A 72,089-nucleotide genomic window follows, 5' to 3' on the forward strand; every position below is an offset into this window, starting at 1 on the left:
TTTCCTGCCAATATTAAAAACAAAAGAGCCGTGGTTAACATAGAAAATAATGATGAGAAATGCTTTTTGTGGTGTATTTTAGCTGCTTTGTTTCCAGTTTTAACGCATCCTGAGAGAATAAGTTATTATAAACAACATGAACATGATTTTGATGAAGCAACGGAGGGTTTAGAATATCCAATGTCTGTTCAGAATATTGATAAATTTGAAAAAAAGGCCAGGGATATCAACGGTAAACAATTACCTATTAATGTATTTATTTGTTCTACTGGCCGTGGAAATTGCTTGATAGCACCTCTCAGAATCAGTACATTTGATGATGATTCTGCTGTTCCGATTGATCTGCTCTTAATTGAAGGGGATGACACATATCATTACACTCTGATACATAATCTTGAAGCTTTAGTCAGAAAACAATTAGACAAATCTAAGACAATATTCAAGTTGTGCAGAAGATGTTTGACTGTATTTGATGGTAAAAAAATAATAAATGGGGTTTGTAAAGTGAATGCAGAAATTGCTAAAAACAAGTTAATTGAGCATCTGAAATACTGTGGCAACCATAAACCTGTTCATATGGTGATGCCAATGCCAAGTGAAAATGCCAAATTCAAAAAGTTTGAAGCCTTGTTGGAACACCCAGCATATATAGTCTGTGATTTTGAAACAAATCTCAAACCTCTTGCATTCTGTAGCCCAGACCCTGAGGAATATTCAATTACATCTTATCAATTACATGAACCTTCTAGTTTTTATTATGTGGTTGTACAGGATGGTGTTGTTAGTAAAAAAGATTTATACATGGGACCAGATGCCATCAAAAAATTTGCACATAGAATAGAAAATGAGTGCCATAACATAGCATCTAATATCTTATTAAAATCAAAACCCATGTTGCCTTTAACAGAGAAACAGATTGAAGATTTCAACAATGCAGAAAAATGCCCGGTATGTGATTCTGAATTTTCAGATATAAATATCAAGGTGAAACACCATTCTCATACAGATGGTAAATTCTTAATGGCCCTGTGTAATAGCTGTAATATTAAGATCAAGAGACCAAAATTTGTCCCCATATTTTGCCATGGAGCATCCAATTATGATTTCCATCATTTGATCAAGTATGAGGGGTTTGACAAGCAGAATTTAAATATTTTAGCTGAAAATGATGAGAAATATATTGCTATTAGCAAAATAATTAAAGTTAATGGTGTTGTTATTCACTTAAGATTTCTTGATTCATACAGAATTATATCGGCTAGCCTGGCTACACTGGCCACTCAATTATCTGATGATCAATTCAAAATCACATGTGCTTTGTTTCCAAATCAGGACCTGAAATTAATTAGGCGGAAGGGTGTATATCCATATGACTATGTTACAGATTTTTCTAAATTTGATGAGTGTGCTCTGCCACCACAACAAGAGTTTTACAGCAAAATCAGAGGATCTGGAATCACTGATGATGATTATCACCATGCCCAGTTGATGTGGAACAATTTAAAATGCCAGATATTTGTTGATTATCACAAGCCATATTTAAAACTTGATGTGACCCTCTTAGCTGATATACTGCAGGCATTTAGATAATCTTCCATGCAAAATTATAAACTGGATCCAATGTATTTTTACAGTGCTCCGGGCCTAGCATGGTCTGCAATGTTTTTAAACACTAAAATGCAATTGGATCTGATCCAAGATCAGGACATGTATCTGTTTATGGAGCAATGTATAAGAGGGGGCATGGTGCAATGCTCTCAGAGATATGCCAGAGCTAATAACAAATATATTCCTGATTATGATCCAGCACTGCCATCAAATTATATACTGTATGTAGATGCCAATAGCCTCTATGGTTATGCTATGATGGATAAACTGCCATATGCAGGGCTTGAGTGGGTTGAAGATTTCAATATTGAAGATCTTCAGGATTTTGATGACAGTAACTATGGCCTATTCTTAGAGGTTGATCTGACAATTCCAGATAATTTACACAATATCTTTTCTGATCTGCCCCCAATTCCTGAGGTTGAGTGCTCATCTGGCTCTAAACAGAAGAAATTGATAATGTCTCTGGAGCCAAAACAGGGTTATGTCATATATTACAAAAACCTCCAGTTCCTGATGAATCATGGTGTTCAAGTGAGCAAAGTTGGCAAAGTTTTGAGGTTCAGGCACTCAAGATGGTTGAATCCATATATAGATACAAACACAGAGCTTCGAACATCTGCAATGAGCCAATTTGATAAAACTTTGTTTAAATTGATGGTAAATTGAGTGTATGGCAAAACAATTGAAAATGTCAGAAAACATATTGATGTTAAAATAATTACTGACCCCAGCCGGAGCAAAAGATTGATAGCAAAGCCCAACTTCAATTACAGAAGAATTTATGATGAGCATATGGCACTTTTTAATATGAAAAAAAACAAAGATTAAGTTTGATAGGCCTATTTATGTAGGGGCTGTGATATTGGAATTGGCCAAATTACACATGTTAAAATTATATTATGATGTGTTGAAGCATTTTTATTATGATCGTGTAAAACTGATGTACATGGACACAGATAGTTTTGTTCTTGATATTCAAACAGAAGATGTTTATCAAGATATAGCACAGCCTGCATTGCTTGAATATTTTGATACCAGTGAACATACAAAGATTCAACCCCACAACAAAAAGGTGCCTGGCAAGTTAAAAGATGAGACACTTGGTGATGTTATTGTGTCATTTGCTGGGTTAAGGGCCAAGATGTACAGCTTTGAAACATGTAGTGGTGTTGTTGCCAAAAAAGCCAAGGGCATTGGCAGAGTAATTGTTGACAAAGAGCTTGAATTTGAAGATTATGAAGATTGTCTCAAATCATGTAGCACAATCAGAACATCAGAATCCAGAATTCAGAGTGTGGATCACTTGTTGACTAGCAATATTGTAAGAAAAGTGGCTTTGGACACACATGATGATAAGAGATGCATTTTATCATGTGGCATACATACTCTACCATGGGGTCATTGTTATTTGAAAAATGGCAATCAATGCCCAATTACAGAGCATGATTTGAAATAAATAAACATGCCTATGAACTTATTTGGGTTCAAAAAACAGGCTATTATGGACCTGCCAACACCAGCACCCTCTTCTGATATAATATCTAAACTGAGTGGTTTGTTAATTATTCATCTGAACAGCATACTTACAGATGTTGATGATGAAACAGGTAAAATATTGTACATATTTAACAATAATTTAAATCATTACCAATTACCTGTAGGTGGTCAATTGCAATTTATTACAACCCCTGAGGGTAATATCAAGATTTCAATAGGGAGAAATATTTATAGAATTAAGTACTCAAACATGATTTCTGGCACTGTATATACTGATTCTGCTGGTGACTGCTTATATATTGAGGTCCCTGGATCCTATGACAAGCTTATACCCTTTTTTATAGAATTAAGAATTAGATATTCAATAATAAATAACCACTAAAACAAAATGCCTAATGATATATTTGGCCATACAAGACATGAAGATCACAGTGATGAGATTCTGATGCTTGATGTCAGAGTCAAGAAATTAAGAAGTGATTTACAAGCTTTACAAACCACACTCAATGCCAGTCTTCAACTAGAAATTACAAATTTACAATCACAATGCACGGACCCTCTTCTTAAAATTGATTCTGAACTCAAATTGCTGCTTCAAAAATATACTGACTTGGCCACATTAGATAATTTTCAAAGTTTAGAAGAAGCTGTAGCAGCTCTTCAAGCCAAATTTAAGACCCAGGCCACCAACTCTGAGCAATTGAAACAACAATTGGAAGAGCAAATAAATAATGTCCAGACACAGCTCCAAACAATTGTCAAAAGCGTAAAATCACAAGAAGATTTTGATCTAGTGATTTCCACTCTAAAAGAACAGATTCAATTATTACAGATACCTAATCTGGACCCCTTGAACAATGCCATAGCCGAGGTTAAAGAAAAAATTGAGACACTTGAAAATTTTATGAACAACTTGCCATCTTCTGATACTTTGAGTGCAATAACTCGAAGTGTTGCCAATATTAAGCTGCAACTTGAAACATATGAAGATTTTGGAAAAATTCAAAGTACCATAACCCATCTTGAGGGTACAATAGCAGCAGTGCAAAGTGATTTGACAAATGTACAAGAATCTCTAGAATCTCGCCTGCCTGGTATTGTAGATACCCTTGCCAGTGTCCAGCAACAGATCACAAAGCTTGAAAACCTCAACACTGAATCTGAGCTATCTCATTTTCATCACTTGATTGATGATATCCAAACAAAGCTTGAAATTTTACAACAATCAACACCCACTCAGGCAGATATAGCTCTGCTCCAAGATGCTATGCGTGGTGTGGTTGATGCTTCTGAATTAATGATGTGAAATTGGCACTTGAATCTTTGCAAAATACTGTATCGAATCTGCCTACATCACAGGAACTTAAAAATATTAAGAGAGCAGTGAATCGCATATTGAAATCAGAAGATATCAAGAATATCCAGACAGAGATCAAACAACTTACTCAGACAGTGGCCACTCTACCAACTAATCAACATATTAATGAACTGCATGCCCTGTTTAAGGATATCAGAAGACAGGTCCATGATCTTACTGCTCAAAATTCAAAATTGGCAGTTGTTGAAAATTTACAGCAAATTGTAGCTAATATCAAGCAACAGCTAGGGACCATGGAATCCAATCAAGCAAATGCTTTGTCTGTTTTTGCCACCCAGCTACAAGAGATTGTGCAACAATACAAGAAACTTGTTGTGGACATAAAGATCAAGCCAGGCCATGATGATGTTGTTAGGACTATCAATGAGCACCTTGAATCTGTAACAAGTAGATTGCTTACAGCAGAAAAAGAAATAACCGGCATAATCGAGAATCCAAAACATACAGTAATTCTTCAATTGTACAGCATCCCCAACAAATAATATGATTCACCATTTACACCAGGAGGCAAAATATATATGCTGTCCCCTGCACAATTTTATTACCAGTTTTTTGTTGGGACACACTTAGACCAATCAAGATCAAATATTGGCTACAACCACAGGCACACCACTACCCTACCTTATCAATAACAAATGCTGATAATAAACAAAAAATCACCAGTGTTGAATTAGAGGATTTTACAGACCCCAATACATTAGAAACAGCCTATGCTGAAGATGATGGCTCTCTGGAATTTCATATACAAATAGGAGACAAGTTATATTTAGAAAATCCTGTAGTATCAGCTGCTGAACACCCCATAGTTGCAATATTCTTGTTTTCATATTATGTCTAGACAAATTATTGTTGATGAATTACACAGACAAGCCAGACATAATTTTAAGAGACTGCCAGTAGTCACAAAAGGCATAGATGATTTATGGCAGTGCGACTTGATTGAGATGGCAAGTGGACAGCTGAAAAACTTAGACAAAATCAACAAGGGCTACAAGTATCTACTCACTGTAATAGATACATTTTCAAAATTTGCCTGGGCTGTACCACTCAAATCCAAGACTGGAGCATGTGTTACAGAAGCCTTCAGGACAATCATCAATCAGAGTGGAAGATCACCGTGCTATTTGCAAACAGATAATGGCAAAGAATTTTATAATTCAGTGTTTCAACAATTTATTAAAAGCCAGTCAATACAACATTATTCGAGTTACAGTGATCTCAAGGCCTCAATTGTAGAGAGATTCAACAAAACCCTAAAAAATCTTATGTATAAACAATTTACACTTCAAGGTAATTATAAATGGTTCAGTATTCTTCCAGAACTTCTACATAAATATAACAACTCGGTCCATTCCACAATTAACATGAAACCCTCTGAAGTAACTTCATCTGATGAGCAAAAATTGATCAGTACTGTTTATTATCCTAAATATCAGCCAACAACAAGAAAAGCCAAATACAAGGTGGGCGATCAAGTAAGAATCAGCAAATATAAGCACTTATTCAAAAGAGGCTTTACAAGAATCTGGAGCACTGAATTATTTACAGTGGTTCAAGTTAAACCTGGGACCCTTAACACATATATAATAAAAGACCACCGACGAGAAATTCTCAAAGGCCGGTTCTATGAAGAAGAACTCAACAAAACTAAACAGCCTGACACATATCTCATAGAAAAAAACATCCGCAGAAAAGGCAACAAGTTATTTGTCAAATGGCTAGGACTTCCAGAACACAGCTGGATCGATGCAAACAAAGTGATAATATGAGCACCTGGGATGTTATAAAGAGGCTGCCAGAACCTGAACAGCAGATTAAGAGAAATGGCAAGTTGCTGCCTGAAAATATTAGATGTCTTATTGTTGGGCCATCGGCTTGTGGTAAAATTACACTAATGATTGATAATTTTTTATTGGCACCCAACTGGTTAGACTGGAAAAATAGGCACTTGTATGTATTCTCTAAGAGCTTGGAACAATTAAAATATCAGCAGCTGATGAAGCTATATGATGGACTGGATATAGCCACTTTTGAACCAGATGTTAAGCCACTCCATGAATGTCTCGATAATTCTGTTGTTGTATTTGATGACATTATACTGGATAATCAAAACAAGGTTAGAATTTTTTTTACACAGGGCCGACACAAAAACATTGATTGCTTCTACCTGGCACAGACTTTTTCTAAAATTCCGAAGCAGCTGATCCGAGACAACAGCAATTTTATATGTGTGTTTCATCAAGATCATACCAACCTCAAACACATACATGATGAATATGTAGGTGGGGACTTGAGCTACAATGATTTTTCCAAGTTTTGCAGTGGGTGCTGGAACCAGGACAGTTATGGGTTTGTCACAATTGATATGACAAGAAAACCCAATAGTGGCAAATACAGAAATAAAATCAACAATTTTCTAGACATTGAAACATATATAAATAACCATGAAAAGGCCAATTATTGATGATCTTAAATTAAAAGATTATCTTGTAAAAAGATTTAAGGGATGGAAATCAGAGAACCGAGGAATCTATGAACAACACAAGCAAACAGAACAGCCTATTATTGATGCTATTAGTGAATTAGGTAAAAATATCAAAACTGTTACAGAGCAAAATCAAAATTTGATCACAGAGCTTGTACCTGTAGCTGCTAGGAACATATTAGATTATCCAATCACCCCACTTTCTAGTATTCATACACCTAGTCCTGTTGCTCCTCGAAGAATTGAAGCTAGTCTGGATCCTATTGAATTGGGTCTTCTTGCTCAAAAATATTTAAGCACACCTAAAGACAACAAAGATGAGGTTTTTGGCTTATACGCTGACATAGAGCGTGATGGTAGCATCATACATAGAATTGGCAATTTCAGAGTAACAAAAATATTTAAGCACACCTAAAGACAACAAAGATGAGGTTTTTGGCTTATATGCTGACATAGAGCGTGATGGTAGCATCATACATAGAATTGGCAATTTCAGAGTAACATTTATTGTAAATGATCTTATTGTATATTCAGAATCTCATCTTGGAGAAAAAGGTGCTTTTGTTAAGTATCTTGGCACACCTGGATTGTGGGAACTGATGACTCGGAAGAGACCTGGCAGCTATACAGATCAAGATTATGAGCATTACAAAAAAAATATCAATTAATCAATTAATAAAATCAGATGCTCTATACCAGAACAATGATCCCACACAAAAAAGAGTCAAGTCTAGCAGTGGAGCAAAATACAACAATTTAATCAAGCCCATATGGTTACAGATCAAGACTGGCAGTGGAATCAAACATTACAACACCCTGCCCAAAGAATTTGTGTGGGTTGGTGATGTCAGGAAACTTGTATATAGGTTATTGGTGATAGCTGGGGAGGAAAATGCTGGCAACCATAATTTTTACAATGAAAAGTTTGGAATTATGGACATGATAAGCACAAAATTGTCTAATTTTATAGTGAATGACACTTAGGGGATTGGATATCTTATAAAAATTATTAATACTCTACCACCTAAATTTTGGAATATTTCTGAGGGTCGGGGGCTTGTTAATGACATTATAAACAAGCTGCCATTTGAACTACACATTCCAGGCTATCAGTATTGTGGTCCAGGCACAAAATTGGACCATAGATTAAACAGAGGTGATCCTGGTGTTAATCCCCTAGATGGTGCTTGTAGAGACCATGACATAGCATACAACACACATTCTGATCTTGACAAGAGACATGTTGCAGACAAAAAATTAGAAGAGGCTGCATTTGGTAGATTTGTAAGCAAAGATGCTTCTTTAAGTGAAAAAATAGCAGCATAGGGGACCACCATAGCTATGAACACCAAACAAAAACTGGGGTGGGGTTTGTGAATATGTATATATAATAAACCTACAATGAAGGCCAAGGGTGTTATGTATCAGGTACCTTATGCAGGTCTTAAATCTCTTAAAACTATTGATAGTCTTTTAACCAAAAAGCAGCGCAAGAAAAAAAGCTCTTGTCTTGCCAAGGGCCATGGTATGAAATTATTACTTAGTACCCCACAATTAAAAAATTACAGCAATCTAGAAAAAAATCACATGTGGGTGGATTTATATTTACTATCCCGGCCATCTTAGCAGCACTTGGGGCTGTGGGGAGCTTGGCTGGGGGATCAGCTGCCATAGCAAAAACAGTAATAGATGCCAAGAAGAATAAAGCAGAATTAGATGAACAAAAGCGCCATAATATGGCAAAAAGAATAGGGCAGAATTAGATGAATTGAAGCGCCATAACCTGGCCATGGAGAAACAAGGCAAAGGTGTTAAGAGAGCTATGAATAAGTTTAAAAAAAACAAGAGCCGCTTACAAACCAAGATATTGAAACTTTAATCAAGCCACTGGGCATCAAACATTTTAGAGGTGTGTACATGTCTGATTCTTTGCCTGAACAACCACTCAACAAAGACTGTGGCATTGTTAATTTGGATAAGTACAAAAATCAGGGCACTCACTGGATCTGTTATCTTAAATATTTAAAAGATGAGGCATTTGTGTTTGATTCATTTGGAGGTGTTCCACCTGAAACTTTAATAAAATATCTAAATTCAACTAATCTTTATTACAATAATGCCCGTGTTCAAAATTTCAAAGATGTTAATTGCGGACATCTGTGTTTATCTGTTCTTAGATATATGTCTCAAATAAATAAACCATCAATTGAAAATTTTCAAAAAGCCTTGTGGTATTTGAAACATCATGGGGGTATTCCATCTCACCAGCCAAAATTCAATATTGAAACTTAGATTACATGATGACATAGTGTATCCCAAAACAATAGCTCTCAGAGCATTTTATGGCATGTACTTGATCCCTAATATTACACACCACAACAACACAATTGCAGTTGGTGATCAAAAAATTGTCATCACTCCAGGGCAGTATAATCTGTCCACTCTAAATGCTCAATTACCCAGAGGTATAGTATTAACTCAAAATTCTGTCACTCACAGAGTAGAGATTGTATCTGCTACAGAGACAGTGGATCTAGGTACTATAGGAGAGCTGTTAGGATTTGAGAACAACACAAAACTTGAACCAGCCATCAAACACACTGCTATTAATATACCTAAATTCTTAGCCATAGAGAGACTGAATATTCACTGTAATGTGGCCGAGGGTATGATCACCAAATCAAATGGCATAGGCACTCACAAACAAACTGGCATCATTGCAACATTCAAACCTAACTCTGAATTTATGGAGCCAATCATCTACACTCCATCCCCAACATTATATTTTCCTGTGTGCCATAATAGAATAGATTACATTGAGTTGATGGTCACTAATGAAAAAGAAGAATTAGTTGATTTTGCTGGAGCCACAACAACTGCAATCATAGAGATTCATATTTAAATAAAAATACATACAAAAAAAATGGAAAATATTGAGAGTTATGAGCTACAATCATTCCCCCCAAACAGGAGGACATTTGCAAATTTAAATCAACCCAACACAGAGATTGAGGTTGATCTTGATGTAGGGGATGGCTTTATACACCCTCACAGAGCAGATCTATACATCAAATTTGATGTTGTAAAGCTCGATGGTACAGATTATCCGGCAAATTCAAATATAAGATTGGTGGACAATTTTGTGCCACATCTGTTCTCTGAAATTGAGATCAGAAAACATGGTGTTGTTATAAACAGAGTAGATTATCCCGGCATTACCTCCACAGCTTTGGCCACATTAAAATTATCCAAAACCGAGGCTTCTTACTACAAAATAGGTGGATTTGAGGCTGGTGATAAAATTATATCTAAGAGCCACACAGTGCTGTTCCCCATGCGCCTGTTGCCAGGATTCTTCTCAGATTACAAAGATATTATGTGGAAGGGTGGTTTAAGAATCACATTTAGAAGAGCTGCCAATGATAATAATGCTTTGATGAGGTACAGTACATTAAATTCTACAGGGGAAGCTTTGCCTAATACCCTACCTGATGAAGGCAAATGCATTATTCAGACTATGGAGCTAAGAATCCCGGTTGTTGAATATGAAGCCAGTTATGCTCTTAAATACAAAGCAGATATAATAAAAAATCCACAGATTCCCTTACAATTTTATACATATCAATGTGTACAGAAGCCTGCCAGTGGTACTTATTATGAGTTTGATGCTACAAATTCATTCTCCAGTATACAATATGACATGCCGGATTTTGTGGTGGTACTGTTTCAGATTGGAAGACACAATAATCAGGAAAAAAAATTCAAGTAAATTTGATAGCTGCAACATCAAGAACATATATCTTAAAAATGGCAGAAATGAGGTATTCCCTAGAGAAAATTATAATTTAGACATGTCCAAGAATGATTTCCTCAAATTATATGAAGCATTTACAGCATACAAAAGGGTCACTACTGGCAATACTGACATGTATTACACACCAGATGAATTCAAAGCACAGAGACCCATGTTCGTCATCAACACTTCAAAAAGAAAACAAGTTGTGGTTAATGACAGGACAAACATTAAAATTATCTGTGAATTCCACGATACACTCCCCGATGACACCATATGTAGTGTTATTGTTATAGGTGAAAAATCATATGTTTATGATGTAAGAAATGAGAGAGTCACAGAGCAATTCTAGAGGGCCTCTGCATATTACCGGACCGGAAGTAAATATGTGTGGGTGTAGATGTGGGTGGGTGTGGGTGAGGGTGGCTTAATTTTAAGTATAGCAAAAACAATATCAAGAAGGGCATATTTTTGACAAGCATATGGACAAAAATCTGGCAGATGCAGCTTTTGTAAGTGTAGGCAAATCAATCTGAGGGGGGTCATCATTTCACAGGAAATTCCCGAGGGCATTTTTACAAAAATCTTGAATTAGACAGAGTACCACACTTGAGCAATAAGCTCATATGCTCATCTTGAGCTAGTTTTAAGTGTAGCCAAATCTGCCTGAGGGGGCTCATCATTTCTCGGGTTTATATTATATACTTTTATAATACTTACAACGATACGTTAATGCCTTACTCATACTTCGAACCTGGAACTTTCTGGTTAGCGATACTAGACGATGACTGCTACGCTGAAGAGGTTAGCCAAGAAACTTGCTATTGATTGACTGTACGATTGATTTTTTTAAAACAAATGTTGTATTAGTATTTGGGCTACATGAACATGTCATCTTGTATAGGGTGAAGCCCCTAACCACAAGTAAAATCAAAACGTGTCTCTGAGGATTTCTGTAAAGGGCGGCTCAGCACATGCAAGAACAAAACACAGAAGAACACATATCCCTACAGATGATTATACTAGCTGTAGGTCAAGGCGTCAGAGCTTAGTTCGCCTTCAACATTGCAATTACCGGGGTGTACTATCAGGCCCCTAGCTAGAATTAACCTCCAGGGGGGCTCAGGGGTTATCAGGGGGTGCTTTGTAAACCAAGTCCATTTTCGAAAGTTTAACAGTGTTAAATGAAGATAAATTACGTGTGTGGGGGGAGGCGATCAAGTTAATGTAAAACATAAAATTTAGAAATATCACGGATACTACAGTTTTTTTCTAAATCTTCTAAAACATTTCTTGAAATGTTAATTAACTTCTACTGACATCATCCCTTACTACTCAATCCATACTACTTTTGATGATACAGATATTTATATCATACAAGAAAAGTTGGTTTGACTTGGTGTTTTAAGTCCACTTTATGCACAATGCAGCTAAACGGGACTGGACCTACAGTTAAAGTGGGATCCGAACTACTTGTGCCTCCACCGGGTATCGAACCCGGGACCCCTTGATTACAAGGCAATGATGCTACCACTGCGCCATGGGGGAGGCCCTATAGAGGAAAAAATACACAATATTCAATCATAGTACCTACAGTACATTCCACCCCTCCCGAAGCAATAAAACTCTCTTTCGTTCCCAAAAATTGGGAGCTGTTGGCCTTTGACGCAGATGTGGAAAAGGGGCAGCTAAGGTACAGAAAAAGAAGTTCCCTTAAAAAAGAACTTTCCAAAGTTTAGAGAATCTTCTGCCTAGACTTCGGCTCATGAACAAGATGAATGAATGTAATAGATGCTGTCTGCATTTTCACTTCTCACTGCAAACAAATGATACAAACATAGTTTTACCTAATGACCTAATGTCAAGGGAGCTGGCGGCAGTGCCAGTGGGCAGAGCTCCCCCGCGCCTCTGGTCCCTGCCTGGCTACGGGCCTATGCTCTATGTGGGAGTGAGATTGATTCATGGGTGTCTTCTCACACACCAGATGGAGAAAGAGACAGAAACTTTTATTATTTTGCAGAATAAGTCGTGGCATAACTTGAATTTGATCAGGAGTGTCACATTGTTTTGCGTGTATTAGAGCCACATACAGGTTTGTTTCTTTCATTGTGATGTAATGAGTTTCTCTTTCAGAACATATGGAATTTTTCATGGTACTTCTTTGACCGACGTGACTTCGTTTCTCCTATATACATAAATTTTCCTTGGTTTACAATAAGAACAAGCTTGTGAATCGAATTTAAAATTGAAAGTGTTGTCATTTTTAATATCCTAGAGGGTGGGGACCAAACCTCTTGATATCTTCAGTACTAAAGGCAAAGCAACATTAGCTGTCATGGTGCATTTCTCTTGTGGTGTAATAATTTAAATCGCAACACTCTCAATTCCCTGCCAAGACCACCACCTTGGTGTAGAGGTAATATCGTCTACCCGTAATTGGTTGATTGATTGAATAATTTGCTTTATTTTAATTGATTTCTCTGCCACTTTTGGCTAATTTGCGACAATGGAGATGAGCCGTGATACGATGAAATTGATAAATGGACACTCACAAACATCCATGCCCAGGCTGGGATTAGAACTCGGAATCCCTGTCGTCGTAGCGTGATGTGCTAACCACTTCGCCACGGGGGTCGGTGCCTACTTGCAATGAAGTGTCCCTCGACTCCGGTTCCGGTAAATTCACTGGTGATTTCGATCCCACTTTAGTATCGATTAGACTTCTGTGTATAAAGGGGACTTGAAAATCACACAGAAACACCACTTTGAAATCCTGAAATCTAAGCTTACACTCAGGCCTTCCTCTCTAAGTACATTGTTCCAATAATCTATGGAAACTCATTCCACGTAAGTTGTTCTGAAGAAGCCACAAATGAGAGGGGATATTGTAAACCAATAATATTATGTAAAAAAAAAGAAAATTGCAATATGAGAAACAAAAATACATTTTATCTGTACCAAAATGCCACCCCCATGACTGAGTAATTAACAAAGCGTTTTACAACGTCAGGGCTACCGGGTTCGAATTCCCGTCTGGGCATGGGTGTTCTTTGTGAGTGTTCCTTCATCAATTCCATCATATCATCACTCATCCTCATCTTCGCGATAAGCTAAAAGTGGAAGAAAAATTAGGTAGAATGAAGCAATCAATGAATCAAAACGCTTGTCTGGTGCCCCAGCAATCCAAATTTTGCCAGACTTTGATAAAGTTTTCCTTTGTTCACGTAACTTGAAATTCCTTCAAAATTTTCCCAACTTAAGCCCTTATCACACGGAACTGGATTTCTAGTTAGAATGCCCTAGTTGGCGCTGAACTAACTTTCTAGGTAGCAATCATGGCCGCCTGGCTGACTGCTTGACTGGTTTGGAGGAATAGGAAATGTTCTAATTGCTACTTGCTTTCCTCGACTGGATTCTGTGGAACAGCCAATCAGAGCAAAGTTTCGCCATGTGAAGGTAATCTGTGAGTTTGCAAAGGAGCGTTTTTGTCTGTGGTTCCCGAGTGTTACTCCAGCAATGTATAACGTACACGGCATGAAAGGCGCGTTGACTATGCTGAGTGCTCGGTGTTTACATTTGAAACAACTAAAATATGCTTCCATACGTGTACAGTAAACGTTGTAAAGTATGTATTTAAGCAGCGCCATTGATTTGTACCTAATAATATTTTATACGAAACGTTATTCCTCTCGGTTGAATAGTTATCGGCTTTTAAAAATGTGAAGTGATACATTGTTTACTTCTCACGCGCCAGCCATTACAACTTCCCTCGTATGGGAACAAAAGTAGTGTGAGGCGAAAACTAGCAAATTGATAGCAAGTACAGCGCCAAATAGGGCACACCTACTAAAAATCCAGTTCTGTGTGAAGCGGGCTTTACCTCTCTACCTCCAAGTATACAACGCTGCCTGAAGGCCAAAAGCTGGCTGAGAGTAGAACAAGTAGTGACATCTCTTATCGTTCCCTGGAACTTCGTCCACTGCTTTTCTGAGTGCTGTTTTTCTGCATCTTTCTCAAATATTGGACATTGTGAAGTTGTCTATTTTCGATATTTTACGTCGTATTTCTCCTGATTTTGGCTAATCACGACGATGAGGAGCGCTTGTTCACGTTTTCTGTGAAGCAGAAACTACAAATCTCGTATTGCACGTGCAGGTTGGTAGGTAGCAAGTTAGGCAACATGATCACAGATGTAATCAAAAATCCCAAGCTGTTGCGGGTTCGAATCCAGATCTGAGCATGGGTGCAGTGATACATCCACGCGCCTCGACAGCCCCTAAACGTTTCCATAAAGGCTTCATTTATGGGCATTTTGGCTCTAAATTTACTCTAAGGCCACCCTTAAATACGAAAATACACCCTTAGGTGGAAAATTGTGGATAAATCCCTATGTGGGTGTTCTTTGACAGAGTTCATTCATCCTCTTCTTCGCAATTAGTCGAAAGTGACAGAAAACTCAAGTAAAATAAACCAGATCACACAATTAGTTGCACAAGGAAAACGTTAAGGTTTGTCGGTGTGTATTACCTTTGAAAAGTGTATTGTTTATAACAATAACAAATAATGATTCTGATATAATGAACACATAATTATTTGAGTTTAGTAATTTAGTTCTTTACTATCCTAATGATCATTGTTCACTATACTATAATTACATTTCTCCAGTGGGGTAGACATGTTTGTCGTTTGGGAGGGGACAAATCCTACACACACTCACATAGTGTGTCCAATGAGATAATTTCATTTGAAAACTGCACACATGGTTTCAAGTTTATTAGTAGAAAATGTGCACATTTTTTGTTTTTTATAATTTAATAGTATTTTTAAATATATTTTACCTCTCCGGAGATCCCTCAGAGTTCACCAAAGTTTCTTATTTTTTCTTCTTTATTTGCGGTGTGATGTAGAGGTGATGAGCGTCACATTGTCTTCTTCTCGAACCTATTCTTCCAGTGGAGTGTGTGTGTTGTCATGTGGTGAAGACGTTTTGTTACATTTCCATTTTTTAACCAACAAATGTGAATATTCAAAATAGATGTTATGACATAAAGATGCAATTTTTCCTTCATAATTTATGCAACATAAATATAAATTTAGAATTTTGCATGATATCCAAGATAATTAGTCTAATTAGCGCACCATTTTTGCGGAACCCATGAAAGAGTAATATGCCGGAGAGGTATCGGTTCATCCCTAATAAACACACAGACACACAGAGAGATAACTAAATCTTCTTTACTCTGATCTTTTGTTACGACTTCTGGCAAGAAGCAGTTAACCTCGAGCTTATTGCGCCATTAGTTCATTGTTCCTTCACCACCAATGGAAAAGCTACCGGTCTCCGTGTCATAGTGGTTAGCGCAGCGCGTTTCGGCACCAAGTGGCCTGGGATCGAATCTCGGCTTAGGCATGGGTATTCTTTGTGAGTATTCCTTCTTCAATTTGATAATATCATCACTCATTCTCATCTTCGCGATTAGTCAAAATTGGCAGAAAAGAGAAGTAAAGTTAAACACGACACCAGCCAATGAGAACACCAGGATCCAGAGAGAGCAAATAGGAAGACGGCGTCCAAGCTCCGCCCCATCAAAGTCATATAATATATAACCCTACACTGGTCTCCATTTTCACATTCCCTGAAGAGGAGAGAAATGTACGCGCTCGAAACGTTGGAAGCTAACGACGATTTAACCCCAGAGAACACCTGTTCGAACTTAAACAAAATCAATCAATGGAAAAACTGAATACTGAGCATATTTTCCCTTTAAGTATCTGAGCTACCGTTTGGGACAAAACTTAAGCAGAAATCGAGGAACTAAATGTATAAAAGGAGTAATTGTTGCCTTTTCTTCTCCGTATTACTTACCAATAATCGCAAGATACTTCCAAGTACCTGGAAGACCACTTGAAGCTTGTACAGATGATTATTCCATACCCTTTCAATGAAAATAATGAGAAATACATGAAAAGATGCACTGAATAAACTGAAAAACAGGAACTCGCCTCCCTTACCGTGGAAGTCTTGAAAAAAGATTAAAATATGAATACGTTCAGTGTGAATCAGTAAGAGGAAGTGATGCAGAATCATAAAACAAATATGCTAAGAACAGAAAATATTAGAACATTGCTATATTTAAAAATACCTGAAGGTGCTTTTTGATGCAAAATCTTTCCACACGCTTATTTATATAATTACGTTATTATCGTCATCTAAAATAGAAGCATTTGACACATGTACATAATAAAAGTCCAACCATCATTATATTCATGTACTTTATATGTTTCAAAAACTCTACACTTTTATTACTTAGCCTTCTACATCATACATATACATATATATTTTTATATATATATAAACATAAAATCTCTAGTTTGCTATCAAATACAAAATATATATATGCAGCTTAACATTATAATATCCTGCAACACAAATTTTTATTACTTATATCTTAACAACATTTATGCTTTTCAAAATTGAAAACATAAAATAGCACACTAACATACCACGTTCTGCTAAATGCAGACTTTTAGGCAAAGAATGATAATAATACAATTCACAAATGTTGATTTAATCCAAATTTCATCTCTGTACCCTTTTCAAATAATTTTAACTGTTACAAGAAAGTGACACTGATTCTCATTTTGATAACAGACTGAGTTGCTTGTGTGTGTATAAAGGATTGAAGCATTCCACCGAATAACGCTGTATAGCACATTTCGGTGATTGCGAGAACAACGGATAAAACCTGCAGTATGTTACTGTACTACAATAGAAAAAAACATAAAACTTATGCAAGCACAGTATTAATCTTTGAGCAACATCCTACCTTATGGCTGGCCAGCTTGTAGCCCGCAGTCGCAAGGCCGCAGCATGATCCCACTGGTAACTCAGCACATTCCAAAAAAGTGCCATACAGCGTTGTTCGGTGGAATGCTTCGATCATACAAACCATCACACACTTGTACCACATTACAGCGTTAGTTGAGTTGATCCCTTCACTCGGAAGGTTCAAAGTGAGTGAAAGACGAGACAAGGTAAAGTTTGATTTATGGAAGTTGTATGCAATACCTGTTTCATATTTCAGAGTAGAAAATGTTAACCTTCTCTCTCTCTAGACAATTAAAGAAGAGAAGAAGAAAAAGTCCTCTCAATGGAAAAAACACCAAACATTGCAAATATTCAATATACTGATAACATTAATAATTTGAAAAGAGAATCACTTTATTCCTTCGCACAAAACATTATTTTAATTTCAATTAAAACTTATGCAACATTTCGAATATTAGTAATTTCATAACAAAATTGTTCAGAAGTAAACAAATAAATCTTGAAACTCCTTCTCTATTCACTAGGAAGTTAATAGTGATGCAAAAATGAAGAATGGAGAAAATTTCAGAAAATATTTAATGTAACAATCTACGTTTTCCAATTTAGGTGCATGGTCTTGTTGTACGGTCCATCGCAAAATTATGGGAAAACGTTCTCCAATTCCATGCTGTAATTTTCAAACGATGCAAAGGTGAGATGCTTTGTCCGTTCTCCGTTCCTTCGGAGATCATTTGAGCACCGCAGTAACCAAGGAGATAGAGGAACAATCTCTTTCCACAAAGCCATAAGAAGTAATTTACCAACAGTTACAATACACTTTTAATCATGCTAGTCCATTTTTTAAATCTAACTTGTTCGGCTGGGAGAGACTGATAAAGTGTCCGGCTCTGCATAGTGGTTGCCAATCCAATTAAAAAAATACGTGATTTGAAGTTTCTGTATTCCTTAGTTATGACCAAAATTTGAAATAACTTTCTCGTCTCTTCCATGAACATGTATATCCAATACGTTACATTTTATCACGTAATTTAAATTCACATATCGCTTGTCGAACAGAGGAAATTATGTTGAGAACTTGGCATAAACGAAGGGCTGATTCGGATGGACGGTATTTCACCCTCTTACGCAAGGGATATTAGCATAATGAAGTACGTCAATAGGTATATTGAAAATGATAAAACTAGATTTAATATAAATGTAATATATTGAAAACCTCAATGATTTCTGCGGTTTTCTGATATCTCGCCGACTTTTCTGCAGGATGTTCCTGCAGTTCCACGGGGATATATTTCACCGTTTAGATTTCAGTACTAAAACAAATATTTGTATTGTAGACTCGTAACGTCTCACCGGATTTTGCATATCTTACTATTTGCAGCGAACTCAAATCTAATTCTCAATAATTGAATCCTGGTTTGTCGATAGTGCTACGTATTGCATGTACGTACAACCATTTTGTAAATTTAATATTAATTATTGTGTGTGTGATGTGTGTGTGTGTGTGTGTGTGTGTAGATATGTGTATGTACAGAGAGAGAGAGAGAGAGAGAGAGAGAGAGAGAGAGAAGCATATATTAATTTAAAATACATTTTATGATGTCTTAGCTGTGTATTACATTTTTTTATCATCTCGCAAAATATTTTTCATTCACTTGCTAAAAAATGAGAAAAAATTACCAATCTCATCATCTAAGAATTATATAGACAGTTATATATATTATACATAACCTGCACAAAAACTTTACTCTGAAAAAAATAAACAATTTCGTACATACATTTATAACTATAGCATATTCAATTGCATTTCATCAAGATCATTGATCAAGGTACATACATTCACTAACATACCACCAGAAGAAACAATATTATTCCCTGCATTATTAAAAAGGTTTATCTACCCTTCAATTAGTGTATTATTTTATCTAGTTGCTCCAGTAGTTATTGACAATGTGACTATACATAATTTCATAATATAAATTTTCAGCAAGAAGTTTCCTATAACTGTAATTTTTAAGTAACATATTTAAAATATTTTGGTGTACTTTCACATAATGTTCTAACACCGTGTAACAAAAAATTTCTACACACATTATTATTGCACTCGTAAAATAATTTAAACTTCTAAAATCGTAGTACAAGAATCTGTAGAAAATTCTTTGAGCTCTCCCTATTAATTCTATATTCTTAGTTCTTCTTTCTATCATTGCAGATAAATATGAATATTCTGATGCTGATCTTATCATTTTCAAATAGAAGACAAAAAAAATTGTACAATATTTATCATTTTCATAATGTAAGTATGTTAAAATTATTCAACTTCAGTACTATTTTTTTAATTTGATTTCTTTCATTTGATTTATTTTACTTTACTTCGCGTTTTGTGCCTCTTGGCTAATTTGCGAAGATAGGGATGAATGATGAAATGATGAATGGACATTCACAAACAACTATGCCCCAACGAGATTCGAACCCCGGACACTTGGCGTCGCAGCGCAATGTTCTAACCACTCAGCCACAGGGTCCAGCAGTACTATTTTTTTAACATGACTGTTAAGGTAATGTATCTTATAAAAAATTACGTTGTTTATAGTTTTATCAACATTCCCTGCAGTCATCCTTAGTAAATTAAAATTAAATATGGTGCATTGTGTTTGGTATGTAAATATGATGAATTTAGTTGTATTAATTCCTATTAACTGATTTTACCTAGGAAGATCATTTCTAATTATCCCCCATGATCCCAAGTTGTAATAACATATGCAAATAAAATTTCAAGTCATCTGCAAACACAAAGTATTTATAAGCTGTAAATGCCAAAGCAATATAATTAATAAACAAGAAATGTACGAAAGGCATGACAACTGACCCCTGACCAACACCACATGCCATGTTTGCCATTGTAGATAAGCATCCATTATAGTTTGTCCTAAATGTTATCTATCCCCCGCAAGCAATTTCCAACCATCTCCATATATTTTCAGAAAGAAAATTTGTTACGTTGACTTAATAATAAGCTACGATGTATAAATCGAACAAGATACAGAAAGTATTGTTGCTTTTGAGAGAGTAATGCTTTACCAATGAGGCAGATGCTTTGTTCTAAATTAGTAACAGTAGATTTGCATTCAACAATGATATGCTGTGTCTCATCAAATACATATTTGGATTGAAAAATAAGATGTACATGCATTATGCTTTAAAAGGCTTACCCATCGAGTCAAGTAAAGTGATTAGTAGGGTTAGGATTTTGATGACTTAGCATATTTATTTTCGTAAGGGTTAACTTATATAAATTCATATTATGAAGAAGTGTATTAAGTCAAGGCGCTTTTTAAGGGCATATTTTGGCATATTTGGCAATTTTTGCGTGATATAGCATATTTTGATGGATTTTTCGGTCATATTCAGCATATTGTTGCATTTTCAAGAAATATACACTCATTTTCGAAGTGAATTCGTTATTACTCCCATGTTTAATCTAGAGTTTTTTTTTCTTTGGACTAGAAAAATCTATTACATTTTTATTTGAAAATTTAGACGAAGTATTAATTGTGCATCGCAACTCAGGGCCCATAAAGTGGACTAAAAGTAGTACGTGAAAAAGAGCTTCCCTGTGCTTAACACCACGCCATGAAGGCGTACAGAGGGTGTGGGGGTAACGCCCCACACTTTCTTGATCCGGTCGTGATTGGGGGTGATGTGATCAGCATCACGCCCCTGACCGCCTTTACCTACCAGGGATTCCCCCAGGTACCAATGTCATTCGACGCTGGGTGGGCGCCGGGGTCGCTTCCAACGTTAGAAATGTTCCCAGATTTAAACCGACCGGGGATCGAACATAGTACGTATGTGAAAATATCTCAGCATTTAGATATTGATGTTTGAAACAAACCAGTTATAAGGGCATATTTTTCAAATTATAGTGCATATTTTGTAAAATTCTAGGACATAAGATCATATTTTATTTTGCATATTTTGGTGATTTTAGGTGATAAAAATCCTACACCTAGAGATTAGTATGTAATTTTCAATAAACTAATATATTTGTTCCTTAGAATTGGTACCACATAGTTTAATTTCTTCATGTCTAGATGTATATTCAGTGATTTAAAAACAAGTTAGAAAATTTCAGGATTTTCTACAAGATTTCCTTCATCCCAAATAACATTACTCTACTAGTCATAGTAATTAATTATTTTAATTCACAATTTTAAGTTGCATTGTTGCTTCTCACTACTTACTCAACATCTGAAACCATAAACCCTTGATTAAAATAATATATTCATATCAATCTAATAACATGTTATTGTATTTATTAACTGAGAGTAATTTTCGAAAACCTCAAACATTGCTGTAGGTTGTAATCGTAAATTAGAAAACTTAGTATCTCGCTTCGGTATGATATGAATGAGCAAATTGTTGTTTCTTCAAAATGAACTTCATAAATTCATATATTTGCTTATAATTGACACAATTATTGCAAATCTCAAATTAACATCTTTTTGTAAAAAAAAAAATCAGTAGTGTTATCAGAAATTCCATCTTATCTTGAAGTTCTCTCATCTATTTACGGTCTTTGTCTCCTTTTAAGGAACAGATATTTCATAAAATCAGTTACTTTCTGTGCTGTTGGTTTCGCTTGAAACACCTTTCCGATTTCCTCCTCCATTTGCTTCTTTACCCACTGCAAAGCGCAAATACCTTCTATTTTCTCATCGCATGCACAGGTTTTGTCATCATGCCACTCTTTCAAGTAATCTAGGCAGTTACGTTCGGAGGAGTCCCACCACATAATCGATGCCAGAAGATTACTTCGCTGATCCACTATTTTCTGAAACAAGAAACCGAATAATGTTTCTTCTTCATCGCATTCAGTACCACTAAGCAAAGGTGCCTCCAAAATTGATGTTTGTTCGGTTTTAATCTGCAAAATCAGCAATTTGAATGTTTGAAGCTGTTCATAATTGATAGCAATGTGCAGAGGTAATCTTCTATATGAATCCTTTTGACAGAGGTAGAATGAAACTTTTTGTTCGTTCTCTCTGATGAAGTGAATGAAGAAAGCAATCAAGTCACAGTTTCCGTTTGCGGCTGCGAGATGAATTAGTGGCTCCTCCTGAACATAATCTGGGAAGAGAACTGGGAAAATATCTGCTTTCCCTTCCTGCATCTTCGTAAAGAGACGTCTCACTGCTTTATCTAAATCATGGGCTACTGCAAAATGCACCAACGTCTTGTGTGACTCAAAGGGGTGTAGAATATAAGCAGGAACGTCTTTGGTGATCTCAGATATTTTATCAAATGCTCTAGTCATGAGATTCTCATCCTGTGAGAAGATAGCTAAGAGCACCACTTCCTCGAGTGAATCTTCCGTGTTGATTAAAGACTCTACCTTGGTGGAAAATAGATCCTTGAGATGGTCCGGATTGGCCTTTAAAATAACTCGTCCAAAAGAACGAAATTGCTTTTCATTCAGTAGAAACTCCAATATTAATTGCCAACAGGTTATCTGATTCATTGATGTAATTTGGTTCCAATCATTATGAAAGTATATATGATCCAAGAAACCTTGATCTTTAGCATAGTTTAGAAGAAATCTGACGATTTCAACATGGCCATTACCTACTGCTATTCCAAAAAAGAGAGAAAAAGAAGGTAACTGCAAAACGGAATAAAATGGGTTGTCATTCATAATTGTTTTGAGTTCTTCTGTTCTCCCTTCCTTACACAGATGTTCAAGAATTCCTTCATCCGCTGTTGTTAGATTCAGTCGGAATCCTTTGTTCAGAAGCAGCGAACATATTATCCAGCTGTGTAACTCAACAGAAATTTCTGCAGGTGTTAAATTTGAAACATTTTCTTTAGCCTGTAGATCACATCCTCTGCTAATCAGAAGCTGAAATGCCTCCACGTGCCCATAGGCTGCTGCTAAGTGACAAGCAGTTCTGCCAAGAGCGTCTGTCTTGTTAATATCTGCTCCGTTCTCTAATTCCTTTCCAAGGGCGTAAACATCATTTGCAAGGGCAGCACTGAGCATTCTTTCCGTAGCCAATATATTGTCTACGAACATTCTTATGAGTTCTCTCTCTTTCCCATAGAAAATTTCCTGTAGTAATTTCGCGAATATCTTGCAAGGCTTATCGTTTGTTACGATCTGTGCAATGTGCAATGAAAAGAAATACTCCGCAAAAGTTCTGTGAACGAAGGATATATTTTTCCCCTCGGATTTCTGCAATATTCCAATCCTAAGAATATTCTCCTCATCCAGCAAACGCGGTTTACCTAATGATCTCAGGCAGCAGTCACAACGGAAAGAATTGTCTGGGAGTAGTTCCTTAAGAGCTTTCTCTGTACACACATTTCTATGCTCCTCGCGAAAGATATCAATGAGATTCTCCTGAAGAAATGCGTCTGGTTTGACGTAATTCTTCACAAATTTATCGTACTTCATTCTTTCAACTTCTGTGTAAAGTAGAAGTAGGTTAGTGACAGGACAAACCACAGAATTATTTGATGTTCCCTGCTGTTTGCAAAATAACACGCAACTTTGTTCATACACTTCCGCGAGCAACATTACTTGCAAGGGAATCCCAATGAGGCTCCCTATTCTTTCGCTAACCATTTTAGAAAAATCCTTCACGAGCTCTCGCGCATATACATACACGCGTTCTGACTTTTCTTCCTCGGAAGAAACATCCAGATTTTTAACCCAAATGTCTGCCAGTAGCTTCTCCTGTTCAGTTGCATCCAATGGCTCCAAGCGATAAGCAAAAGTTGAAGTCACCTCCTCTAACTCTTCCTTGAAATGGAGTCTCGTGGTGATTATCACCTGTCCACCTGAGAGCTCCTTCAACTTCTGGAGAACTAGAAGCACTTTCTCCCTTTCTTCTTGTGATCCAATTTCGTCGTATCCGTCCAACAGGAGGATAAACTTCCCAGTTTCTTCAAGACTGTGTTTAAATAGGGACTTTGAAAAAGAGGACTCGTCACCCAAAAAAGTTTCGCTCATACTCCTGGACATGTGGGAAATATTGTCCTCTGGATTGAGTGAGAGCAGTTTGCATGCAACATCTTTCAATCGTACGAAGACAACCCATCGGTCTTTATGCAACTTCTTTTCTTCCTCAGCAATGTGGAGTAGCTGAGTGGTCTTCCCCATTCCAGGTTCAGCTGCTATTACAGCAATCGGTCTCTGATCAATTTCCTCCTTGTACAACTTCTCTCTCTTGTCTATATACGATCTCAAAGTACCCAGAGACCCGTGAGACAAAAGCCATTGAAAATGTTGGGGACCAAATTCGATAGAATTCTCAATCACGTGGACGTTTTCCCCTGGATTAGAGAGACACAGTTCATTAAATGTTTCACACTCTTCCTCACGAGTCACGAAGAAAATATTATTTCTCCCTTTATATCCATCAAATGAGGACTGATGTTTACTGCCTTCAAATATAATCACAACATATTCATCCTCGTGTAACTGATCTAAACATTCCTTACGTAAGAAACAATCAAGATAAAACGTCCTTGGAACAAAAGAACTCACACTGGCCTCTGTGCTGGGTACCTGTTTACCTATAACAACTTCTGGCTCTGATATTAACAGCTCGATGTGATGCGAGCTTAAGGTTGGAAATATATTTCCGCACATTTCCTTGAATGGAACAGAATTTCCTTGGAATATTATCATCCTGTCCATTAAGAAACGCTGCGTTTCAATAGAAAGTTTTGTTAAAGAATAACTTGCATCTTCCAAGGGAACTACCTTGTTTATTTCCATAATGCCTGTCATATTCCGATCGCTAAGAACAAGAATTAACTTTGAAACACTTTGAGATTGCATCCTTCTTATTAATGACTCCAATACTTGTTTCCCACCTACTACATTTTTTCCATCTTCGACAACAACAATTATTACTGTAGGTCCATTCAAAGGAAGGAATGGTAAAACAATGTTCTTTACTTTAATCAAATCCTGGAACTGCAAGAGAAAGAAATCTGTGGAACCGTTTGGATATGTGAGGAATTTGGTACAACAAAGCTTTAGGGAACATGGAACTGTGTAAACAACACTTTCACTGTCTCTAAAAAGTCTATCAAGAACATCATACTCTGAGAATGTAACATTATTCAACATCATATTTTGTTTCGCCGTATTTGAAAACATTTCCAATATAATCATAGCAACATCAATTTCTGTAAAATACTTACCTTTATTCTGATATTCCTTAAACCATTTACCCAGGAAGGTACACAGGTTGTCTTTTAACTTCCTTGGTTGGATTCCTGTATTTGATTCCTTCAATATCTCCTCCAAAATGCCGTCCAGTTGACTTGCATTTGGTGTTCCTACAGCAAACCTAAGATGCTTCAGAAATGAATCTACTTCAGTTGAGTTCCCCAGTCGTTCTCTAATGAAGTCATCTAGTTGTAACTCAAACAATGCGTGTCCGCTTGCATCCAGGAGATCATAGTCCTCCATTACCTTTTTGAATATCAACGAATTCCTCCCAGATGTTATCTTTTGGAGATCTTCTCCCTTCTCAACGTAATCAAAGTCAAGCGCTGCTGGGGTGTATATGATGTATCTCTCCACATCTGCTACTCTGGAACCTTGTCTTCCTCTAATCCTAAGGAAGGACTGGAAATACTTTCTCAGGTAGAAAGCTCCTTTCTGGTCAAAGAGGAGATCATTGAAAGTGATTTTTCTTCCTACTTCCTTGTGGTTGGCTTCAAGGCACCACTGTATGCTTTGATTCTCTTCATAAACTTTGAAGACGACGCCATCAAACTTTCCTGCAGATGCATCTTCAATTGCAAGATTGTAGCGAAGGTTCCCTCTCTTCATCGCTGAGGCCACAAACAATAATGCTATCTTTTCTCGATATTCTTCACACTTTTTAATACTGAAATGTGCAGGATTCCACTTGAAGCCTTCTTTCCTGTCCCTCAGCCATGCCTGATCTTCATTCATATTGTCTTCCATCTTCAATTGACTCCTAAGGTGTGAAGATGCTGTTTTGATGAGATTTGTTTTCAAGAGCCTTGAATGTGCCACATATCTTGTTTCTTCTATCCTTTACCCTAAACAAAAATAATATAAGGTTTAGAAATGAAAGAAAGTAAGCATTGAATTGAATTGAATTGGTGTTTAAGTCCACTTTATGCACAGTAAAGCTAATGGGGAATGGACCTACAGTTTAAAGTGGGATCCGAACCACTATGTGTCTCCACCGGGTATCGAACCCGGGACTCCTTGATTACTGCGCCATCGGAGAGGTCCAAAAGGAAGCATTTGAAAGCTAAGTAGACCTCGGATATTTGGGTTCAAAAATGTACTTTTAGGTTCCTAAAATAGGTTCTAATAATTCTAAAATAGGTTCTAAAAATCCTTAAATACTGTAGGTTCTAAAATATTAAATTAGACTAAAAAATTCTGAAGTAGGTTCCAAAAATCTTAAAATGGTTCAAAGATCCTGAAAAATACTAATTAAGTACAATTGTTAAAAATAAAATTTCAAAGGGACCGTGAGAAATTTTAATAGATATGCAACCATCAAAAATATTAATTGTCTAACCAAATTTTCATTTCTATGCATCATTTTCAAAATTATCCACTAATTATTGTAATACTAATACTTGTACTGTTAGCAAAAGTTACTTATCGATATCATGAATATGTATAATTTCCTGCACAACATATAACAATATTTTTCACATTATATTCAGACATAAACCCGCCTTTTATGCTTAGTCAATGGTGCAAATATGAATGCTAGAAAGCACCAAAAGTAAGTGGATGAGAAGTTTGCAGTTTGGACTGTGCACGCAACATTGGCGCCAGACATTTTGTTTTGTTTAGAGTTTAAAAAAAAAACATTATGGACATAGATGAGGGAGATCGACAGCGAGTATGTTTCAAAGAAGTTAGTCATTGAATTTTTCATTACCAAAGAGACCAAATACCTCTGTGTGATATAAAAGTAATTTAAAACCTTTAAAAAATGTAAAACCTGAAATGAAGTTTGATTTAGGTACCAAAACCTAAAATAGGTTCTAACAAGCAAAATAGGTTATCTTAGGAACTATAAAACGTCATCAGTTGTTGCATTTTTTTTAATGAAACGCTGAGGTAACTTTTTATTTCTCATCTACCTGCAAAGGAAAAAATAGGTTAAAAACCTAAAATCCGAGGTCTAATAATAAATAACAGTCAGTGTCAAGTGTAGAGCACCACGATGAAGAGGATCCCAAATTCGAATCCTAGGTAAGACACAGATATTTCACTATGCCTGTTGCTTTAAATGTTTCCTCAACTCACTCTTAATTTCCATCTTTTCATTTAACATGAATTTTTTGAAATGTTACTTAAAACAACCTAATATACAATAGAAATATACACTTACATTAATGTATAAAGGCTACGTAAAATACCCTTAAATAAATACAGACAGGCTCAAAGAGTAAGGTATAATCAATCGTATCAATCCCTAGGATTGTATGTTTATTTTATTAAGTCCCTCTGAACGCTTCATGTTGACCAGGGCATTCACTTGTTTTTCTCAGCAGTCTCGAGCCTCTTAGGCATGTTTACAATGCATTGTGTTGTGCCATGCAAACCTCCTGAGCATTCAGGAACAGGTAACACTTCTGGTTTTAGAGTCAGCGGTTTGCATGGTAGCAATTATGATAATCACACGATTCGGCGATTCGGCATCGAGGAAGAGCTCGATGGCCAGGGAATATAGAGGTGAGACAAGCTGGGAGGTGACTGACTTTGGAGATTGAGTGGAGAGAGAGAAGGTGGTCAGCAAGTCAGTAGGTGAGGAGTAGAACAACGCCCTGGTCGACAAATAGGAGAGAAGCTTACAGAGGACTTCGCTATTTTCATTCAGCTAAAGACTTCAGATAGACAGGTAATTATCCTACACCCAGCCATGATACAGGTTCAACGGTTCACAAAATCCAACGAGTGACCATTGTCTTTTCAGTAGTTTAATTCCTTTGTGTAATTTGTACCTTTCGCATGCCAAGCAATAACTCGTCATGTCAGTGACGAGTGGTCTCATCAAGAGGATGAATGATGAGTAGTTTACATCACCCCATCAATTAACTGGTTAACCTTCTAGGTGCTCTTAAGATCCCACGAACTTTAAGGTTCGTTACGCAATCACTTCCAAACAGAGGGCCATTTTTTACAGCGTGAGGTACGTGTTGCTTTATGATTCAATAGGCTGTAAAGGTTTGTGAGTGAGCAGCAAAAACAGAAAGGCACTTATTGCTACAAAACAATAGCATTTGGCGATACAAATAGTTCTTTGAACTTAGACTTCCACGGCGTAGAGTCAAGCGTTAACTCACTACAATCAAGAAGTTCCTGGGTTCAAATCCTGTATAAAACATAACTTGTATTTATTTTGGTTAAATTGACTATTTTATCAGGTTATTATCCATTTGCTTCCTTACACGTAAACAAATGGCATGTATCAGTGCATAAATACAATAAAAATAATTGTAAGAATAGCGTTGGTTTTCTAGAAACTGCAACGACTAAATGTTGCCTTGTAAATAAGGTGAACCTGGATCGATTCCAAACGGGTAATATAATACAGGTTCATCATATTTTAAATAATTAACTGCTAGATTTTGGTTAATCGTGACGAAGATTATGAATAATGATTTTGGTGCAATTAGTAAAGAGTTTATAAATGATCAAGCCAGGACTGGAACGTGAAGACTTTTATGGCAAAATCTAGATTGGACCACTCAAAATAATCGACCACCGTCTAGCGTATCTCTTTGTAAGAAAACATCATTTATGTTTCACCAACTTTTACAAAGAATTGCTTTTGTTCCTTTCATATTACTTTCAGATTACAACTTGTTTTTCCCTTCATTTTTACAAAAATTATACAAAGTTATCTTCCCAAAGATTTAGCTGTGAAGTCGTAAACCTGCTTGAAACGATTCTGGCATGTGTTATGTACTTGTGCCACATCTACGTTCAATAAGTAAACTACCGGTATATTCCAACATAACTTACTCGTAGATTATGAGTAGACATCACAGGTACATATTAAATTACATCCAAAGGAGAGGGTGAGAGCAAATCAATCCAATCCCTCTTAGGGATTAAAGACTCGCGCACTTTCGACGTGGCCTCTGGCCATATCTCGTGCGCCCGCAGACGTGGTTCGCTTATTTGAAAAGTTTAGAACATAACGTCATATGTGTATGGTATTATTTTCTATTTTCTTAATAATAAACTGGATACGTAAATACCGTTTTAAGGTTGTTAGTTAGATGTTATATGTAAACGAATTCAATACGACACCTAATTGGAAAAGCAATATTTACTTAGTCATTTTCACATTTTTAAACGTAATTGAAAAATAATTGTTGTCCGTTATTCCCCTCAAATACTTAGGTACTGACCTTGCCTCTGTAATAAATTCAGATACTCATATTTTGAAATACGAAAAGTCTTGTACAACTCAATTGCCGTATTTTTCGGGGTGAAATTTTTCTTTTTCTTTTAAGTTCCCTAGCAAAGTTCGTTTCCACGGACAACAACAAACATGGAAGCTCTAAAGAATTGTTTGTTATACCTCTAAACATTTAGTTAAAACAAACACGATGTACACATTTTCGCATTGAGTATACCAATATCTGCGGTAATTCACTAATTGTATCTGGACTGAATCTCCTCATGTAGATGTCACATTTGTTTGAAGCACCTTTTCTAAAAGGAGTTTATTCATCTTAGTGTTGTTCATCTGTGAGAAATATTGTAGCTAGACAATGAAGACATGAATCAAACAATGTGAGCAAAATAAAAGCCCCTTGGAAACAGCATAAATCAAAAACTATCTCAATGCTTTGAATTTCATGCAACTGCCTTCTTTTTCTTTTGCATGGTTAGTTATGGTGTTTCTGTTCTTTGAATTCTGCTTCATTCTTCTTTGCATCGATCACAGTTTTGTAAATGGCAGCACTGCCTCAAGCTAAGCTCCCACAGCGCCCATGCAACGAGTATAGCCGGCTTACAAAAATGAACCCCACAGTTTGTGACTTCTATTTACATTCTCCAACCGTTTTAACTGTGGTGTGCTGAGAATCAATATCATTCCATGCCATTTAGTAGATATGTTTCCTTTTTTCACGCTGCCTTCAAGTTAGGATAGTTCTCAAAGAATAAAACATTTTAAGATTATTAAAGGGCACGTAATAAACCACACCCTTCGGCTTCATATTCAGGGTATTTATTATTATCAGTCCCATCCTAATTTTATTTCGTGTTTATTGAAATGCGTTTGCCCAAAGCTGCAACAGCTTCTCGGCCAGTGTATAGGGCCGGTGGCAACCCATCATCGTGAGGAAATGGGGGAGCTACGAGTGAGTAGCGTAACCCGGTCTCGGAAATCTCCTTCAACGGCTGGAGGTTCGACGTTACCCCTTTACAGGTTGATGATCTGCACACCTCTAGGTAGGATTGTGGGAGGGAGATTGGCAGTCGGGAGATAGGCCCAGGCCCTTTCGAGGGCTGTCGAGCCATGGGTTATTATTATTATTCAGTATCGTTAACAGACTTTGATAGCTTTTTGCTGATGATTTCCATAATTGACACATTTTCATTACAGACATTTTTTCTTTCCTGCATTTTCTTATCCGGCTATCACCAATAAGCGATCGATTAATTTTCTTACATCGTCTATTCAAATATATTGTTCTGGTAAAGTTGTATATTGTTTAATGCCGCTACCAGCCTTAAATTCTTTCCAGTATGGCTTGTTGTGAATTACCTTTTTCGATTTCACACTTTTTTGCAAAGGAGAGTTATTTTGATACAGAGCATTAGGTCTTATTTTATTTCTTTATACCGCTCGTGTAGTTTTTAGTTTGATTTCGAGTGATGATTCTACGAAGCTAGGGGTTCCAGGTTCGAACCCTGGCCTGGGTCTGGATGTTTGTGAGTATCCATTCATCAATTTCATCATATCATCACTCATCCCCATTTTGGCAAATTAGCCAAAAGTGGCACAAAAAGCGAAGTAAAATAAATCGAATCAATCAATCGAGTGATGAGTTCCCCCACACCCAGTGTACCAGGGTATTTGACCCAACTTTCTCTCTCTCTCTCTCTCTCCGAGTGTACTTTCATTGTACATCACAATAACATATTTTACAAAGGTAACTCTCAATTCACCAATTTTCCCTAATCACGCTGCCGTCATGTCCAGTGCTTACATATAAACCAAAATCCTCGTCCTTTTTATTATTTCTGCTGCTCAAATATTTGGAAGTGACGGGACCGATTTCAATAGGAAGTGGTGATGGGTTCTCTCAGTGGTGTGTGAACACTCGAGAGTGGGTGAGGGGTGTTGTCTATAATATAGGAGTGCCAACACGTGTAGCGATGTATTACTATTACATCGCTAAATCGTTCGAGTTCCAACTCTGCGTGTTGGTAGTTGCTGCGCTCAAAAAAATACGAGATAAATAAATGACTGATCAGTTGATTTCTTGAACTTCCGAGAGATGGCACCACTGACTTATTTGCGAGATTTTTAAGTAATCACGCCAGCTGGAACTCTGCCGTAACAGGAAGTGAAAGTAGTGTGTGTACGAGAGCTTGCACTGAAACAGTCGCGCCTTGTTCTTCGTATTGTCGACAGTTCCTATTCACGCGCTCGTCCGCAAACGTTGCTCGGGACACAGTTTGAACTTAACCATGTGTTCTTGCCGTTTTATAACTCGCGATGAATTGTGGAAGTTTGCATGACGTTACTGGGATGTAAATAGACATCGCAACAGTTTAAAATATGGTACTAGTTCGATAATTGACGTATCAAATGAACACGCCATTAACAATTTGCTGCCGGCAGTGATATTGGTAATGGAGCAACGAGGTACTTCAGTTTCCCATGACTAGGTATATACACCCATTTGGATTAGTTTCCAAAAGTGAAGGAAGTCGTCCCTTACAGAACCTTGAAGTTTTACGTCTCATAAATTAAGGTAGGCAAGTGATCTTGTTATTTTGGTGAACTTAGTGCGAGTGATAATGCCGATTTTGACTATAAAAGCTACCCGTTTGACGTAACATTTGCGTAAAAGTGTTGAGAATCGTTACTTTGTCAGTAGAAATGTTCTATCTACCCTCAATATAACGATTTCCAAAGAAAGGATAGAATAGAAACTTGTAAACGTTCGAGAACTAACTTAAAAAGGCAGAGTATTGTAAAAAAAAAAAAAAAAAAAAAAAAAATGTACGTCACGTGATTACTAGGAACCATTTATTGGTGTAACATAAAGATGAAAGTTTAAAATGGTGATTTAAATGCGTGCGTGCAATATTGTTGATGAATTGCAATTCATTAAGCATGGTTTTGGAGAGACTTGTGTGATTTGTGAAACACGTCACAAAGAATCACCGGAACTAATCGCGACGAAGTCTCACTACTTCTCTTACTCCCTATTTTTACGTTCCAATAACTACTGGGAAATTGAGTAACGTTAGTTAAATTATTTGCTTAGAATGATCATCTGTGACCTTCGACATAAAAACTGTTGATGTAAAATTTGTCACAAGCCTCTTAGTATAAATTTCCGCAATTTAGGAAATACATTAATGATGATGATTTGAAATATTAAATTTATTTTATTTCGTGTTGATCGCAAAACAGTAAAAGTATAAATTTGAAGTCGAGTAAAAAAAAGACTGTAGATTTATAATTTTGCTGGTTCAAATTTTGAAATATATTAAACACTTGTTTCAGATTATTTGAAATTGTAAAAAAAAGCCATAGTAATACACGTGCTATAAGTTGATTTATACAATTGTTTCCAGTCATCGTAAAAATGACGTAACTTGTTGTTTGATTTATATTTGCCAAAGTATGTGAAATGTTATGAAGAATGTTGTTGATTGTTTATACGGCGGAATATTGTTATTGAAAATTGGAAGGGATGATATTTTCTTGTTGTTAAACTTTAATAATGAATAAAGTGCGTGATGGAATTGTTAAAAAATTTGAGATCTGAGTTTATCTTCATTTATATTAAATTTTCCCATACCATGAAGCTATTGATGAAAAAGAACGAAGAGTAAAAAAGGGCATTGTAGTTAGAAATGTTCCTAGTTTGGTGAAGGTTATTATTATATTGTGATTACAATAAGGTTTACTGTATTGTGTAACGCATTTTGGAACATTCGTTGCAGTATATTGTACGACGTTCTTATTTTCTAGGATCAACTTGAAAAGGCAATATTCTTACGCATATGTACAAATTGACATTAGAATTTCTGAAGTTCTTAGGTAACCTTGACGCGTCGCGAACAACGCGATAATAACCTCCACGAAATTGATTTTGTAGGTTTTGTCAAGATGCTTAAATCAGACCACAGCCTTTGAGGTAGCAGAATTAACGATCCAACCCAGTCACGACTTTTAAAATAAAAGCACCTTGCAACTTGAACGTTACACAGGCACGAGTACTGTTACAGAATCTTTAACATATTTGTCGAGGCTGTTTATGGCATCGATTATAGCGTTTTTTCTGCTAGCTGAATCCACGCTTATCAGAATTTCAGCGTCAGAAATATATTGTTAAACATTCGTGTAATTTCAAATTATCATCAATTACTCGTTTCGTCATCTTGCGTGGTATTTTTTGTTCTGTTATCTAGCTTGGTACTTTTAAATTGCTAATGTTATTTCCATATTTTCCTTCGTTGGATTTTCATGTCATGTCAATGGTCACTAACCAAAAATCATTATCCCAGCAACGTCATCATAAATTTTTCAAATCTGTGGTAATTCATCTTACCCACATAATGATCATACATGCATTCTACATGAACCATGTTTTGCATTTTTATTGTCTTCACGAAAAAGAACTACAAAATTCGCATTGCCGTGAAGAAGCTGTTTTGGAATTCTGGAAAAGGCATGTGCTAAGTAAAACCAGCCCAGTCTTCTGTGAATAATTACCAATTATTTTTTTTTTATTCTCCAGAATATCATCATTAAACACAATGAGAGAGTTTTCATGACACAATATCCATTTGGGGCGCACAGTTACAGAGAAGGTAAATTAAATAATTAAAGTTAACGAAGTAAGATAGTACACCGTGTCCATAAATATACTGTCATACTTTAAAGTGGTATTACGTCGCTTTGGATAATCGTATTTAAATGAAATTGGTGACATTTGAAAGAAAAACTCAAATATTTTTGTGCATGTCAACCAATATCAGCAATGGACAACAATGAACGAGATCAAACATAGAAACTTAAATAAATTCACTCCTGACAACAATGGACGATGCGGGTTCATTGTTGAATATTTAGCGGGCAGGCAGGTTACATGTGAATGTTTTCCTTTAAAATTGTGTTGTTAATACAGAAGATTTAAGAACGTAGTTGGTGTGTTTTAGAATATCAGAGTTTGGTGAAGGTTCAGCGTGTTTGAAGGTTTCAAAATCAGGCTCCTTCACACACGTCAATTTTGAAGTGGTACCGGGATTTTGTGGATCGTGGCTGCATGTCATCAAAGGAAAGGCCATTCAGGGAGACCATCTGTCAATGCGGGATTTGTGGAACAAGTGCGGGAGGCATTTGTTCGTAGTCCTAAGAAGTCTGTACGTAGAGCTAGTCAGCAGTTGAACATCCCTAAATCCACCGTATCTAAGATCCTGCGTACGCGACTGAAGTGTCACCCCTACAAACTGCAATTAGTGCACAAGTTGAAACCTGATGACCCTGTAAAACGGTTAGATTTCTCTGAACGTTTTATGTTACTAATGGAGGATAACGTAAATCTGTAAGGAAAAATAATTTTCAGTGATGAGACAACATTCCACGTTGGTGGAAAAGTGAACAGACATAATGTAAGGATTTGGGGGAGTGAGAATCCATATGCAATTTTGGAAGTTGAAAGAGACTCTAAAGTGAATGTCTTTTGTGCCGTATCGAAACGTCAAGTCTATGGCCCATTTTTCTTTCGAGAGGCCACTGTGAAAGGTCCAGCGTATCTTGACATGCTCACTGAATGGTTATTTCCACAATTGGAAGAAAATGAAGGCACTGAATTTATTTTTCAACAAGATGGAGCACCTCCTGACTGGCATTTACATGTTCCAAAACATCTGAATGAGCGGCTTCCAGGAAGATGGATTGGACGTGCCGGAAATGATGATAATGTCTTCTACAATTGGCCGCCGAGGTCACCTGACTTGTCGGTCTGTGACTTTTTTTTATGGGGTTACATAAAAGATTGTGTCTATGTACCCCCATTGCCTCAAAACCTGCAAGAACTGCAAATTCGCATCACTTCTGCCAGTCCATCCCTGTGGATATGTTTGAGCGTGTGTGGCATGAATGGGAATATCGCCCTGATGTCCGCAGGGCCACTCGTGGGAGCCACATTCAATGTCTATGAGTTGTAAAATAAAATATTTGAGTTTTTCTTTCAAATGTCACAAATTTCATTTAAATACGATTATCCAAAGCGACGTAAGACCACTTTAAAGCATGACAGTATATTTATGTACACGCTGTACATACAAACAATAAAATAGCTCTACTTTTGTTATATTTTTATGAATAAGATGTAAGTTGAAGCTGTTAAATGAATTGAAATAGTTCAGGGCGTAGGGGTGATGTGGATCATGCATAATCCTACTACTGCATGAAAAAAATGAAAGATTATTACTCGTACTTTCGTGTATCGCAAAAAAGGATAAACGCGAAGAAGAACTATTCTTGGACTCTGTTTTTAATTACCATGTTCTTGTTTCTTCACCGTTTTTCTGTTGTTTGCGACCCAGCCCGTCGTAAGGTAGTAATATACCAGCTGGTCCATTTCACTTGGTCTGGCAAGTTAGAAGTATGACGTCATCAGTGTTACGTTATTATGCATTGTAAAATATTGATATTCACGGAGCTCAATTAGCGGTTTACCTTATAATTAAAGTTGTCCCTTTTCAAAAATATTGGAAGAAATTGTAAATTTACAAAGTTCTGAAGAAAATTGAGTGTGCAGAGAATATTTGGTACCAGTTCGGTATATCGGAAACACATTAAAATCGAATATTTTGTTTTGCATGATTTGTATATACTTACCAATTGTGTATTGTGGAACATAGTTCAAGGTGCCATTATGCTTTTTACACGAAAAAAATCACATACAGAGGGATTTTTTTCCATTCCTTTCTTCGCTTCCGTAACACACAATATGGCGGACACATCTTGACTCAAATTGAGGGTATACAGTGTTTTCAACCTTCTTCACCGAAAAATATCTACTATCGTGTTAGTCACTGGTGGAAATTGTACATTATGCACGGGTAGCTGACGGATAGCCCCACGAACCATTATGCAAGGTAGCTGATGGATAGCCCCACGAACCATTCACGGATAACCCCACGAATACTGACAGGGGCTTTCGTCATCAATGGTACGCAGAATGCAGTTCACGTAGCAAAAGCAATGGCAATTTGCGTCGGTGAAATATTTCTCTTGAAAAATACATGATTTCCCGGTCAAATATATTCCACGATGAAAGAAAATACCTCGACGAACGTTCGAATCCTTGCAGAAACTCATTTCCGTAAGTAGTTTCTTCTGTAAAAATGAAGAAATGTGTTTCCGATATACCGAACTGTTACCGAATCTTTAAGTCTCTGAATTTTACTGACACAAAGTCTGCTCTTGAGCAATCACCAATTGTGTCTGAGTGCCCATTTATAGCCTCAGCTTTTAACCGAAGTCAGAATATTTTAATATTTTAGTTACACGACATTACAGTAACGTTATTTTAGTCATGGTAAGGGGCTGAACCCCATATAACGTGGCGGGTGCAAAATATCCTAAGTGCTCACAAACCCACAATTTAAAATTCAAATTGAAATTCAAATCAATCACCGATTCTTTGACTTAGAATTTAAGAGTAGAGTATTATTGTTTCGAATATATGCTGCCATGAATGGGCTAATATGAACTTTAAACAACTTATCGATGGAAAACTTAACTGAATTTTCATTTGACACTTTTGGTGCGTTCCTTTGTCTGCGAATACACTTTGTTATCTTAGTTGTATCCCATATTATCCGCATTGTTAATCATACAACACGTTATTTGTCCTCGACCTACAATGTAAAGCTGGACAATCATCACATTTACCATTTTTTCTTTAATTTGCTGTGAAAGAAACTAATTATGCTGACCAAGGCAGAAATTTATTTTATTTTAAAACATAAATTAAACGTAACGTTTCAAACTTACAGCAAGTTCTTCTTCAGATTCTGTGCCAAGTACAAATGAAACAAGGTACAAAACAGGAAGATATATATATACACAAAAATCACTCCCCTCCAGACACAAGATCATTAGAAATTGTTTTTTTCTGGAACATTCCAGCAGGTGGCCTTCCTTTGTCAACTGTACTTTCACCTGACAGGTGTTTTAATTTTTTGCTGTGGTAACAGAGCTGATAAATAAGACTATACTAAGACCACAATTAAGAATTTAAATATGTGGTTTCAGAAAATTTATGGAAGGACAGTTATATATATTTTCCATCGCGACATTCTTATGTATAGAGGACCGTTAGAAATAACTGGAAAATCATACAATTGATTTTCACTGGCTTTTTAAAGTAAAAAAATATTGGATGAACAATATATTCCTGAAGACAGGAAATGAATACACCCCCTTATCCGACTATTTTTTATGAAATTCTGAAATTTGAATATACTTGATATTAAACATAATCATAATACAGGATGATAAAACAAATAACAAGACGAAATATGAGAACAATGTTTTATTTACAAATACTTTACGTTCTTAGTATGATATGAAATCATTGCACACACACAGTTACAGATTACATAATTCCACTAAATTCATACAAACTAAAATCATCTGATATATTCACATATTAAATATTCAAGAATAAATACATTTATGTACGTTTATTTCATATATTAAACAGACTACACTTTTATTACTAATCATCGTAAACAATATTAAAGAAACTACAATAGCTATTGTATCCCAAAAAAAATAAAATATGTACATGCAACTACAAATTATGATACTCTGCAAAACCAAATACACTGTCTTCCAAAAGTTAAGCACGCAATGCAAATTTTCGAAAGCGTATTTGAATCTGAGAGGCTGAAAATCGCTGCGGATGTAGATGTCAGTTTTTATGTGTAGCTTCCTTCTTGAAAGTAGAGAATGAATCATCTGTACCTAGGTGCTTAATCTGTGCTCTTGGAATAGCATAAAAGCGAGGATTTCGTGCAAAAATCAACACACTTTCGTTGAAGAAGCCAGCATTCTGAAGGGTTTGAGGTTAATTTAAAAGCTGAAACGAATATTTTATAACTTTTATAGGATTATTTTTTATAATATTCGTGATTCTATGCTTGAAAAAAGACGAATAACAGAAAGTGAGCGCTGGCGTGCTGTCGGACGCATTGAAGCAGGACAGTCAATTAAAGATGGCGTTATTTTCTTTGACGTTGATCATTCGGTAATTTCTCGATTATAGAAACAATTCCAAACAAGTCAAACAGTTGTTGGGAGACATATGCCCGGTCTTGCAAGGGTTACCGCCATCTCTGATGATCGATAGATTGCTATAGTAGCCAAGCGGAATCGACGAGCGACCTCCACAACTGTTACATCCATGGTTGCAGCAGCACTTGGTAAGACAATATCTGCCAGTACTGTGCGCTGAAGGCTCCATATGAAGGGATTGTATGACCGAGTACCACGTGTTTCTGTTGCACTAACCGTCCAAGTCAGAGGGACAAGATTAAAGTGGTGTCGTCAACATGTCAATTGGACTGTCTCAGGTTGGTGCAAAGTCCTGTTCACGGACGAGTCCAGATTTGCTCTGGAATCAGATGATAAGCGTGTAAGGGTGTGGAGAGAACGAGGCACACGCAATCAGGCCAAGAACATCGTCGAACATGACGCATTCATAGGTGTCAGCGTCATGGTGTGGGCTGAAATTTAAATGGGATATCGCACCAAGCTGCACATCTTTAAAGGCGGTTCTGTGACGGCTGCGCTGTATCGGGATGAAGTCCTAGACCCCATTGTGAGAGACTACGCTGCAGCAGTTGGTCCTGATTTCCTCCTTATGGACGATACTGCCCGTCCCCATCGAGCCAACATCGTTGACGAGTATCTGGAAAGAGAGGGCATTTCTCGTATGGAGTGGCCGGGCGTATTCGCCCGATCTTAATCTCATTGAAAAATTTCGGGATGCCCTCGAACGTGCTGTCTCTGCACGTTTACCTCCTCCAGCCAGTCTAAATAGAGTTGGAAACTGCCCTAATGGAGCAATGGCCATTGATCGCATCTGCGATGGTTGATCACCTCATTGAAAGCATGGAAAGTTTGTGTGAAAGTCAGGGATGGTCACATACCATATTAACATAAGTTTTGTTTTGGTCACATACAATATTACTGTAAGTTGTGTTTGATTTGTTTGCCTTTAATCATCATTATGTTAATGACCCAAATGTGATGTTATCATATAACTTACGAAAAGTATTTTTTTTCATCCTTGTACACATTTTTGCTTGTTTTCTTTAATACATAAACATATTTGCTACCGTCATGTGCAATTTTGTGTTAATCAAAGCTTTACTTTTCCATTTTTGTTAATTTTACCATCGCGTGCTTAACTTTTGGAAGCGTGTTAATTACTACTTATACCATAAGAATGATTTAGCTTTCGCTGACTACCGAGTTCTGAATTCAAACATTTAGGCAAAGAACGCTTCTTTAGTTCTCAAATGTTGATTCCCAAATTTTACGATCTGTACTTTACCAAATAAATCATTCTGTCTTAATATTGTCCCTGCACAGTTCTCAAAAAGTTTGAGTAACAAGAAGGTGTTTTTGAATATAATTTGAGTAACTATAGCAGTTACTTGCATGTGTGTTCAAACCACCATGTAGTTATACCACAATACAATGTGAGTTGGGTTGATCCTAAACTTGGATACATTTTGATTGTGCTAAAACATCCCTCAAGATGACTCAAATATAAGATAAATCTTGGTTCAAGGAAGTGGTATATAGTACCAATTTCTACAAGGGTAGTCCTCATACGTAAGCAAGCTAGCGATTGTACCTATATGATACAATAAAGAACATTTCAGGAAGGAAGTTTATTAACCTTCTCTTCATCTACATGTTCTCATTTCCTATCATAGACGAAATCCATTATTATACTTAGCTACATTTTACATACTGATTTAAACTGAGAATTGTACATCACTTCTTTGATTGGGAGTTCACTACAAAACAGTACCATAATTTCGTATAAATTTCATTGTAAAATGTTGAAAATACATATTTTCGCACAACATGTTTTAGATTACATATATCTATCAAGTGCATTAAACAAACCTTCAAATATTTTCTTCACTATGTATATATTGTAATAAGTAAATCTTTAAGCCTCGTTATATATTTTATAACTTTATCCCAGTTTCTATCTAGGGAAACCGTATGATTTGAGAAAATATTAGTAAATATAATCTGACATTCTATGGCCTCTGAGTAAGGACAATTGAGGGGCATTTCAAAGTAGGAAGTAGCGGTTTCTCGTCTCAAAAGCCAGAAAACAGAAGCGATTGGATTCGATGCGATGACCACGCGTCACCCACTTAAAAACAAAGCCGCTCTGGCAAATCTAGACCCTTAGAGGCGAAACATGAGTTTTAGTTTTAATGTAATATTCTAGGTTTGAAATGTATGCACATGGTATTTTTAAACACCTTACCACAAAACTTTAATCTTCTGCAATTTTATGCTGCGATTAACAAATGATGGAAAGCTGATATATTTTGTCCATTCTCCATTTCATCTGAGATCATTTATCCATCACAAACATACGATACTGTAAAGTCAGTAGTAACGTAGAATTAATAGCTACAGTGCACTCTGCAGGTCAATTTACTTTACTATTCTTTTAATGTACTTGCTTCGGTTGCCAGAGAAGACGACTGACGGAGAAATTGTTCCCACTTGTCTGTAATTGTTCCCAGATCTTTCAAATTATCAAACGAAATGAATATGATTTATGACTTGTAGTACCCCTAGTTACAAGCAGAATTTGATACATTTTCCTTAGCTCTTCGATAAATATGATTATTATGACAGTGTATAATTTCATCACATGATTTATTTGTATATGTCTCTTGCCTAACATACAAAATGCTATAAAGCTTTGAATAACTAAAACACTGATTCGGAAAATCGGTATTCATTCCTTTCCTTAATAGCTGCAATGTATCATGAAATGTATATATGTGTCCATTGATACTTTGGATATTATGAAAAATGAAGATATTGAACAGATAGAATATCAGTCAAGCAGATATTCATGAATCCACTCATTTCTGCGGCTTTAGATTTTACAGACATTTACTTTTCTTAAATTCAACATTTCCTCGTATGTGCCGTTTGACTCCCAAAACATCTTGATGCTTGTGCTCATGTCTATTATCAGAAACGGACGTCTGATCCGGATTTCCAATTCTGAATCCAAAATAAGTTCTCCAAAATGTAAATGCTGTTTCGTAAATAACGATACGTATTCCATGTATATGTACAACGGTCCTAAAAATGTATTTTATTTGGTAGATGACAAGAATTTTTACACTACAGCAAGAACATTTCTCCCAAATGGCAGCAATTACTTTCTAATTTATTAACTTAAAATTTTATCATTGTATTTCATGACCTAATTACCCTACTGAAACCACAAGATCTTGATGAGAAAGTCGTATTCTTTATCAGTGTTATCATTTCTGTTGTGTTTTGTGAACTCAGTTTTGTGAACTGAGGCTGATTTTTTTAATCTTCAAAGAAGAGACAGAATGCTAATATAAAACTTAGTAAATGCAACATGTCTACAATGACAACAAATGTAATTTCTTACTGTGCTTCATTTTCCAGTGGAATCGATCATCCAAAGAAAATAATTTTAACTTGATTAATAATTTATTTTCTTTCTTTTCTATCCTATGAAATTAGTAAAAATAACCTTTCTTCATGACAAACTTGACAAATTTGCAAAACATTCAAAGTAATCCACAATCACTGCATTAAAAAAACGGGTTCAGTAAAATTCTGAGATATAACTCGTTCCTTCTTTATGACACATATTTTTTATGTGTTTCTTTTCTTTTTAAGGAACAGGTATTCCATAAAGTTATGTACTTGATGTGTTGTTGATATCACTTGAAACATTTTTTCCATTTCCTCCTCCATTTGGTTCTTTACCCATTGTAAAGGACAAAAATCATCCATTCTCCGTTTGCATGAACAACTTTCACCTCCATGCCTTTCTTTCAAGTAATCTAAGCAGTTGCGTTCAGAGGAGTCCCGCCGCATAATAGAAGCCAAGAGATTATTTCCATGAGCCATGATTCTCTTAAACAACAAGCCGAAATATGTCTCTTCTTCCCCACATTCATTAACACCCAGCAACGATGGCTCTAAAATTGAATTTTGTCCTGATTTCATTTCCAAAATAAGCAATTTGAATGTTTGAAATTGGTTACAATTGATAGCAATGTGTAGAGGTGACCTTCTGTATGAATCCTGCTGGCAAAGGTAGAGTGTAACGTCTCCTTTTTTCTCTCTGATGAAATTAATGAAGAATAGAAGCATATCACAGTTGTTTTCTGCTGCGAGATGAATCAGTGACTCCTCTTGAACATTCTTCGGGAAGAGAACTAGGAAGATATCTCTCTCTTTCTGCAACCTGCTACAGAGATGTCTCACTGCTTTATATAAATTGTGTGCTGCTGCAAAATGCACCCACGTCCTATGTGACTCAATGGGTCGTAGAAAATAAGAAGGAAAATCTGTGGTGATATGAGATATTTTGTCAAACGCCGTCCTCATGAAATCGTAGTCCTGTGAGAAGATAGCTAACAGTACTACCTCCTTAAGTGAATCTTCTGTGTTGATCAAAGATCTTACCTTTCTGGAAAATAGAACATTAAGATTGTCCGGATTAACCTTCAAAAGAACCCGGCCAAATGAATTATATTGCTTTTCACTCATTGCAAAGTCCAGTATTAATTCCCAACAGTTTATCTGGCTCGGTGATATAATTTCTTTCCAATCCTCATAAAAAAGTATATGATCAGAACAACGTACCTTTTTAGCGAAGTTTAGAAGAACGTTGACGATTTCAACATGACCCTTATCTACAGCTATTCCAACAAAAAAGGAAAAGTAGGGTAACAGTAGAAGCGATGACAGTGGGTTGTTGTTCATAATATCTTGGAGCTGTTTTGTTTTCCCTTCTTTACATAGGTATTCAAGAACATTTTTACTAGCTGTTGTTAGTTTCAATCTCATTCCTTTGTCCAGAAGCAGCGAACATATTTTACAGTTGTTAAGCTCCATAGCTATTTCATATGGTGTAAAATGCGCAAGAGTTTCCTCGGCCTGTAGATCGCATCCTCTGCTAATCAGGAGATCAAAAGCCTCCACGTGCCCATAAGCTGCTGCTAAGTGACAAGGAGTTCTTCCAAGAGCATCTCTTTCGTTAATATCTGCTCCCTTTTCTAGCTCATCTAGAAGGGCCTGAACATCATTTGAAAGAGCAGCTATTAGAATTGTTTTCGTAGCCAATATATCATCTACAAACATTCCAATGGTTAAATTTCTTTGGCTATAAAAAATTTTCTTCAATATTTCCATAAATCTCTTGCAAGGTGTTAATTTATTTATCACGTACGCAATGTGTAATGAAAGGAAATACTCTGCAAATGACCTGTGAACAAAGGATATGTTTCCTCTGTCAGATTCGTGCCCAATCCCAATTCCAACCATCTGCGGCTGAAACACCAAGCGTCGTTCGAATACTTTTCTTCCAAGGCAGCAGTTACAACAAGTTGAATTGTTTGGGAAGACCTCGTTGAGGGCTCCTTGTGTGCACACAGTTCTGTGCTCCTCGTAAACAAGATTGGTCAGGTTCTCCTGAAGCAATGGGTCAGATGTTAGTACGTTTCTCACAAATTTCTTGCACTTCATCTTTTCAAATTCTGTATAAAGTGAAAGAAGGTTACTGACAGGAAATTTTGCACTTGCTTGGTTCTTGCAGTATAATGCGCAGTTGTCTTCACATACTTCCGCAAGCAACATTACTTGCAAAGGAGTGCCAATGATGCTCCCTAATCTTTCGCCGACTTTCTTAAAGAAATCCCTTACGAGCAGATCTGTGTACTCTTTGATGCGAGTCGACATTTCCACATCGGAAGAAACATCCAGATTCTTAATCCAAATCTCTGCCAGCAGCTTCTCCTGTTCTGTCTCGTTCAATGGCTTCAAGCGATAAGCAAATGTTGAAGTCGCCTCCTCCAACTCCTCCTTGAAATGGAGTCTCGTGCTTATTATCACCTGTCCACGTGAGTGCTCCTTCAATCTCTGGAGAACTAGAAGTACTTTTTCCCTTTCTTCTTCTGATCTGATTTCATCGTATCCATCCAAGAGGAGCATAAACTTCCCTGTTTCTTCGAGGCTATGTTGAAACAAGATCTGGGAGAGCGATGTCTCTCCTCTCAAGAAAATGTAGCTCAAACACTTAGATAAATGTGTAAAGTCTTCATTTGGAGTAATGCTGAGAAATTTACTAGCAATGTCTCGAAGGGATAAGTTGACAACCCACCAGTCTCTATGTTTTTTCTTCACTTCTTCTGCTATATGAGATAGCAGAGTGGTTTTCCCAATTCCTGGCTCTGCTGCAATAACAGCAATTGGATAATGTTCAATTTCGTTCTCGAGGAACTTTTCATCTCTATCTACCAATTTCTGCAGTTTTCGAAGTGAGCCATGCGTTTGAAGCCACAGAAGAGATACAGAATTATAGCTATCTCTGTATAATTTTAATTTGTGAATATCTCTTTGTGGAAATGAGCTACACAGTGAATCAAATTTTTCCTGAGCTTGTTCCTCATCATATACTAAACGCATATTTTCCACTCTGTCATTTAACACAATATTATGCTTTAGTAAAACTGTTCTGACATCTTGCACTGAAGCGGCCCTGTTTCCTGAACGATTCTCCATGTCCTCTGGAATTAAAAGCACAATTACTTCATCCCTCAAATTATGTATACATTCCTTTCGTAGAATGTGTGGAGAATACAGTGCACGAGGTAGGTACGTACAAATTTTCTCACACACGCTAGTTATTTTTCCACCCACAGAAATATTTGGTTCCTCAAATAAGCTTTTAATGTGCTCTGGGGTGAAGGTAGGCGTAGAGCTTTCGGTGCACAATTCTCTGAGTGTTACTTGGAATCCTTGAAAATTAACAGTTTTGTCCAAGATGAAGGACTGAGTTTCACTTGAGAAACTTGTGAAACAATACGAATTATCCTCTACATAAAGTATCTCTTTGTGCATTTCAAGCATTCTTTTAATATTTTTGGTTACTGTGTCTTTTGAAATGAGAACTAATTTTGGCACTTCATCTTTGCCATTGATTGGTGTACTTTCCTTATTATATACACCTTTAGTTTTCTCTCTTGTACAGATGAACCTAGATATCAATGAATATAATAATGGGTCATGATTTTCTAAATTATGTGTAGTTTCCAATACAACAATTATAACAGGTTTTGCTTCCAAGGGAAGGAAAGGAATTACTAAGTGGTCCACTTTTTTCAAATCTTCAAAATATACCATTGTACTTCCATTTTGTAATTTACTGCTCCTCTGAAATAATTTGTGACAACAGAGTTCTAAGGTACTAGTACTTACCCAAACAATACTTTGCTTACATTTGAGAAAACTATCTACGACACTATCATGAGAAAATGTGAGTTTATCTAAGGAAACAGATGTTTTGTAAACATCTGTTAAGGAATGTAGCATAATTTCTGCAACATCACATTCTGTGAAATAGATACATTCTTTACTATGTGTAGTGAACCATTCAACCACTCTATTCAAGGTGTTGTATGTTAAATTTGTTGGGTCAAGACCTGTATGTGCCTCGCTTGCTTTCTTCGGCAAAATGTCGTTCAGCATATTGCTTGTTGGTTGTTCTACAGCGAACCTTAAATGCTGCAGAAAGCTGTCTACGTCGTCGTTTGTTGCAGCAGTCGTCGTTCGTAAATGTTTTCTTATATAGTCGTCCGATTCTAACTGAAATACAGAATATTTGTTTATGTCCAAGAGATCCAGCTCTTCCATTACCTTCTGGAAACTAAGAGAATTTCTATTCTTCTCTGACGTCATCACTCTACGGTCTGATTCTGTCGAATCGTCGCCGAAGTCCAGAGCTGCTGGGGTGTATATGATATACCTTTCCACAGCAGCTTCCTTATATCCTGCCTTTTTCCTAATATCTAGAAACGACTTAAAGTACTTTCTGAGATAGAAGTCGCCATTTTCTGCAAAGAGAAGATCTTCAAAGCTGATTTTCGCCCCAGCTTTCCTGTGTTTCGCTTGAAGAAACCAACACTTCAACTCCTTGCCTTGATCAACACTGATGACCACATCATCAAACTTCTCAGCTGACTTGTCTTCCATTGAGAGGTTGTAGCGGATGTCTTCCTCCATGAGAGCTGTGATAACAAACAACACAGCTATCTTCACTTGATAATCCGCGCCTTTTAATTTAATTCCAAGGTCTAGCATCTTCTCATAACCTTTGTCTCTGGCTTCAAATAGGACATCCTCCGAAGGTGGAATTTCTTCCATCGTGATTCAGATTTACGGTTGTCTTCACCCTGTATGGAACTCTGAGAAGATTATATTTCCACTTTCCACTTTAGTTGATAGCAGCAGTTCCTGAAACGTAAATTATTTTATGAAATATCGTAAATCCAAATGCCTAACTTGAGCTTGGTCTTATCAAAGTACAGAAGCTAATTCCAGATATACATTCTATGTTCAGCCGCTGAAACTTAAAATATTAATATATCTTTTCTAACTTCTCAGTTTATTATCGACGATGCAAGTGAACGATGAAAGAATAGATGAACGAGAATTCAACCGTCAGAGAAACAACCATGATATTATCCTGCAGCAAAATTGTTAGTCAAAATCAGTGATTGTTTTAAGTCCCCTTCATGCACATATAGGCTAATCGGAATTGCTCGCGAACCACTGTGCAATTTACCTCCACGAAAATTGAAAGAAAGGCCAAGATGGTAAGCGCCGAATGAAATTCTCGTGAGGGCGACGTCCAACTTAAAGGCAAGGCTACATGAATGTTTAAGGAATGGTCATCATTTATCAGACACAATTTTCAAGACAAAGAAAAATTTATGTAAGCAAAGTAAATGGTAATTATTTTTGTAGCAATTTTGATTATTATACCTTGCATTAAATGAATTGTTTTATTTATATACACATTTCAAAACCGTCAGCTTTTTATGCCGGTCCCTGTATTATTTTCGGCAACAACAACATCACAGCTTTATACACAGATTGAGAAAAAAGAAGGCATTAAAACATTTGTAGAAATATCCAGTTTGAAGCTGAATAGTACTGTAACTGATCTCAAGTTATGTAAAAAGTATAATTAATTATAATGTTAATTCTCACATTTAGAAACAAGATTAATGATTAGTGTACAGTTTCGTTGTTAAGGAAATTGTTGTTGAAAATACTTGAATATAAATAACTAGAAATTTTGTGTAAACAGAATCACGTTTAACAAAACAGAAGTAAATGTATTTCCCTTGTGTTAAATAATAATTTATTCTGATGTATCCACTACAAAACTGTGATGTGATTTGGACCTAAATACACTATTAATATTTATCAAACTTGCTGGAAGTAGCGAAAGTGGCCGCGGTGGCTCAGTCAAAAACGCGTCTGACTACCATGCTAAAGGTCCCGGGTTCGATCTCCGGCCGGTTCAAATCCGGGAAATTTTCTAACGATGGAAGCGGCCCCGGCGTCCACCCAGCGTCGAATAACATGGGTACCTGGGGGAAACCCTGGGGGGTAAAGGAGGTCGGGGGCGTGATGCTCATCACATCACCCCCACTCACGACTGGATCAAGAAAGTGTGGGGCGTTACACCCACACCCCCTATACGCCTTCATGGCGTGGTGCATAGGGGAGCACTTTACCTTTACCTAGAAGTAGCGAAATTAATTAAGCATGAAGTAAGATGCCCAAGCCTCGACTGCACCAGACAACCATTGCTTTTGGTTTCAAGTCAAATTATCATCTACAATTAATTGTTCTATATCTTATATGTACTAGGTTACAACAATTCCTCTATAAATTCGTGAAATTACTTAAAACCCTTATGGTTTGTCAGTGTACAAGGAAACTGTTAGTCACAAATTTATTGAACTTCTAGAAACGTTTTGATAAAGAAGTCAGTGGTAGTTAATTCTAGTAGCAAAGAATGAAAATCATAAATTAATGATTCCAATAAATGATTAAAGCCTCAAATCCTGAGTCTTCATAAAGAATTAGGATTCCAATGTTAGCCATCAAATGAAGAACTAAAGTGGAGAATTGAAGATTTAAACACAGAATTAAGGTCTCAATTTCAGTGTTCAAATGTAGAGTTAAGGTTTCAACTTGTACCGTCATATCAGGAATTGCACTCCAAAACTGAGTTTATGAATTCTGATGTTTACTACGTTAACATGAATGCAGATGTATTGGCTTCTGTTGTTAGAATAAGAATCGAGTCGAGTCTATGGCTGGAACCTGTGTAAGCTCAAATTAAATTTTGAACTCAGGATACAAGAAAACCTGCAAAATTATGATGTTAAAATGTCTAGCATATTTCAATGTTTAAGATATGCAAGAGAAACAGATAAGTGAAATTGAAGATTCTTTAAAGGATGCTGAAGAATATTTGCACAAGTACAATATGGATTTAATGACAATTGTTTTAATGCCCTGGACATTACATTTCAATTGTATATTCCATACGTTCTGAATATAAGTTCATCCATTGTTTATTTTGTGAATTGATTACTGTGTCACAGACAATCCGTATAAGAATACAAGTGCATAGACTAACTAGCAGACAAGTGCATAGACTAACCTTACTTATTACATTCAACTGGATAGAGCAAGTTTTAGATGTCAACTTGTCAACGAGATTTCAAAATGATTAAGTTACCAAGAGTTTGGAAATATTCATGGCAACGAGTTAACAGGTATAGAAGTCGAAAATATATCGACATAGACTTGAATCATAGCTTGTGCAAAAGTTACAAGTGAATATGCGAGGAATAAAACTTTTATTAACGTTAAATCGAGAGTTCCATTTACCACAATTTGAGATTATCTTCGTCTTTTTCTCACGACGTTAGGAGCGTAGTAATCTGGTGGAATTTGCTAACATTTTGCTCCAACTCTGAATCAAATACTGCAGATAACATTTTTTAGGAATGTTCACCAATGTTAGAACAAATCAAATCCAAAATGCCAAAGAATGGAAGCTTGGGGAAGTCATTTTACAGGTGAGAGTTATTAAATAAGTAATTACACTTACGCTGTAATTTTTCTTAGGTTGGCCACACTGCTTTGTGAGCGTGCATATTCGTGTGGTGTGCATTTGTCATTGATTTAGTGTATATTTGACCTTCGCAATCAATTATTTTCTTTTATTTTGTGTTTACCGAGTAATAATGACAGCGTACTCTCCATTTATACGAATGAACAGTGATCAGTAATCTCTCTTTTCTGATTTGAAGGTGTGTTATGGACCGAATTCTACCCAATGCTACCTATCGAAATATACCCTAAAAGGTTAAATGTCCAGATGACTTGCGACTTCATCGATAGTTACTCGCGGGTCATAATCAGGGCAAGGACGTGGTCAATGTTGTCTTCAATAGTGGATGTGAATGGGCATTCTGCTGCTGCTCGTACTTGAAACTTGTCCTAACGTTTTCGAACTTCTGAATCCATTCGAACACACTTCATCGTGGTTAGTACTTTTCCAATATTGCGATACAAGGCTTTAGTGGATTTCGGCCTCTGGCAATCTCATCTCTGACAGCTGAAATACTCTTGTCCACGAGTTCTCAACCTTCTCCACGTTTTAAGTCACACATCTTCGGTAGCTGGTTACGTTGTACTCCTTCGACTTTATTGTTCTCTCATTTGGTCGAAGTTTGATTGTGCTTCTGTTGTACATTCTTCTGTTCGTCCTTCTCAACTTCGGATTTTCAACGATTTTCATCTTGCTAGCATTCGCCTGTGTTCGGGTGCATTTCCTATCGGTTCGGTGGTCTGCTTCTTTTTGAAGGTATCGGAGCCCTCATATTGCCACCATCTACGCTCGATGACAGAACTTTTCCATTCATCAGGTCAAAGCAATAACTGGTGAGAAAACAAAGTTCACGCTTGTCCTTATTTTTTAATCTTTGTCTTTTTTCTTACTGACGTCTCAATTGCAGAGATTACTAGTACGTGACGTAACGCCCTCACTGTTGGAAAACCAAAGCAAAATCTTGTTTTATTTAATTTTGAGGATAACATTATGTTCTAACTGTACAATCTAAATATCAAGAATGTTCCACAATGGCGCAGTGGTAAAGTCGTCGCCTTGAAATCAAAAGGTCCCGGGTTCGATAAACGATGGGTGCACTACACTTTAACCGTATATCAAGTCCCTAGTATCCTTTCTGTGCATGAAGTGGACTTCAAAACAAAATCAAACACAAATCTCAAGAAAATCTTTGTACCCGGCATCCTCGATTGTTAGAGATAATTCCGTCAACTCTCAATGAAAGGGTTCCATATCGATACCCGGAGAGGCACATTTCTCGGAGATTTTGATCTCACTTTAAATTCTATGTCCAATCTGGATAAACTTTCCTGAGCATGGAGTAAACTTAAAACAACCACACACTGTCATATATAATATCCTGCTTTACATGTTTTGATGTAACATTTGTACTGTAGTGTATATTTTGCAATATGGCTAATTATGAAAACAGACTGCATTTAAGAGACGAATATTTGAAGACCGAAAACATTTATTCATATCTTATGCCAGGATGCGAATCGTTTGAAGGTTGAATGCAGAAACATTTTCCCGCTGAATTCAAAAATGTGATTTTTGAAAATGGCAGTTTTTATTTTCATTACCCAAGGGACATTTAATTATGAAATAACGTTCTTCAAGGTATCAGAAGAAATGCTTTCAGAAACGAATTTCAAATCTTTTGAGTTTAACATCAGCATTATCCGCCCGAATTTGGATTAAAATAAATATTAAAAACAGGCAGGAGGAATCAGACTCGTGAACACTTCTATGTAAGAATCATGTGTTCGACTGAGACGGAAAAAATACATAATTGAACTTCAAATGTTTCGCATCCAACGTCTGCACTAAACGCTGTGAAACTCCGCTTACACTATTTGTAATTCTTTTGGAGTGGCGACTAAAGATTTTGTGAAGTCCTTACCCTAACCAGTCACAGTAATTTGTTGGTTAATAAGAATAGTCCTGTCTTAAATCGCATTACAAACATGAAAATCATTATTTGAAGACTTACCTTCACACATTAAAAGGATCTACATCCTTCCTCGGACGCGGCAGCTCACAATTTCTCAAACTCCATCGGCAAAATTGCGTCTTAAATTGTCCAATCGTTGCACTGCATGACACGGGAAGACTCGGGACGGAAGATAGATACGAGTATTTATGTAATGATGAATTGTCGATAAAAGTCACAGAGAGATGATTCGGCAAAGCACTAAAATTATTTCTTGTAATGTTCTGCAAATTCAATCTTTTACTCTCTCTGACAAAAGTCAAGATTATATCTCGCTTTGCAGATTGCTTGTCGTTCTGTTCCCAAATGTGTACAGGTGACACGAAGGTTAGGGAAGCTATATGCGAGGAAATTATAACACATTAGATTTCGGGAAAAAAGAATAGGTTTACAATTTGGTCTGCTGTTAGTATTTATAACAAATAACCAAATAATCTCCAACCATTAAATTAATTTAATGAGTTACTTTGTCAATAAGAGGAAAGCAGGGAAAAAGTGTGCCAAAACTCAAACATTCACAAAACCCGCTATGACAATACTCCCTTCCAATCCAAATCTGACCATGGGTAGGTGTTGTCACGCGTACTTCAGTCTGCGTTTCAATGTTGTTTCAAGGAAGAAACCTGTCGGGTATTTTGTACTTTGGAAACCCGTTGTTTGATGGATAATTAACTGTGTGCTGTGAAACGGGGGTTGCATAGTAAGAAAATGCAATGCGCACGAATTTCCTCTGCTGTTATGGCATTCAAACATCTTGTTGTAAACGTTTTAGAACAAACCTCTGTTTTCTACAAATGTATTAGATCTTTTAAACATAGACAAAAAACATGTTGTCCTTCGACGTATTGAAAAAAAAATTTAAGATAACATTTAGCAAGTGAAACACTTACGGTCTCTTTTATATTTCGCTAACGACCACTATTTTATATGAGGAGAACGCACTCCTGTACGAAAAAGTATATGAAATGTAGGATAGCTTGCAATTTCAAATAGTTGAAATTATCCTTATAACAAAGGTTCTAAATACATATTTGCCATTATTTATTTGCCTATTCTATTGGTTGATTTTCAATAGAAGCAAACAGAGAATCTTCTACGCTGAAGATGAGAGTGACGTTACATCTCGAAAGCTTGGAATGTCTTTCACAACTCACCTGATCGGTAGCACGAGAGAATCCGTTCATCATGGTTTGTATGTAATTAAAACGTACTTATTTTTGATTGTCATTAGATAAATCGCAATTTTCCCCTATCTTAAATGGCATTGTTGTTAATGGCAATTTATTGCGTTCAGTTTACAACACATTCTGATGTATACGAGCAGACCGTAGCGTCTGCGGGGGAAAACTGAGCCCTGAAAACCCGTAACTAATCTGAATCAGCGCTATACTCTCCATGAAAGTTTAAATATGCCGTTAGTAGGCAGGCATTTTAGCAAGATTAATAATTCATCCAACCTCAGGAACCGACTTGGCTATATACATTATCGCACGCAGATTGAAGAACGAATGCGAAGAACTAACATAGGAATCTATGTTATTATAGTAGGAGGTCACGACACAGATGTAATATTTAATGCGTAAGAGTAATATAAAAATGTCTCATAATGGTGCAATTTGTGAAAATTAATCTTGAATACAACAATTGTTATTATATCTTAGGGGAACTATGTAATTTATTTTAAATTTCACTCACACAAATTCATTGAAAGTTAGAAACATATTATAGAGCCGAAGTTTTATATTCAAGGATAGTATAAAAAATCATATTTCTATAGTATACTTCATGTATACACCTAGAATACATGCATTGAATTGTTTCTATCCTCATCGCTTACAATGTATTCTAGACGATCTATTATCAATTATAGTATTATGCTCTAAATTTACCATTACTAAATAAAATGAACATAATAAATAACAAAATTTAAAAGTTTCAAAATATAGCCTAATACAGGAACATTTGCTGATGAAAATCTTAAGAAAGATTAGAAAATGAAACTGTCAAATAGATTCGATGTTTTGCAGGATTTAAATAATGATGAAAATATAAATGAAACAGGCGTAAATAAGAATTGGGAGCATATACGTAATGCAATAGAGCAACTAAAGAAACTATATGATACCATAAACCAAGAAAAAGTAAACCGTTGTTTGATAATGAATGTCATAATTTAATAGAAATAATATATGAGGCCAGACTTAGGTGGTTAAATAATTCTGATTATACAGATTTAATAAATTATAATAGATTGAAGCGAGAAGATAACCGGACGTTTAGAATTAAGGAAAGAAATTCATTGAAAAGCAAGATTAACGAAATTGAAACAAACAGCAAAAATGAAAATATCAGAGATTTATATAAAGGTGTAAATGAATTTAGAAAGGAGTGGCAAACTAAAGCAAACTAGATAGAAGATAATAACGGTGAATTTTTTTCTGATCCAAGAGATATTTTAAATTGATGGAATAACTAGGTACTTTAATGACCTTTTAAATGTTCATGTAGGAGATAAATCAGAAGTAAATGAAGTACACACAGCAGAACCTTTAGTTCCAGAACCTAACTTGACTGAAGTTAAAGATGCTATTAGAAGGCTAAATAATAACAAAGCACCTGGCATTGATTTAATACCAGCTGAGTTATTTAAATATGATGGGAATTCGTTACTATGTTAGATTCATAAACTAATTTGTTAAATATGGAATAAGGAAGAAATCCCTCAACAGTGGAAAGAATCAATCATTGTTCCTGTAATTTTTTAAAAGAATGATAAAATGAACTGCAATAATTACCGGGAATTTCTCTACTCTTAACATCATATAAAATATTATCTAACATTCTTTTAACAAGGCAAACCTCATACTCATAAAATTATAGGTGATTATGAATGTGGATTTAAACGTACAGATCAACTACAGATCAAAATTTACAGTAACTGTTGGTTGAGTCATTTAACTCCTACAAGAAGTTTTAAGTATTTAGAAATATTTGAATTCGGTTCCAATACGAAATTAAAATCATCGTTAGGTACATAAAACTTGAAGGTAGAGTCTGAACTTTTTATATTTATTAATTATTTTTTAATAAATTATTATCGACCGGAGCCGTGCTTTGAAATCCCGTGTTCGACAGTTGCATATCCTCCGCCTGTAGATCTGTAAAACTGTTTCACATTGCCAGCTCGTTGGGAAAAATTGATAGCGGTGCAAAGAAAAGAGATGGCCAAGAGAAAGAAGTGGAATATGAAAAAAATGAAAGATGAAGAAGTTATTAGTGAATGTGCAAGTAAGGTACAGAGTAAACTGAAGGAGAAAGAGAATAACAGACTTCGAGTGGTTGAGGAAGAATGGGAATTAATAGAAGGAGTGATAAAGGAGGTAGCGCAAGAAACTTTTGGAGAAGAGAAAACTAAAAGGAATGAGTGGTTTGATGAAGAGTGCAGACAGGTTATAGATGAGAAGAATAGAGCTAGAGAGAGAATGCTACAGAGGGAAACTCGAAGTAATGCTGAGAGGTATAAAGAACTAAGAAGGAAAGCACATAGGATATGCAAGGAAAAGAAGAAAATGATGTATAAAAAGAAGATGCAAGAAATAGAAGAACTAAATCAGCAAAGTGAAATAATAAAATTCTATAGAGCTATAAATAGAATGAGAATAGGATTTGAGCCAAGAATAGAAGTATGTAAGGATAAGAATGGGAAAGTAATTGTAGAAGAGAATCAGATACTGAATAGATGGGCAGAGCACTTTAAAGAGATTTTGAATAAAGTGAAAGACCAAGAAGATGAGCAGTATAATAGGAATATACGAAATAGGGATGGTCATGAGGTACAAGTACCTAGTATTGAAGAAGTTGAATCTGTAATGAAGAAAATGAGTAATAATAGAGTTCCAGGCGAGAATGAAGTGATAATTGAACTTATCAAACTTGGTGGTAAGGCATTGTTGGCAGCAATACATAGATTGATTGTAATGATATGGGAAAATGAAACAATGCCCCATAAATGGAAATCTGGAATAATATGCCCAATTTATAAGAAAGGTGATAAATTCATATGCGGAAATTACAGAGGCATCACACTTCTTAGTGTGGTCTATAAGATCCTGTCAGGATTGATCAGTGAGAGAATAAAATGTTACACAGAAGATATACTGGGAGAGTACCAATGTGGATTTCGCACTGGCAGAAGCACTACTGATCAGATATTTATAATTAGACAGATGATGGAAAAGTTTTATGAACATGACGTGGATTTGCATTTTTTATTTGTTGACTTCAGGCATGCTTTTGACAGTGTTAATCGAAATGAACTGTTTAAGGTACTTGAAGAGTATAATATTCCCTTCAAAATAATAAGACTAATAAGAATGACTATGAGTGGTACTAAGGCACGAGAGAAAGTTTGTAGTAAACTGAGCGAAGAGTTTAAATTCAATACAGGAGTGAAACAAGGGGATGGCCTTTCGGCAGTATTATTTAATCTAGCATTACACAAAGTAATGAATGTAGTTGACAAAAAGGGAACCATATTTGGATAGTCCAATCAAATATGCGCATATGCAGACGATGTTACAATCATTTCTAGAACAATAAGAACACTTGAACAAATCTATGAGCAAATGGAAAGAGAAGCAAAAAAAATAGGGCTCACTGTAAATGAAAAAAAGACAAAGTATATGAGAATGTCTAACTCTGAGATCAGAAGAGAACCTCAAGATCTGACAATTGGAGATAATAAGTTAGAGGGAGTTCCTTGTTTTAAATATCTGGGGACAATGGTATATATTGATAATGATATGAGTAAAGTAATAAAGGAAAGAATACAGGCAGGCAATCGTGCATATTTTGCAAATATGCAGTTGTTTAGAAATAGACTGATCACAAGAAATACAAAGCTTAAAATTTATAAGACACTGGTACGACCAGTTGTCACTTATGGATCAGATAATTGGACTTTGAAACTGTCAGATGAAAATGCCCTCAGAATATTTGAGAGAAGAATATTAAGAAAGATATATGGACCTGTGAAGGAAGATGACGACTGGAGAATAAGATATAATGCAGAGTTAGATGATTTAATAAAAGGCCAAGATATAGTGAGATTTGTCAAAGCTCAGAGAATAAAGTGGTTGGGGCATGTGGAGAGAATGATGGAATACCGGATGCCAAGAAGAATGTTGAAAGAAAAGCTTCACCATGCAAGAAGAAAGGGCAGGAACCGACTTCGATGGATAGACGACGTCGCTGCAAACTTGCGGACAATGAAAATTAAAGGATGGAGGAGAAGAATTGATGATAGATTGGAATGGAGGCTGATTGTGGAGGAGGCCAAGGTCCACCAAGGGCTGTAGAGCCAGAAAGAGAGAGAGAGAGCTCGTTGGCCGATCATCCTAGTCGGTCGAATTTCGATCTCTTCATCTGGTGACCAAAATTCCTGGGTTCGAGTTTGCCAGTATTATATGGGTGATCTTAGCGATTAGCCAATGGTGGCAGAAAAGTAACGAATATTACCCCAAATACAAAATACACACACAAAGTTAGTGGCATGTTCACCAACATCAAAATAATTATCTTCCGGACTATGCTATTTGAGATTTGAGGTCCAACTAGATGCGTAAGAATTCCTATCTGTGAGAAAGGTAAGCAAGTCTTTCAGATAGTTGTTGTCTGTCATTTTCAGTGTAATATACGAATTTCAATTGTGAAAAGTGTGTAAATATTTTTCATGAATTTTCCCACGCCAACAAGTATGTTCCTCTAATTAATTGTTCGTATCAGTAAACGTAATTGAGTTAGTTTGTTCACATTATGCACAGAAAGGCTACTCGGGACTGAGCCTACAGTTTAAAGTGGGATCTCAACCACTATATGTGCCTCCATAGGATATTGCACCCGGGGACCCTTTATTACAAGAGACGACATTCCGTCATCGGAGAAGTTCCACCTTCTGCTTACCTTTTCAGTTCCGATTCTTGTCATTTTGAGTTAATCTATTTCAAAATAAGCCAATCAAGGAACTGCACTCACCTTGATATCCTAACTCGGATCACATGCTGTAGTTATATGAAGAAGGACTTCCATCTGTTTAAGAATTTTCTGTACTTTATTTCAAGTACTGTCACTCTGGTATGGTGATAAACAACAGTAGAGTCATATTATAAACAGTGTTGCAGTTCTTTTAGGGTCTAGGACCTAGAAATTAATAAAAATTATGTTTAGTTTGTTAAAATATGAAACGTCGTGTACAATACAAGTTAATTTGCATGCTATATCACTAGGTGAGTAAAAAGAAATGAAAGTAGATTATTATAAGCTGAAAGTTATTGACATATTTTTACTTTGCCAAGAAGTAGTACGCCCAGCGTTCACCAAAATTATCCTCTCAACATTTTATACTAGACATGTCATTTAACACAAGGTTTTCGTGTGTTGAATATGGATTTGGATTTAATTTCAGAGGTACCAAGAGCAAAAATATAATGTTAAATACACGAAAATAATAAAAATGAACTAATACGCGTCTGCAGGTGAAAAATACCACACAAGCATTGTTGCGTTTCCTCCTACGATTCAAGAAAGGAAGAGTGTTCATTCATTCTGTATGGCGAACGATCCGCTTTCCTGCCACTTTTGGCTAATCGCGAAGATGATGACGATATGACGAAACTGACGAAGGGACACTCGCAAAAACACTACCATATACAGGACGCGTCGTAGCGCGCTGTGCTAACCACTCCGCCACTGATATCCGTGAGTATCTTTAAAAACGAGGCTCGTGCTCCTGCCACATTTTTTGCTTGGCTTCGCAATGCAGAACCCCTTTCGCCGTATAATGCAAATCTACATATAAACTAAGTGACCAGTTAATTGTTTACATCTGTAGATGGCAACATTGGAATTTTGCTGCACCAGCTTGCCTTTTTCTTGGCAAACCCCATATGGCCCCCTCGGATTTCCACTTTCCCCAGAGCTCAGTTGTCGCGCGAGACCTATATTACAGTGGTTTTCGGTGGGTCTGCACACACACTATATACGCCTCTGTTTAGTACCCGTCAATACAATAAAGCAGTGAGATGAAATTAGGTTTCTCTTTCCCCGACTGAATTTTCATGAAGGCTTTTGCCCCCCCCCCCCTTCCTAATCAAAGGGTCTGCGCACACCAATGGAACCTAGTGAGGGCCCACGGGAGAGTGGTGTTTATCGCACAGTTGGAATTCCCACAATGTTTCCAGCACGTCAGATCCATGAATCGATCAATGCGCGTTGCACAAATAAATGCTAGTAGAAGCAAATTAGTTATGGAAGAACTGCGTAGCAAAATAGTAGCAAAGAACATGGACATTCTAACCATTCAGGAACCGAATACAGCCAAGACAAAAATACCATTCATGCCGATAAGGTCAAAAATAATTCAGAATTCGGAAAACACTGCAGCAGCAATTGTTATAACCAACAAAGAAATGTATGTCACGAAGATCTTACAATTCAGCGATTCGCACAATAACCGTATACAAATAAACACGAAAGATGGAACATGGATTATAATTCATTCATAACTCCAGGACAGCCACACTATATAACCGTACCTAGGGCGCACCTCTATTCTTGGTTTTGAAAATTTAAATTCACTTGGATTCGAGTATGTATATGAAGTAATATACTGTGGTATTAGTATAATATAGATTGGAGTATTTGCTAAATTCAAATGCAAAGTTTCTTCCTGCATGTTTTACTGAAGTATCGCTGTTGATAAAAATCACAATTAAGGAAATTTTCTTCCCTTTAAATTTGTTCTGTTACAACTATCAACATTTCCCTACATGGAGTGAGTCTAATTTTAGCAGTGAAGGGAGAAGGTTTATTCTTGTGCACTTTGCATATTTGCAGTAAAGAGGCAGTCAGCGAGTAAGGCTTTTGCAACATGCACACTAAACGGACATTGCAATGTCACGCCCTGCTCGAGGGAGGAGGAAAGATGACCAATAGCTTAGTTAGCTAAGTGTTACAAGTCTACACATAATGCTAACCTTTTTCTCCAGCGGTGGCATGAGACACTATTTACACTCAGGGTTCGGGTGTATGTTGCACTTAGAGGGCTATGACGTAGTTGACCCGTTAAGTTCATTGACAACTCAAAATTAACTAAAACATATAAAGGTTTATTTCATCACAAACTTAAGCAAGAAAGGAACTTAGACCCTTTTACAGTAGTTTTATACATCCAACTTATAGTTTCACAGATACAGATATATATATATATATATATATATATATATATATTCATATTTGGACCTCTCTATATAGTTACGGCCTTTTGTAGTTGACCTATAGACTTTTGTAGGAGAAACAATCACAAAGGGTTTATAAACAAAGCATCTAAAAGAGAAAGATTAGTGTAACCTTGGAAACGGCTTTTTGTTTACATGTAGCAGTAACAGGCCAAAAACTAAGGAATAGATTCTAAGAAGCGAATTTCCCAGCATCGAAGAGACGAGGTTTCGCTGTTACCATCCCCCAACGTTGAGATAACGGGGTTTTATGAAAGAAAAAGATCTGGTTACCTAAATATATCTCGCCCGAAAGCGGAGTGGATCCTCTCACACTAAAGTGGAGTAAATTTCTCTCACCAGAAGGTGGAGTGGGATATCTTTTTCTCTCTCCTGTTAGGAGGAGTTTACCTCTTGCCCGTAGGCAGAGCCCTACTTCTCTCGTCCGCAGACGGAGTCAAACTGCGCTGCTAGCCCCGCTCTCGCCTTTATATTGGGTCGGCGACACTAGCGTAAGCAAGTGGAAGAAATATAAACTATTAAAAGTATATTCTTACATTAAATATTGAGTTAGTTTACCAAATTAGAGGTGTAACCTGTTTTTAAATTGATACATTTCTAATTACATATTTTTTATCAGAAAGGTCACAAAAATAGAGGTGCGACTCGTACAAATTGTGACGAGACGGGTTCGTTACAGCAAATAGAGAAACACTAATATCATGTAACGTTTAAACTTAAAATTACTTTGTGTGCCGAGTAATTTTGAAATAGTGATGTTGGTTGACGATTTTCTGTAAGTTAAGTATCCATTCGTCGTTGGGGAGGTCAACGACAGCAATATTATTCGCTACGATATTTAACCAAACATGTACCGCTCTAAATGTACAGCCAATGGCAAATTAAATAGGAGAAAAAATATTTTCCCGACGGAAAATAAGTTGGCAATGCTGCGAACACCGAGGCATTCTTGATAATGCGCTTGAGGAGCGTAGTAGGGTAAACGGTATGTTCTAAGCCACCCCCAAAATTTTGGTTTACTTTTATTGTGTATACCTATACAGTAATATACTCAAAATCGAACTTTGACTGTTACAAAAGTGACACAATACAAGCGCAAAAAAAAAAGTCAAAGCTCAAATTCCAATTTTCATAGTGCAAAATTGCTAATTTTCGAAAATCCCTCTATAACTTTTGCTAAACTTTTATTTTTCAATAATTAAAGCGAAGCGCTAAGTTAAAAGTAAGTGCTAAGTTACTTCCTGTCTACTTCCGGTCTACTTCCGGTCTACTTCCGGTCTACTTCCGGTCTATTTCCGGTCTACTTCCGGTCCACTTCCGGTTTACTTCCGGTCCACTTCCGGTCCACTTCCGGTCTACTTCCGGTCCACTTCCGGTCTACTTCCGGCTTATTTGACAGACACTTGTGGGTTACTGTGGTGTCTTCTGATTGGCTTACTGTTTCAGATGCGGTTCGCGCTTAGGCTACTTAAAGGGTTTTTGTATTACTGATGAGTTAATATTGTGAGAATAGTTGAAGAGTATAGAGGTGTTTTTCCAGTGCTCCTCAGTAGTCAGAGAAGGGGGTACGAGTAAATGCCCTCCTCTCCCCAAAATCTAACAATTTCATAGTGAGCTCTCTTAGTGTAATTTAACTGATTTTAGAACGTATAAGAACGTTTACCGAAACGTTTTAACGTTTAATATTTAAAATAATTAATATTACTAAAACGTTTATCGAAACGTTAAAACGTTTCAACGTTTCGGTAAACGTTTTGGTAACGTTTTAACGTTTCGATAAACGTTTTAGTAATATTAATTATTTTAAATATTAAACGTTAAAACGTTTCGGTAAACGTTCTTATACGTTCTAAAATCAGTTAAATTACACTAAGAGAGCTCACTATGAAATTGTTAGATTTTGGGGAGAGGAGGGTATTTACTCGTACCCCCTTCTCTGACTACTGAGGAGCACTGGAAAAACACCTCTATACTCTTCAACTATTCTCACAATATTAACTCATCAGTAATACAAAAACCCTTTAAGTAGCCTAAGCGCGAACCGCATCTGAAACAGTAAGCCAATCAGAAGACACCACAGTAACCCACAAGTGTCTGTCAAATAAGCCGGAAGTAGACCGGAAGTGGACCGGAAGTAGACCGGAAGTAAACCGGAAGTAGACCGGAAGTGGACCGGAAGTGGACCGGAAGTAAACCGGAAGTAAACCGGAAGTGGACCGGAAGTGGACCGGAAATAAGTAGACCGGAAGTAGACCGGAAGTAGACAGGAAGTAACTTAGCACTTACTTTTAACTTAGCGCTTCGCTTTAATTATTGAAAAATAAAAGTTTAGCAAAAGTTATAGAGGGATTTTCGAAAATTAGCAATTTTGCACTATGAAAATTGGAATTTGAGCTTTGACTTTTTTTTTTGCGCTTGTATTGTGTCACTTTTGTAACAGTCAAAGTTCGATTGTGAGTATATTACTGTATAGGTATACACAATAAAAGTAAACCAAAATTTTGGGGGTGGCTTAGAACATACCGTTTACCCTATTGAGCGTCGAGCAGACTTTCCTGAAAAGCACAACTCCAGTATTGAAGGTCATGCCATACGTAGATTGGCAACTTTCGGGAGCATTCTGTCTGTCTACACAGTTCTCCCCTAATGCCTGTTTGAAGATGAATCTTCTGCTAGCATTTTATTTTTCAAATGTAGTTGTGATATTGTAGTCATTTTACAATTATTTTTATGTGATCTAATTGTGCTTTTTTTGCTTTTATGTTACTTTTATAATTAATCGCAACTATGAAGATCGATGATAATCAGATTAAATTGATGAAGGGACACCTAAAAAAGAAATTGTCAGACCAGGACTCTAACCCGGAATCTTGAGCGGATAGGTTGGGAAGACCGTCAATAACTACCGGCCATGAACTGGCTTATAACATTTTTAATTCCTCAGGAGTATTTTTTGTTCTGTTCATTCATAATACCTGTTTTAGGACAATTAATTTATAAGTGACATTAATCCACACTTCTTCAGTGGGGAGAAGCCACGTATTGTTTGAGAGGAGAGACACATCTCGTTCATATACCAGATACAATCATGGCATATACTTGAATTATGATTTGCTTTATTTAACTTCGCTTCTTGTACCACTTTAGGTTAATTTGCTAAGATGAGGATGAATCAGTGATGATATAATGAAATTGATGAATGGACACTCACAAATATTGATGCCAAGGCTAGGATTCGAACCCGGGATCACTGGCGTCGTAGTGCGATGTGCTAACCACTCCGCCACGGAACGTGCTAAACACTACTTTCGGAGATCATTTTGACATGGCAAATTTGATATACAAGTTGCATTTTCTCTACTTACATTCATTATGTCCAAATTTTATTCTAATAAATAATCTCGCAACAACGCAAAATGTTTCAATTGACTCGAATTCACAATGACTAATATATACTTGACCTACATTTTTTAAATGCAAAATCTGAGCGACGAAAATGTGCCTCAACACGAAATGAAAATGCAATTTTCATTAAATACACTAAAAATGCTGACCAAAGCAGACTTTATTATATATTATGAATAACACTACACACGTAATCCTCTAACAGGGTTTTCCTCTGAATAAGATTCACGAGGACTTAATAGGATTAAGTATCATTCAATACAAAGCAATAGCTACAAACATGAGATAAACCTGAAATGAGGGGTTAGTATTCAGCATAAGAGCAGTGCAGCAGTTACAACGAAATACATATGCAAGGAAGACGTCTGTAAGTGTAAGTTTCTATGTGAAAATTGACTGAGTGGTAGCACTAGACGCTTTTACGTCAGGGGTCCTAGGTTCGAATACCGGCCTGGTCATTGGTGTTAGTTTTGAATGTTCTATTTATCATATCTTCACTCATCTTCATCGTCGCGATTGCTCAAAAGTGGCAGAAAAGGGACGCTAAATAACAAAAATAAAAATATATGTGAAAATTAAAAGGTGAATTAAGAGCTGATAGTAAGATATATTTCATGAGCGATGTTCGATAGAAGTTCTCTTAAGATGTCACACATGTAGCAAGCAAATAGCGAAGTTGTATGAAGGATTGAAGATAAGCTTCTATCACATTTAATCTAAGCTCACACGAAGAGCTAGAGCTCTGTGTGAGCTAGAGCAAAGCAAAGCACAGAAAACACTTAATTATTGAGAGAAACAATGAATTTCAAGGCTGCAAATTTCTGCAAATGTCAGAGTTTGAACTCGAAAATAATAATTCGTATGTGACGAATAGTATCATGTGTAAGCCAGTGGGGATTTGAGGTGCTTTGCGTATTGTTGCTTTCCAAAATCATTTTCGTTGTTACCATTCTTGATATAGGCAGCATTTTACAAAAAGTTCTTAATTAGTTTGGGTTTTTGTTTCAACTCCATTTTAAGCACAGATAGGCTAATCGGAACTGGGCCTACAGTATAAAGTTGAATCCAAGCCTTCATATGTCTCCACCAGATATGGAACCCAGGGCCCCTTGATTGCAAGGCTTGAAGTTATCACTATGTCATCGTGAAGGCCCTCCGTAATGGCTTATATCTGCATCGATTAACATAAATTCATTTTAAACACATTTCGGACACTAAATAGAGTTCATTTTCACCATAAACTCGAATATAGTTTTTGCGAAAATACGAGGAATACCTATCGCTCTTCTCTTGTTACTATTAATAAGAATTATTTCATTTCACTCTCACGGTCTATCGTTACTATTGATTGACGAAACAATAATGCTTCAAGCTCAGAAGCCGACACCGAAGGTTAGATTCTTGTTATTTCACGCCAAGTCTCCGTTAATTTCGATTTTAAAGATTAAAGATGCGATAAGTGGAGGTGGGATGAAGACCAGGTTCTAAACCCAGCTACTCGACTTTGAAGGGCGATACGCTAACCAATTTGCCACAGGGTTGGTTTTCAGTTCATCAAATCACTCTATTCGTCATTCAAATTCCAGAGGTAGCAAAGCAACGTAAAATAACGAAAACAGAAAAGAACACATACACTTATCATCATCCAGCATATCCACACACAAACCTCTTCTGGCATTCGTTTTGCAGAATGGCCTTCAGGATTAAAGATCGCCCACTTCCTGGTTCAGTTCGAGACGATTCACGTGAATTATCAAAGCTGCCCTGAAGCACGCAGAGTTTCCAACCCACTTCGCTGTGAGGTCTACTATTACTTTTGCCGTTGTTTGTACCTGTCAACGATTAAAGCTGTCCTCTGGAGCCCGTCCCAAGCAAAGGCTTGCAGTGAAACCTGGTACAGAGGCGATGGAAACCAAAGGAAAGCGAATGCTGACAATAAAAAATAGAGTTCAAATTTTCAGCACCAGGTAAAAATGTAGCGCTGAAATCTGGTACACAGTGAGCAACATCCCGGGAAACGCTTCATGTGATTTTCAGTCCCTCTTCTTCCCTAGGGAACGGCGCCAGGTATTGGACAAGACGACGCCTGCTCGTCGCATCCCGTAGTTCCACTAACCGCGTATCCACCGGGAGAGCAGAGACCGTACCGCAATAAGCCAGGCAGAACCACTCATACTCTATTCACATGTGATGTATTAACAGGACATAGAAGGAAAGGGTCCCGGGTTCGATAACCGGTGGAGGCACATAGTGACTAGGATTCCACTTTAAACTGTAGACCCAGTCCCGATTAGTCTTATCGTGCACAAAGTAAACTTAAAACACGAAATCAATCAATCAATGGAAGGTAAGGGATTGTACACGGAAGTCGATCACTCACCTTACCTAACCTCTAGACGCTTCCCGAGCGCCTAGTATTCTAAGAGTGTTTAGTTTCATAATTCATTGCAAACAAACTAAGAAAAATGTTGCTTAAGTATGAGTTCAGCATTTCAGAAACTGGATTCCTTCAGCAAGCTGCTCTTTCTATATTGTACATGCGTCAGCATAGAAATCTTTTATACTCACCTCTTAACGCATCAGGAGAGAAGTCACATGAATGTCCCATCCAATCTATGGCACAGTCTCGAGAAGAGCACTTGCAGAACTGAAGATGAACTGGGAGTTGAATTCTATAGAAAAAAGAAAGACAACTTTCATTTACTGACTTAGCAGTGGACACTGGGGCAAGTGTCGTCTCTGGAAAAAGTCATGACTAAGTATTATGAAAGTTGATGATATGGGTATATCTCAACAATCAAGCAAGCGAAAATATCGCTAAATATAAAGTAAAAAAATGCAATAATAACCTTTACCGGATTGCCTCGTAGATATATATTTGGCGCTCTTGGCAGGATTGTAGTGCCTCCTTCGCCCCGCACTACCAAGCACCGACAATTTGTGTGCGTCCTTCTGTAGTTTCTTTTTGTGCCATGGTTTGTGATATGTACATCCAATAAATTTAGAAATGAAGAAACAAAGTAAAACTCGTTAAATGTTTACGATAAATACCTTTTTATATCTGTTTGAAAAAAATAGCACATTTAGGAATATTTCAGATACATTCTTAATGTGTATAGAACATCTTAAACAACGTATTAGTACTACTACTTGGGAATATAAAGGAGGCTTAGGATGGCGCCCTTTGTGCATCGCCTCTAAGCTTCAGCCCACCTTGCCCACCACTCGCTAAGGATCTGAATAATACCAAAAAAAAAAGTCTACCTTTAAAAAGCGAATAGGAATTTTCCGCCGGGATATCTTAGTTACAGCTGGATAAAGCTAATACCACGATAATGACGACAATACCCACCAGGGGAAAAGTAGCGTTCATGTCGGATTTAAGAGCCTGTATCAGCGTCGCTCTAAAAAAGCACCGGACAGATGTCATTTATTCTTCCTAGTCTTACCAATATTGATTACATTTCCCCCTTCGAAGGCAAATCCATTGCATGGGAGACCTTTTGAGACTTTGCTGGAGTGAGGGTTGCTCTGTCGAAAGAAGCAGACCACAAGGTTCCCTGTCCGCTACTCTCCCCCCGCTCAAGAGTCTGAGCATAACAGGTTTCCTGTTACAAGACAAAACTTTTTCCGAGTGTCTGAAAGAAGAAAAACACACATTGACGAACATCGCAATACAACTGAGAGCCAAGGACTATTTAGGAGAGGCGGGGTGTCCAGGGAGTCCGAATCTTCCACGAGAGACTTACGAAGTACTAAAATTAAATAATGTAAATATGCTTGTTTTGTTTAGCATCTGTCGTATAATCGAGAGACGTGTATTTCCGTCAAATATATTCTAAGGGAAGGATTACATTGGGGTCAAACAACTTTGGATGACTGTATCAAATAAGATTTATGCACACCACTACTTAAGTAATATGATTAAATATTAAATTAAGAGCTTTTCATTTCGTCAAATGGATCTAACATCCTTTTTCGTTATTCAATAAATATTCAATTCCTTATCTGTTTCACAATCACCTTACCAGGGCAGTTGTTTTTATACAAATTGAAGCGATCTGAACTATTCATGAGCTAGATAATGAATATGTGCGGTTATATTCCTATTCATATGCCGTCTTTTTCCCATTCATGTAATAACAATATTAATTAATATTTTAATTATTAATTTAATATTACAGTTATTTTAATTTGTTTTTATTATTAGAAGAAGGTACCAACATCATAGGCGTGCGCAGACTCTCTGATAAGGGGGGGAGGCAAAAGCCTTGAAAATTCAGTCAGATCGGGAAAGAAAAACCTAATTTTATCTCACTGTTTTAGTTTTTTGCATTGATGTGATATATATATATATATATATGTGTGTGTGTGTGTGTGTGTGTGTGTGTGTGTGTGTGTGCGTGTGTCGCGCGCGTGTATATATATATATATATATATATATATATATATATATATATATATATATATATATATATATATATACCTAGGTATTAACATATTATTTAAATACATTACGTAATCTATTCATCCGCCCCTTAACAAACCAACAGCAAAAATTATATAGATTGTCTCTGAAATATGAGCGCTCGTTTTCCTCCAAACCAAACTGTTATAGCAGCAACTGTCTGAATTACTTATTTGTTCTTACTTTCTTTCTGGTAATTTACAATGTATTGGAGAAAAGAAACTGCGAGCGAAGCGAGCAAGAAAATTTTTCGAGACAAATGTTTGAAAGTTGAAAACAGTATTGATTTAATAGGGCGCAAAAAATTTCATGGGACGGCATGGCATTCTCTTTTACAATTTTTCTCAATCAGATTGTTCGGCGCCCAGGGCCAACTCCCGCTATTTCCTAGCTACGGCTCGGAAGTTGACAAGACTGCAAGAAAAGCAGGTACCGCGAGCGAAGCGAGAAAGAAAAATTTACGAAATGTATTTTTATTTGTATAAAATTTAAAGTTGAGGGGACAATTGACCCTCTGTAACCCCCTGCAAGTGATCCTGACCGTCTGGAAGAAATAATGCAAGATGGACGTGAAAACTAATTCCGTCTTGAGTATCCTTTTGTCCTGCTACTAGTATAGATTCTGCTAGTCTTGCTTTTTTTACTTCATTGTATGCCCCCCCCCCCCGTATAATTCATTTCCGTCCAAGGTTGGAAAAAGGCATAAGGCAACGCCCCCCTGTCCCCTTGTGGTTGCGCCATTTCCTTTTAGAGTATAATATTGTTTAATAACAGCGACAATATTGCTCTCCACTAAATTTCTAGGTGAAAGTATAATAATATAGGGGCATGGAACGTCTGGAAGGGGGGGGGCAAGGATTACCACACCTCGAAAACGAAGGTCAACCTAAAAGTATATATTTCACAAGTATAATTATATTTCAGTCATAGTAATTTACATTAATTATTATGTAATGGGGACGCAGGAATGCGATAATTTCAAATTCAAGTGGTGTTTTTAGAGGGGACAGCACTAGTATCAGGGTAATATGCCCCATGAAAAAAAATACCTTTCTTGTCCCTTTTTGGAAAAATCTGCGAACGTCCGTGATTAGGGGGCAATTCCCCCCCAGCTCGCCCGTGCGCACGCCTATGACCAACATATATGGAATAGTTTATAACATCGAGTAGCAGGATATCTCTCCTGTATGGTGCTGTAAACTAGGGAAATAATGACGATGTTTTGTAGTAGTGCATAGCTAATCAGCCTGTTGCGACACATGTGCAGAACAGGCGGAAGACATTATTTTGTGTTTTCTGCAGTTGATGGATTATCCTAGGTGAGATGATTTTGATGTTCTTTCTTTTCTTAACGTAATAAAAACGTGTCTTACAACCTAAGGCGTCGTGCTTTGTGCTCCGCCTGAGGATGAACTATATGATGAAACTGATGAACGGACACTCACAAAGAGTCGGGATTCGAACTCCCGGATGTGCTAACCACTCCATCACGGAGGCCAGTGCTAATGCACATGAATATCACTCCAAGTTAGCCATTTGGAATCATTGGGAAAGTCGTGTAGTTAATAAAATGTGTACTTTTAGCATTTTTGATACAATTAAAACTATTTACAGCCAATGCATATTACTCATATTGAACCGGAACGACGAATTTGTGAATTTACTACAGGACTTTTTAAACATCCTCAGATAAGGCTAATACAGTTTCTTGTTCATATCTATCATAGTTATCCTGAAATACACGTATGTCAGTTTTCACGCAGCTTACTAGTTTCTAGATATGCTTGATTCTGTTAACTGCACACTCCTATTATTCATAGTTGCGAACTATCTCTCCGGATCCGAGCATGCATGTGAAAAAGAACTGAATCACTCCGCTCCGGCGGGCTCCTTTAGTACCACCGCGACCTAGCTCCGAAACCCTGCCTGCTGGCAATCGTATAATTGTCAGCGATGTTCTTTGAGTTGGTGTTGTAAGTCCACTTTATGCACAGTAAGGCTAATCGGGACTGGACCTACAGTTTAAAGTGGGATCCGAACCACTTGTACCTCCACCGGGTATCGAACCCGGGACCCCTTGATTACAAGGCAATGACGCTACCACTGCGCCATGGGGGAGGCCCATCAGCGATGTTCTCTCCATCCTTTCATCCTTGGGTTCGAGTCCTCGTTGAGCCTGCATTTTTCACTGAAAATTCTACGTAAGTTATGGTTGTAGCGAAATCCGGATTGTCTCCGAAATGGGTAGATTACCTATGAAATCCGGATTCTCTCATTTTTCCATCGGATTTCCGAATAGTAAAAAAAAAAAAAAAAAAAAAAACTGGATTTGGCCATCCCTACTTCACACGTCTTGCGCGAACACTGACCTGCTGATGTGTAAGTGGAATTATCAGTGTGATAATTCCTAGTAATTCAGACTTCATAACATTCTGGTAGAAAAATGTGCAGAACAAATTCTCGAGTTAGTAACCTCAAAGTTGTCTTTTCGACAGCATTTGTTCTTTTTTTTAACTTCGGACGGAAATGCATGGTAAAAAAATCATAATTTTCAGATTTCATGAGATAATTTGGAAATGTGTTTACAGGACAATAATACATCATCATCACTGGCACTGAGATATGGATCTCATACAAAAATAATTTAAATACACGAATACAAGAACAGGGGAAGAACACAGAAACGAGCACTGCCGGATCTACAAGCCGCAAGACCCCGCAGTGCGGGGGTGGGGGCAGAGACAAGTAAGTCTCTAGAAGGCCCTCAGTGATTGACATAGTATAGGGTTCGTATATGCGTATTTAAAAACTAAACTTAATTACTCAGGGGTTCAGAAACGAATACAAGATATACAGGTAAGAGGGTTACAGTCGGCCCCCACTTTTCGCCAGTTTTGTCCCCGCACTATGCTAAACCGTACAGTATCTACAATGGGAAATATACTGTTCCCCCCACCCCTCGGTTTTGGAACCAAATCACCGCCACTGGGTAAAGGTAAAGTTAAAGTTCCCTGTGCATATAGCACCGTGCCATGACGTCTACTTGGAACACACCAATGTGTTTATATATGAGTTTGTTGAGGGACTTTTGAATCACCCTCTAGGCTCTTAGATGTGACTTTGTCAACATGAGATCAAGAACTTCACACACACACATGCATTATAATATACATACAGACACACAAACACACACACATATTATATATAGAGCGTAGAGGGTATGTTTGTGTTTATGTTTGTGTGTGGTAGGTTGGTAGAGGGGAGCCTTTGGTTCGTTGTTGATCAATGCAGATCTGCAGCTGCCACCTCCAACCACGATTTTACGTACAACACGTTGTAATAATCTTGCGATCTTATAAAAGCAGGAAATGCACTTGAACATTGCAATGGCCTTGCCCTAAGGGAAGTTTTATAATGTAAAATATTACGTAAGATAGCTTCTACTTCTTTAATTTTCGATTGCAAGACGTCTACCGTACTATAAAAATCTGGGGGCTACAGGGAGCTTAGATCTGTTGTTGGGGTTTCATCCTCCCTAACCTCATTGTAGCGCCGTCCCTGGATGTATGTATTTCGTCCAATGAGTACAAGCTAGCAAAACTGTGAATTTCAACAAGTTTGTAGATAATTCTGCAGCTGTTCATAAAAACAGACGTATTTTATTAGTTTCTTGCTGTGGTTCATTTTCCCATTTCAGCAAAAAAGTAGTCACACTCTTTGCATATTGTGAGTAAATTGGCGGGGGGGGGGTGAAGGGAGAAGTTGCCCCTTAATAGT

The 72,089-nt window shown here is 36.8% G+C and overlaps 1 protein-coding gene across 1 annotated transcript; it reads right to left on the bottom strand.

Annotated features, from left to right (window-relative positions):
* Positions 1 to 21,425: 21,425 nt before the first annotated feature.
* On the bottom strand, positions 21,426 to 58,259 carry LOC145999757 (uncharacterized). Its single transcript, XM_083137048.1, has 2 exons — positions 58,179 to 58,259; positions 21,426 to 26,677 (listed from the first exon to the last, which is right to left on the bottom strand). The coding sequence occupies exon 2, from the start codon at positions 26,577 to 26,579 to the stop codon at positions 22,161 to 22,163; it is 4,419 nt and encodes a 1,472-aa protein (XP_082993174.1). The 5' UTR covers positions 26,580 to 26,677; positions 58,179 to 58,259; the 3' UTR covers positions 21,426 to 22,160.
* Positions 58,260 to 72,089: the final 13,830 nt, after the last annotated feature.

The sequence above is a fragment of the Lepisma saccharinum genome, chromosome 15 (assembly GCF_977018435.1).
Source record: "Lepisma saccharinum chromosome 15, izLepSacc3.1, whole genome shotgun sequence".
Classification (NCBI taxonomy): Eukaryota; Metazoa; Arthropoda; class Insecta; order Zygentoma; family Lepismatidae; genus Lepisma; species Lepisma saccharinum.

Bases quoted from the DNA above. Each gene is read 5' to 3' on its own strand.
- LOC145999757 (XM_083137048.1), bottom strand. From the start codon at position 26,579: ATGGAAGACAATATGAATGAAGATCAGGCATGGCTGAGGGACAGGAAA.